This window comes from Lolium perenne, chromosome 3, assembly GCF_019359855.2.
Source record: "Lolium perenne isolate Kyuss_39 chromosome 3, Kyuss_2.0, whole genome shotgun sequence".
NCBI lineage: Eukaryota > Viridiplantae > Streptophyta > Magnoliopsida > Poales > Poaceae > Lolium > Lolium perenne.
This window is the reverse complement of record NC_067246.2, coordinates 187,897,339-187,969,427: the sequence shown is the minus strand read 5'-3', so window position 1 is coordinate 187,969,427 and position 72,089 is coordinate 187,897,339. Positions and strand designations below refer to the sequence as shown.

The 72,089-nt window shown below is 44.0% G+C and overlaps 3 protein-coding genes and 1 long non-coding RNA gene across 4 annotated transcripts; 1 reads left to right on the top strand and 3 right to left on the bottom strand.

The window, feature by feature from the left end:
- Window positions 1-19,101: 19,101 nt before the first annotated feature.
- On the bottom strand, window positions 19,102-20,635 carry LOC127338456 (histone deacetylase clr6-like). The gene has a single exon (XM_051364557.2). The coding sequence runs from the start codon at window positions 20,600-20,602 to the stop codon at window positions 19,121-19,123; it is 1,482 nt and encodes a 493-aa protein (XP_051220517.1). The 5' UTR covers window positions 20,603-20,635; the 3' UTR covers window positions 19,102-19,120.
- A 24,880-nt stretch (window positions 20,636-45,515) lies between these two features.
- On the bottom strand, window positions 45,516-47,369 carry LOC127342877 (chaperone protein dnaJ 6). Its single transcript, XM_051368897.2, has 5 exons — window positions 47,034-47,369; window positions 46,809-46,905; window positions 46,626-46,705; window positions 46,471-46,527; window positions 45,516-46,098 (listed from the first exon to the last, which is right to left on the bottom strand). Exons 1-5 carry the CDS (start codon window positions 47,136-47,138, stop codon window positions 45,871-45,873), a joined length of 567 nt encoding a protein of 188 aa, XP_051224857.1. The 5' UTR covers window positions 47,139-47,369; the 3' UTR covers window positions 45,516-45,870.
- Window positions 47,370-51,072: 3,703 nt separating this feature from the next.
- Window positions 51,073-51,848, bottom strand: LOC127338455 (uncharacterized). Its single transcript, XR_007874370.2, has 3 exons — window positions 51,570-51,848; window positions 51,291-51,353; window positions 51,073-51,206 (listed from the first exon to the last, which is right to left on the bottom strand). It is a non-coding gene; the product is annotated as an uncharacterized lncRNA (long non-coding RNA).
- Window positions 51,849-53,096: 1,248 nt separating this feature from the next.
- On the top strand, window positions 53,097-55,260 carry LOC139838064 (uncharacterized). Its single transcript, XM_071827418.1, has 2 exons — window positions 53,097-54,770; window positions 54,854-55,260. Exons 1-2 carry the CDS (start codon window positions 53,097-53,099, stop codon window positions 55,049-55,051), a joined length of 1,872 nt encoding a protein of 623 aa, XP_071683519.1. The 3' UTR covers window positions 55,052-55,260.
- Window positions 55,261-72,089: the final 16,829 nt, after the last annotated feature.

Here is a 72,089-nt window from a genome sequence, read left to right as displayed (position 1 = left end):
AGTAGTCCATTGGAATGGAGTTTCTTCATGCGTTTCACTCCAATATGACCAAGACGACAGTGCCACATATAAGTAGAATTATCATTCAATTTAATTCGCTTAGCATCAATGTTATGAACATGTGTATCACTACTATCGAGATTTAATATAAATAAACCATTCTTCTCAGGCGCTTGACCATAAAAGATATTATTCATAAAAATAGAACAACCATTATTCTCAGACTTGAATGAATAACCTTCTTGCATTAAACAAGATCCAGATATAATGTTCATGCTCAACGCAGGCACTAAATAACAATTATTGAGGTTTAAAACTAATCCCGAAGGTAGATGTAGGGGGAGCGTGCCGACAGCGATCACACCGACCTTGGATCCATTTCCAACGCGCATTGTCACTTCATCCCTTGATAGGCTTCGTTTATTCCGTAGTTCCTGTTTCGAGTTACAAATGTGAGCAACCGAACCAGTATCAAATACCCAGGCACTAGTACGAGAACCAGTAAGATTAACATCTATAACATGTATATCAGATATACCTTTCTTCTTCTTGACATGACCGCTCTTCAGATCAGCCAAGTACTTGGGAGCAATTACGCTTCCAGTGTCCCTTCCCATTGCAGTAATAGCACTCAGTATCAGGTTTAGGGCCACCCTTAGGCTTCTCAGGAGGCGCGGCAGCTTTCTTGCCGCCCTTCTTGAAGTTTCCCTTCTTAGGTTTTCCTTGTTCCTTGAAACTGGTGGTCTTGTTGACCATCAACACTTGGTGCTCTTTCTGTATCTCAATCTCAGCAGATTTTAGCATGGAGAAGAGTTCAGGTAACTCCTTCTTCATGTTCTGCATATTGTAGTTCATCACAAAGTTCTTGTAACTAGGTGGCAGTGATTGGAGGACACGATTAATCCCCAGCTTGTTAGGAATCACTATCCCCAAGTCACTGAGTTTCTTCGCATGCCCGATCATGGTGAGCATGTGCTCACTAACGGAGCTGCCCTCTTCCATCATGCAACTGAAGAAGTGTTTCGATGCTTCATAGCATTCCACGGCCGCATGAGTTTCATAGATAGCTTTCAGCTCATTGACCAGCTCATACGGATCGTGGTGCTCAAAACGTTTTTGAAGATCGGCTTCCAGACTGCATAGGATGGCACACTAAACTTGAGAGTACCGAGTTTTCCGAGTCTCATAAACATTCTTTACTTCATCGGATTCAGTTTCTGCAGGTGGGGCACCTAGCGGTGCATCGAGCACATATTGCAGGTTTCCACCAGCGAGGAAAATCCTCACATGACGGAACCAGTCGGTGAAGTTGCTACCGTTGCTCTTAAGCTTTTCTTTCTCTAGGAACTTGTTAAAATTGATTGATGGGGAGGCCATGATCTACAACATATATTTGCAATAGTTTAGACTAAGTTTATGACAAATTGAGTTCAAATTATAATTCAACAAAATTAAAAACTAGGTGAACTCCCACTCAAAACAATATCCCTCGCATTGTCTTAGTGATCACATGAACCAAATCCACTACACCAAGTCCGATCATCACGTGACAAGATGTAACTTCAATGGCGAACACTCAAAGTGTTCATCATATCAATCATATGACTCATGCTCTACCTTTCGGTATCCCGTGTTCCGAGACCATGTCTGTACATGCTAGGCTCGTCAAGGCAACCTTAGTATCCTGATACGTCTCCGACGTATCGATAATTTCAATGTTCCATGCCACATTATTGATGATATCTACATGTTTTATGCATACTTTAAGTCATATTTATGCGTTTTCCGGAACTAACCTATTGACGAGATGCCGAAGTGCCAGTTCCTATTTTCTGCTGTTTTTGGTTTCAGAAATCCTAGTAAGGAAATATTCTCGGAATTGGACGAAATCAACGCCCAGCATCTTAGAATCCCCGGAAGCATCCTGAACACCCGAGAGCCGCCAGAGGGGGGCCACAGGAGCCCCAGATGACAGGGTGGCGCGTCCAGGGCCTGGGCTGCGCCCCCCTGTGGTGTTGTCGCCTCGTTGACCCTCCGACGCCGCCTCTTCGCCTATTTAAGGGTCCTCGACCTAAAACTTCGATACGAAAAAGCCACGATACGGAAAACCTTCCAGAGCCGCCGCCAGCGCGAAGCCAAGATCCGGGGGACAGGAGTCTCTGTTCCGGCACGCCGCCGGGACGGGGAAGTGCCCCCGGAAGGCTTCTCCATCGACACCACCGCCATCTTCATCAACGCTGCTGTCTCCCATGAGGAGGGAGTAGTTCTCCATCGAGGCTCGGGGCTGTACCGGTAGCTATGTGGTTAATCTCTCTCCCATGTACTTCAATACAATGATCTCATGAGCTGCATTACATGATTGAGATTCATATGAGTTTTGTATCACTATTCATCTATGTGCTACTCTAGTGATGTTATTAAAGTACTCTATTCCTCCTGCATGATTTAATGTGGACAGTGTGTGCATCATGTAGTACTTGGCGTAGTTTATGATTGTGATCTCTTGTAGATTATGAAGTTAACTATTACTATGATGGTATCGATGTGATCTATTTGGTTATGTTGATCTATCTTGCACTCTAAGGTTATTTAAACATGAATATCGAATATTGTGGAGCTTGTTAACTCCGGCATTGAGGGTTCGTGTAATCCTACACAATTAGTGGTGTTCATCATCCAACAAGAGGGTGTAGAGTCTAGCATCTATCTATTTATTTATGTGATCAATGTTGAGAGTGTCCACTAGTGAAAGTATAATCCCTAGGCCTTGTTCCTAAATACTGCTATCGCTGCTTGTTTACTGTTCTACTGTATTTGTACTGTCTGCAATATTACCACCATCAATCACACGCCAGTCCTGGACAGCAAAGCACTTTTCTGGTGTTGTTGCTACTGCTCATACTTATTCATGCCACCTGTATTTCACTATCTCTTCGCCGAACTAGTGCACCTATTAGGTGTGTTGGGGACACAAGAGACTTCTTGCTTTGTGGTTGCAGGGTTGCATGAGAGGGATATCTTTGACCTCTTCCTCCCTGAGATCGATAAACCTTGGGTGATCCACTTAAGGGAAACTTGCTGCTGTTCTACAAACCTCTGCTCTTGGAGGCCCAACACTGTCTACAAGAATAGAAGCTCCCGTAGACATCAAGCACTTTTCTGGCGCCGTTGCCGGGGAGGAAAGGTAAAAGGCACTCATACTCCGGTTCCAGGTAACAGTACTTTTCTGGCGCCATTGTGTGTGTGCTCGAAGCTATTTCCTTTAGATCCTGCAATTGCATCTTTTTGTTTCTTGTTTACACTAGTAAGGCATAATGGACAACAATGAGCTTCTTATTCTATTTCCTGATTTAAGACATGGATGGTTTGATCCGAAAATTAAAAAACCCATGGAACATATTAGCATGAACACATTGAATACCATTGTTGCTAATGATATGTAAAATTCTAAGCTTGGGGAAGCTGGCGTTGATGAGCATGATCTTTTTAGTCCCCCAAGCACGGAGGAGAAAATTTTCTTTGATGATACTTTGCCTCCTATTTATGATGATTATAATGATAGTAGTCTTTTGGTGCCACCTGTTATGGAGGATAAATTTGATTATGATTACAATATGCCTCCTATATTTGATGATGAGAATAATAATGATAGCTACTTTGTTGAATTTGCTCCCACTACAACTAATAAAATTGATTATGCTTATGTGGAGAGTAATAATTTTATGCATGAGACTCATGATAAGAATGCTTTATGTGATACTTACATTGTTGAGTTTGCTCATGATGCTACTGAAAGTTATTATGAGAGAGGAAAATATGGTTGTAGAAATTTTCATGTTACTAAAACACCTCTCTATGTGCTGAAATTTTTGAAGCTACACTTGTTTTATCTTCCTGTGCTTGTCACTTTGCTATTCATGAACTTGTTTATTTACAAGATTCCTTTTCATAGGAAGCATGTTAGGCTTAAATTTGTTTTGAATTTGCCTCTTGATGCTCTCTTTTGCTTCAAATACTATTTCTTGCGAGTGCATCATTAAAACTGTTGAGCCCATCTTAATGGCTATAAAGAAAGAACTTCTTGGGAGATAACCCATGTGTTATTTTGCTACAGTACTTTGTTTTATATTTGTGTCTTGGAAGTTGTTTACTACTGTAGCAACCTCTCCTTATCTTAGTTTTGTGTTTTGTTGTGCCAAGTAAAGTCGTTGATAGTAAGGTTCATACTAGATTTGGATTACTGCGCAGAAACAGATTTCTTTGCTGTCACGAATCTGGGCAAAATTCTCTGTAGGTAACTCAGAAAATTATGCCAATTTACGTGAGTGATCCTCAGATATGTACGCAACTTTCATTCAATTTGAGCATTTTCAGTTGAGCAAGTCTGGTGCCTAAATAAAATTCGTCTTTACGGACTGTTCTGTTTTGACAGATTCTGCCTTTTATTTCGCATTGCCTCTTTTGCTATGTTGAATGGATTTCTTTGTTCCATTAACTTTCAGAAGCTTTGTGCAATGTCCAGAAGTGTTAAGAATGATTGTGTCACCTCTGAACATGTGAATTTTTGATTATGCACTAACCCTCTAATGAGTTTGTTTCGAGTTTGGTGTGAAGAAAGTTTTCAAGGGTCAAGAGAGGAGGATGATATACTACGATCAAGAAGCGTGAAAAGTCTAAGCTTGGGGATGCCCCGGTGGTTCATCCCTGCATATTTCAAGAAGACTCAAGCATCTAAGCTTGGGGATGCCCAAGGCATCCCCTTCTTCATCGACAAATTATCAGGTTCCTTCTCTCGAAACTACATTTTTATTCGGTCACATCTTATGTACTTTACTTGGAGCGTCTGTGTGCTTTTGTTTTTGTTTTTGTTTGAATAAATGCTTGTTTGGGAGAGAGACACGCTCCGCTGGTTCGTATGAACACATGTGTTCTTAGCTTTTAATATTCATGGCGAAGGTTGAATCTTCTTCGTTAAATTGTTATATGGTTGGAATCGGGAAATGCTACATGTAGTAATTGCTATAATGTCTTGGATAATGTGATACTTGGAAATTTTTGTGCTCATGTTTAAGCTCTTGCATCATATACTTTGCTCCTATTAATGAAGAAATACATAGAGCTTGCTAAAATTTGGTTTGCATAATTGGTCTCTCTAAGGTCTAGATAATTTCTAGTAGAGTGTTTGAACAACAAGGAAGACGGTGTAGAGTCTTATAATGTTTACAATATGTCTTTTATGTGAGTTTTGCTGCACCGGTTCATCCTTGTGTTTGTTTCAAATAGACTTGCTAGCCAAAGCCTTGTATCGAGAGGGAATACTTCTCATGCATCCAAAATCCTTGAGCCAACCACTATGCCATTTGTGTCCACCATACCTACCTACTACATGGTATTTCTCCGCCATTCCAAAGTAAATTGCTTGAGTGCTACCTTTAAAATTTCTATCCTCTACCTTTGCAATATATAGCTCATGGGACAAATAGCCTAAAAACTATTGTGGTATTGAATATGTACTTATGCACTTTATCTCTTATTAAGTTGCTTGTTGTGCGATAACCATGTTCCTGGGGACGCCATCAACTACTCTTTGTTGAATATCATGTGAGTTGCTATGCATGTTCGTCTTGTCTGAAGTAAGGGAGATTTACCACCTTTAATGGTTAGAGCATGCATAATGTTAGAGAAGAACATTGGGCCGCTAACTAAAGCCATGAATCATGGTGGAAGTTTCAGTTTTGGACATATATCCTCAATCTCATATGAGAACATTAATTGTTTCTACATGCTTATGCATTAAAGTGGAGTCCATTATCTGTTGTCTATGTTGTCCCGGTATGGATGTCTAAGTTGAGAATAATCAATAGCGAGAAATCCAATGCGAGCTTTCTCCTTAGACCTTTGTACAGGCGGCATAGAGGTACCCCTTTGTGACACTTGGTTAAAACATGTGCATTGCGATAATCCCGGTAATCCAAGCTAATTAGGACAAGGTGCGGGCACTATTAGTATACTATGCATGAGGCTTGCAACTTGTAAGATATAATTTACATAACATGTATGCTTTATTACTACCGTTGACAAAATTGTTTCTTGTTTTCAAAACCAAAGCTCTAGCACAAATATAGCAATCGATGCTTTCCTCTTTGAAGGACCATTCTTTTACTTTTATGTTGAGTCGGTTCACCTATCTCTCTCTACCTCAAGAAGCAAACACTTGTGTGAACTGTGCATTGATTCCTATATACTTGCATATTGCACTTGTTATATTACTTTAGATTGACAATATCCATGAGATATACATGTTATAAGTTGAAAGCAACCGCTGAAACTTCATCTTCCTTTGTGTTGCTTCAATGCCTTTACTTTGAATTATTGCTTTATGAGTTAACTCTTATGCAAGACTTATTGATACTTGTGTTGAAAGTACTATTCATGAAAAGTCTTTGCTATATGATTTATTTGTTTACTCATGTCATTTACCATTGTCTTGGATCGCTGCATTCATTACATGTGCTTACAATAGTATGATCAAGGTTATGATGGCATGTCACTCCAGAAATTATCTTTGTTATTGTTTACCTGCTCGGGACGAGCAGAAACTAAGCTTGGGGATGCTGATACGTCTCTGACGTATCAATAATGTTCCATGCCACATTATTGATGATATCTACATGTTTTATGCATACTTTAAGTCATATTTATGCGTTTTCCGGAACTAACCTATTGACGAGATGCCGAAGTGCCAGTTCCTGTTTTCTGCTGTTTTTGGTTTCAGAAATCCTAGTAAGGAAATATTCTCGGAATTGGATGAAATCAACGCCCAGCATCTTAGAATCCCCGGAAGCATCCAGAACACCCGAGAGCCGCCAGAGGGGGGCCACAGGGGCCCCAGATGATAGGGTGGCGCGGCCAGGGCCTGGGCCGCGCCCCCCTGTGGTGTCGTCGCCTCGTTGACCCTCCGACGCCGCCTCTTCGCCTATTTAAGGGTCCTCGACCTAAAACTTCGATACGAAAAAGCCACGATACGGAAAACCTTCCAGAGCCGCCGCCATCGCGAAGCCAAGATCCGGGGGACAGGAGTCTCTGTTCCGGCACGCCGCCGGGACGGGGAAGTGCCCCCGGAAGGCTTCTTCATCGACACCACCACCATCTTCATCAATGCTGCTGTCTCCCATGAGGAGGGAGTAGTTCTCCATCGAGGCTCGGGGCTGTACCGGTAGCTATGTGGTTAATCTCTCTCCTATGTACTTCAATACAATGATCTCATGAGCTGCATTACATGATTGAGATTCATATGAGTTTTGTATCACTATTCATCTATGTGCTACTCTAGTGATGTTATTAAAGTACTCTATTCCTCCTGCATGATGTAATGTGGACAGTGTGTGCATCATGTAGTACTTGGCGTAGTTTATGATTGTGATCTCTTGTAGATTATGAAGTTAACTATTACTATGATGGTATCGATGTGATCTATTTGGTTGTGTTGATCTATCTTGCACTCTAAGGTTATTTAAACATGAATATCGAATATTGTGGAGCTTGTTAACTCTGGCATTGAGGGTTCGTGTAATCCTACACAATTAGTGGTGTTCATCATCCAACAAGAGGGTGTAGAGTCTAGCATCTATCTATTTATTTATGTGATCAATGTTGAGAGTGTCCACTAGTGAAAGTATAATCCCTAGGCCTTGTTCCTAAATACCGCTATCGCTGCTTGTTTACTGTTCTACTGTATTTGTACTGTCTGCAATATTACCACCATCAATCACACGCCAGTCCTGGACAGCAAAGCACTTTTCTGGTGTTGTTGCTACTGCTCATACTTATTCATACCACCTGTATTTCACTATCTCTTCGCCGAACTAGTGCACCTATTAGGTGTGTTGGGGACACAAGAGACTTCTTGCTTTGTGGTTGCAGGGTTGCATGAGAGGGATATCTTTGACGTCTTCCTCCCTGAGATCGATAAACCTTGGGTGATCCACTTAAGGGAAACTTGCTGCTGTTCTACAAACATCTGCTCTTGGAGGCCCAACACTGTCTATAAGAATAGAAGCTCCCGTAGACATCATATCCGCATGTGCAAATCTGGCTTGCACCCGTTGTATGCACATGTAGAATCTATCACACCCGATCATCACGTCATGCTTCGAAACGACAAGTCTTGGCAACGGTGCTACTAAGGATGAACACTTTATTATATTGATATTTAGTGAGAGGGATCATCTTATAATGCTACCGTCGCGATCTAAGCAAAATAAGAAGCATAAAAGGATTAACATCACATGCAATTCATATGTGATATGATATGGCCACTTTGTCTTTGCGCCTTTGATCTTCATCTCCAAAGCACAGACATGATCTCCATCATCGTCGGCGTAGCGTCAAGGTCAATGGCGCCGTCTTCATGATTGTTCTCCCATGTAGCAACTATTACAACTTTTTTGAAATACTACTCAACATGAAATTTAAAGACAACCATAAGGCTCCTGCCGGTTGCCACAATACAATAATGATCATCTCATACATATTCATCATCACATTATAGCCATATCACATCACCAAACCCTGCAAAAACAAGTTAGATGTCTCTAATTTGGTTTGCATATTTTACGTGGTTTAGGGTTTTCGAGTAATATCTAATCTACCTACGAACATGAACCACAACGGTGATACTATTGTTGTCAATAGAAAGAGTAAATTGGATCTTCACTATAGTAGGAGAGACAGACACCCGCAAAGCCACTTATGCAATACAAGTTGCATGTCGAGCGTGGAGCAAATCTCATGAACGCGGTCATGTAATGTTAGCCTGAGCCGCTTCATCCCACTATGCCACAAAGATGCAAAGTACTCGAACTAAAGACAACAAAGCATCAACGCCCACAAAACAATTGTGTTCTACTCGTGCAACTAATCTATGCATAGACACGGCTCTGATACCAGTGATGGGATTTGTAGAAGACGGTAGCAACGAGGGGATCACGAGACTAACCCTTGAAGATTTCCAAAGCCTACGAGATTAGATCTCGTTGTTGCAGAAGATGATCACTTGCCACTTTCAAAAGCGAGTAGAAGATCTTGACGGTGCTACAATCGGGCAACACCTCCGTACTCGGTCACACGTACGGTGTTGATGAAGATGACGTCCTTGATACGCGTACAACACGCGTCCGTTGGGAACCCCAAGAGGAAGGTGTGATGCGTACAGCGGCAAGTTTTCCCTCAGTAAGAAACCAAGGTTTATCGAACCAGTAGGAGCCAAGAAGCACGTTGAAGGTTGATGGCGGCGAGATGTAGTGCGGCGCAACACCAGGGATTCCGGCGCCAACGTGGAACCTGCACAACACAACCAAAGTACTTTGCCCCAACGAAACAGTGAGGTTGTCAATCTCACCGGCTTGCTGTAACAAAGGATTAGATGTATAGTGTGGATGATGATTGTTTGCAGAAAACAATAGAACAAGTATTGCAGTAGATTGTATTCGATTAAAAGAATGGACCGGGGTCCACAGTTCACTAGTGGTGTCTCTCCCATAAGAATAAGCATGTTGGGTGAACAAATTACAGTTGGGCAATTGACAAATAGAGAGGGAATGACCATGCACGTACATGATATGATAAGTATTGTGAGATTTAATTGGGCATTACGACAAAGTACATAGACCGCTATCCAGCATGCATATATGCCTAAAAAGTCCACCTTCAGGTTATCATCCGAACCCCTTCCAGTATTAAGTTGCAAACAACAGACAATTGCATTAAGTATGGTGCGTAATGTAATCAATAACTACATCCTCGGACATAGCATCAATGTTTTATCCCTAGTGGCAACAGCACATCCACAACCTTAGAACTTTCTCACATCGTCCTGCATTTAATGGAGGCATGAACCCACTATCGAGCATAAATACTCCCTCTTGGTTTTAAGAGTAAAAACTTGGCCAGAGCCTCTACTAATAACAGAGAGCATGCAAGATCATAAACAACACATAGGTAATAGATTGATAATCAACATAACATAGTATTCTCTATCCATCGGATCCCAACAAACACAACATATAGCATTACATATAGATGATCTTGATCATGTTAGACAGCTCACAAGACCCGACAATGAAGCACAATTAGGAGAAGACGACCATCTAGCTACTGCTATGGACCCATAGTCCATGGGTGAACTACTCACTCATCACTCCGGAGGCGACCATGGCGGTGAAGAGTCCTCCGGGAGATGATTCCCCTCTCCAGCAGGGTGCCGGAGGCGATCTCCTGAATCCCCCGAGATGGGATTGGCGGCGGCGACGTCTCTGGAAGGTTTTCCGTATCGTGGCTCTCGGTACTGGGGGTTTCGCGACGAAGGCTATAAGTAGGCGGAGGAGATAGGTCAGGGGGCCACACGAGGGCCCCACACAACAGGCCGGCGCGGCCAAGGGCCAGGCCGCGCCGCCCTAGTGTTTGGCCACCTCGTGGCCCCACTTCGTATCATCTTCGGTCTTCTGGAAGCTTCGTGTGAAAATAGGCCCCTGGGCGTTGATTTCGTCCAATTCCGAGAATATTTCCTTACTAGGATTTCTGAAACCAAAAATAGCAGAAAACAACAACTGGCTCTTCGGCATCTCGTTAATAGGTTAGTGCCGGAAAATGCATAAATATGACATAAAGTATGCATAAAACATGTTGATATCATCAATAATGTGGCATGGAACATAAGAAATTATCGATACGTCGGAGACGTATCAGCATCCCCAAGCTTAGTTTCAGCTCGTCCCGAGCAGGTAAACGATAACAAAGATAATTTCTGGAGTGACATGCCATCATAACCTTGATCATACTATTGTAAGCATATGTAATGAATGCAGCGATCAAAACAATGGTAAATGACATGAGTAAACAAATGAATCATATAGCAAAGACTTTTCATGAATAGTACTTTCAAGACAAGCATCAATAAGTCTTGCATAAGAGTTAACTCATAAAGCAATAATTCAAAGTAAAGGCATTGAAGCAACACAAAGGAAGATTAAGTTTCAGCGGTTGCTTTCAACTTGTAACATGTATATCTCATGGATATTGTCAATGTAAAGTAATATAATAAGTGCAATATGCAAGTATGTAGGAATCAATGCACAGTTCACACAAGTGTTTGCTTCTTGAGGTGGAGAGAAATGGGTGAACTGACTCAACATAAAAGGTAAAAGAAAGGCCCTTCGCAGAGGGAAGCATCGATTGCTATATTTGTGCTAGAGCTTTGATTTTGAAAACAAGAAACAATTTTGTCAACGGTAGTAATAAAGCATATGTGTCATGTAAATTATATCTTACAAGTTGCAAGCCTCATGCATAGTATACTAATAGTGCCCGCAACTTGTCCTAATTAGCTCGGATTACCTGGATTATCATCGCAATACATATGTTTTAACCAAGTGTCACAAGGGGGTACCTCTATGCCGCCTGTACAAAGGTCTAAGGAGAAAGCTCGCATTGGATTTCTCGCTATTGATTATTCTCAACTTAGACATCCATACCGGGACAACATAGACAACAGATAATGGACTCCTCTTTTATGCATAAGCATTCAACAATTATTAATTTTCTCATATGAGATTGAGGATATTTGTCCAAAACTGAAACTTCCACCATGGATCATGGCTTTAGTTAGCGGCCCAATGTTCTTCTCTAACATTATGCATGCTCTAACCATTTAAGCGGTAAATCTCCCTTACTTCAGACAAGACGGACATGCATAGCAACTCACATGATATTCAACAAAGAGTAGTTGATGGCGTCCCCAGGAACATGGTTATCGCACAACAAGCAACTTAATAAGAGATAAAGTGCATAAGTACATATTCAATACCACAATAGTTTTTATGCTATTTGTCCCATGAGCTATATATTGCAAAGGTAAAGGATAGAAATTTAAAGGTAGCACTCAAGCAATTTACTTTGGAATGGCGGAGAAATACCATGTAGTAGGTAGGTATGGTGGACACAAATGGCATAGTGGTTGGCTCAAGGATTTTGGATGCATGAGAAGTATTCCCTCTCGATACAAGGCTTAGGCTAGCAAGGTTATTTGAAACAAACACAAGGATGAAGCGGTGCAGCAAAACTCACATAAAAGACATATTGTAAACATTATAAGACTCTACACCGTCTTCCTTGTTGTTCAAACTCTTTACTAGAAATTATCTAGACCTTAGAGAGACCAATTATGCAAACCAAATTTTAGCAAGCTCTATGTATTTCTTCATTAATAGGTGCAAAGTATATGATGCAAGAGCTTAAACATGAGCACAACAATTGCCAAGTATCACATTATCCAAGACATTTTACCAATTACTACATGTATCATTTTCCTATTCCAACCACATAACAATTTAACGAAGAAGATTCAACCTTCGCCATGAACACTATGAGTAAAGCCTAAGGACATACTTGTCCATATGCAACAGCGGAGCGTGTCTCTCTCCCACACAATGAATGCTAGGATCCATTTTATTCAAACAAAACAAAAACAAACAGACGCTCCAAGCAAAGTGCATAAGATGTGATGGAATAAAAATATAGTTTCACTAGAGGAACCTGATAATGTTGTCGATGAAGAAGGGGATGCCTTGGGCATCCCCAAGCTTAGACGCTTGAGTCTTCTTGAAATATGCAGGGGTGAACCACCGGGGCATCCCCAAGCTTAGAGCTTTCACTCTTCTTGATCATATTGTATCATCTCCCTCTCTTGATCCTTGAAAACTTCCTCCACACCAAACTCAAAACAACTCATTAGAGGGTTAGTGCACAATCAAAATTTACATGTTCAGAGGTGACACAATCATTTTCAACACTTCTGGACATTGCACAAAGCTACTGAAAGTCAATGGAATCGAAAAATCCATCAAGCATATCAAAACAGGCAATGCGAAATAAAAGGCAGAATCTGTCAAAACAGAACAGTTCGTAAAGACGAATTTCTAAGAGGCACCAGACTTGCTCAAATGAAAATTCTCAAGTTGAATGAAAGTTGCGTACATATCTGAGGATCACTCACGTAAATTGGCATAATTTTCTGAGTTATCTACAGAGAATTAGGCCCAGATTCGTGACAGCAAAGAAATCTGTTTCTGCGCAGTAATCCAAATCTAGTATGAACCTTACTATCAACGACTTTACTTGGCACAACAATTCACAAAACTAAGATAAGGAGAGGTTGCTACAGTAGTAACAAATTCCAAGACTCAATATAAAATAAAAGTGCAGTAGTAAAAACATGGGTTGTCTCCCATAAGCGCTTTTCTTTAACGCCTTTCAGCTAGGCGCAGAAAGTGTATATCAAGTATTATCAAGAGATGATGCATCTACAGCGGGGTTTGGAGTTTTCTCAACCATGCATTGTATTTTGGATACATAAGTTTCAGCGGCTCCCTTTTCATTAGTCTTGGGCTTGCTACTCTCATCAAACAAATTTTCAGGAACAAGCCAAGCATAATTATCATCTAGAGCTTCATGCATAGCTAGGAGCTTACAAGGTATTGGTGCTTTAATCTCCCCACCATCATTAACATTATTAGTGTACTTAATTCTATCCATATCCATCTTTTCAAGTATTCTTTTAAAATAGGTGATCATACCAAGCCTCTCATGCTTACTAAAAACCTTTCTAGCTTCTTTGGCTATATCCTCAAATTCTCGCACTAGGACTTTTAGAACAAAATCTCTCTTCTCTCCCCTCTCCATATCAGAAAGTGTAAGAAACATGTGTTGTATCATGGGGTTGAGACTAATAAATCTAGCTTCCATCATGCGCACCAAACAAACAGAGGCATCTTCATAAGTAGGGACAACTTTTGCAAGGGGCATATCTTTAAGATCTTCTTGCATACTAACATGGGTGAAAAATTCTTCTATATTATCTCTTCCAATTATAGACCCTTGTCCTACCGGTACATCTTTTACAGTAAAATTAAAAGGAAACATGATGAAATAAGTAAATGCAAGTAACTAATTTTTTTGTGTTTTTGATATAGCAAACAAGATAGCAAATAAAGTAAAACTAGCAACTAATTTTTTTGTATTTTGATTTAGTGCAGCAAACAAAGTAGTAAATAAAATAAAGCAAGACAAAAACAAAGTAAAGAGATTGGAATGCGGAGACTCCCCTTGCAGCGTGTCTTGATCTCCCCGGCAACGGCGCCAGAAAATCTGCTTGATACGCGTACATCACGCGTCCGTTGGGAACCCCAAGAGGAAGGTGTGATGCGTACAGCGGCAAGTTTTCCCTCAGTAAGAAATCAAGGTTTATCGAACTAGTAGGAGCCAAGAAGCACGTTGAAGGTTGATGGCGGCGAGATGTAGTGCGGCGCAACACCAGGGATTCCGGCGCCAACGTGGAACCTGCACAACACAACCAAAGTACTTTGCCCCAACGAAACAGTGAGGTTGTCAATCTCACCGGCTTGTTGTAACAAAGGATTAGATGTATAGTGTGGATGATGATTGTTTGCAGAAAACAGTAGAACAAGTATTGCAGTAGATTGTATTCGATTAAAAGAATGGACCGGGGTCCACAGTTCACTAGTGGTGTCTCTCCCATAAGAATAAGCATGTTGGGTGAACAAATTACAGTTGGGCAATTGACAAATAGAGAGGGCATGACCATGCACATACATGATATGATGAGTATTGTGAGATTTAATTGGGCATTACGACAAAGTACATAGACCGCTATCCAGCATGCATATATGCCTAAAAAGTCCACCTTCAGGTTATCATCCGAACCCCTTCCAGTATTAAGTTGCAAACAACAGACAATTGCATTAAGTATGGTGCGTAATGTAATCAATAACTACATCCTCAGACATAGCATCAATGTTTTATCCCTAGTGGCAACAGCACATCCACAACCTTAGAACTTTCATCCATTGTCCTGCATTTAATGGAGGCATGAACCCACTATCGAGCATAAATACTCCCTCTTGGAGTTAAGAGTAAAAACTTGGCCAGAGCCTCTACTAATAACAGAGAGCATGCAAGATCATAAACAACACATAGGTAATAGATTGATAATCAACATAACATAGTATTCTCTATCCATCGGATCGCAATAAACACAACATATAGCATTACATATAGATGATCTTGATCATGTTAGGCAGCTCACAAGACCCGACAATGAAGCAAAATTAGGAGAAGACGACCATCTAGCTACTGCTATGGACCCATAGTCCAGGGGTGAACTACTAACTCATCACTCCGGAGGCGACCATGGCGGTGAAGAGTCCTCCGGGAGATGATTCCCCTCTCCGGCAGGGTGCCGGAGGCGATCTCCTGAATCCCCCGAGATGGGATTGGCGGCGGCGTCTCTGGAAGGTTTTCCGTATCGTGGCTCTCAGTACTGGGGGTTTCGCGACGAAGGCTATAAGTAGGCGGAGGAGATAGGTCAGGGGGGCACACGAGGGCCCCACACAACAGGCCGGCGCGGCCAAGGGCCAGGCCGCGCCGCCCTAGTGTTTGGCCACCTCGTGGCCCCACTTCGTATCATCTTCGGTCTTCTGGAAGCTTCGTGTGAAAATAGGCCCCTGGGCGTTGATTTCGTCCAATTCCGAGAATATTTCCTTACTAGGATTTCTGAAACCAAAAACAGCAGAAAATAGCAACTGGCTCTTTGGCATCTCGTTAATAGGTTAGTGCCGGAAAATGCATAAATATGACATAAAGTATGCATAAAACATGTAGATATCATCAATAATGTGGCATGGAACATAAGAAATTATCGATACGTCAGAGACGTATCAGTCCTCCTCCCCGTTCCAGTGGGCAGCGGAAGTAGTAGATCCTCTTCGGAATCCCGGCAGCACGACGACATGGTGACGGTGGTGGTGGAGAACTCCGGCAGGGCTTCGCCTATGCGCTGCAGGAGTTGTATGTGGAGGGGGGCGCTAGGGTTTGGGGAGAGAGGGGTGTGGGGCGCCGGCCAACTAGGGGTGCGGCCAACTAGGGCTTGGTCTGGCCGGCCCCCTCCCCTTTCTTCTCATTATATAGGTGGAAGCCCCCAAGAGTTGTAGTCCAAGTCTTCGAATAAGACCCCAACACCAAAACTTCCCATAGGTGGGAAACCTACTCAAGGGGGGAGTCCTACTCAAGGTGGGACTCCCACCTTTCCTTGAGGTGGGGTGTCCGGCCACCTTAGGTGGAGTCCACCTGGGACTCCTCCCCCTTAGGTTTGGCCGACCATGCTAGTGGAGTCCCTTCGGGACTCCACCTTCCATAGTGATTTCTTCCGGACTTTTCTAGAACCTTCTAGAACCTTCCATAAATGCACCGGATCATTTTCAAACTTGTAAAATAACTTCCTATATATGAATCTTATTCTCCGGACCATTCCGGAACTCCTCGTGGTGTCCTGGATCCCATCCGAGACTCCGAACAAAACTTCGAACTCCATTCCATATTCCATATCTACTCAAACGACATCAAACCTTAAGTGTGTCACCCTACGGTTCGCGAACTATGCAGACATGGTTGAGACTTCTCTCCGACCAATAACCAATAGCGGGATCTGGAGATCCATAATGGCTCCCACATATTCAACGATGACTTAGTGATCGAATGAACCATTTACATATGATACCGATTCCCTTTGTCACGCGATATTTTACTTGTCCGAGGTTTGATCATCGGTATCTCCATACCTTGTTCACCCTCGTCTCCTGACAAGTACTCTTTACTCGTACCGTGGTATGTGGTCTCTTATGAACCTTTCATATGCTTGCAAGCTAATTAGACAACATTCCACCGAGAGGGCCCAGAGTATATCTATCCGTCATCGGGATGGACAAATCCCATTGTTGATCCATATGCCTCAACTCATACTTTCCGAATACTTAATCCCACCTTTATAACCACCCATTTACGCAGTGGCGTTTGATGCAATCAAATTATCCTTCCAGCATAAGTGATTTATATGATCTCATGGTCGAAAGGACTAGGTAACTATGTATCGAAAGCTTATAGCAAATGAACTTAATGACGTGATCTTATGCTACGCTTAATTGGGTGTGTCCATTACATCATTCACATAATGACATAACCTTGTTATTAATAACATCCAATGTTCATGGTCATGAAACTATGATCATCCATTAATCAATAAGCTAATTATACAAGAGGCTTACTAGGGACTCCTTGTTGTTTACATAACACACATGTATCAATTTTTCGGTTCATACAATTATAGCATGGTATACAAACATTTATCATAAACTCAAAGATATATAATAACCACTTTATTATTGCCTCTTGGGCATATCTCCAACACAACCACGACGCGACTTCAACTTCGTCGGCCATGACAACTTTTCTTGTAGTGATCTTACGATACTAAGATTTTATCAGACTGAAATGATACATATCGCACCCTGTATCCATATTAGGTGGTATTAATTGTTATCAGAATGTGATGTCATGCCTTAAATTGGTAGTATCCTGATACTTATACATCAGATGATACCACACATCGGTTAAAACTAATCAAAGAATTAGTTAACCTGCTGACATCAGCAAGCCTTATATCATGTAATTGCTTCACTGGTTTTCTTTTATGGACTATAATAGTATTTTCCGCATCTACATTCCCCATATGGTGTTGGGCTCCACTCTCTTACGACAATAATATGACATGGCACTATATTTTTCAGAAATATATGCAAGGTAAGTATTTTATTTAACATAAAAAAATGTTTATATTTTGAAAAATAAAAAATCTCATAGTATCATGATATTATGATGATAGTAGGATCCGATACCGCTGACGGAAAAGGGATACTGCCTAGCATCTCGATACTGAAAATCTTGCTCCGAAGCACCCTGCTGGACAATAAGCAAATGCAGTATTTTGTGTTCCGCCCAATCGCTGCGCAAATGCGCATCATTCTCTAACTATGCGCTCGACACTTCATCAGAAACTGGTCAATTTGCTTCGAAATTTACCCTCCGGTTCATGGGAAACAAGTGGTTGGCGCTAAATGCCATTTGGTGGTGGTAGTCTCGTGTCTTAAGAATTAAGATATGTGAAAGCACATTTCTTTTTGGATGGCAACTGGTTTGTCTACCTACTGTTTTGTTTCATGGTTTTAATATGTGAAATGATATTATTTCTTGGTTAACTTTGGAACTGTAATACGGTTAGTTATCCAAGTTTCGCGAAAAACCGACATTTTTTTATAGTCTATATCAAAAGGAGAAAATTTATCTTGTGAAAAGTCTTACTTTTAGCACCGATTTTTCTTCTTTTTACACATGCCACACCACAAGTCTATTTTTCATGAAACAAATTTCTAGACTCGTAGCATATAAAGATATGCGTGTGAATTATTTTTTAATATTTTTTAACATTTTAAAATGTATCTAAGATGCAGTTTAAAATAAAGAGAGCACATACTCCCATAAGGCAAAACACCGCTCTCAACTTTGGAACTGTAATATGTGAAAAGGTATTATTTCTAGTTTAGTTATGGTAATTCTTTCCAGGGTTTTGCTTCCGTGGGCTGACTCCTCTGAAACCCACTAGAGATTAAAACACAAAGATGGTTGAGGTTTGCAAATACCTTTTCGCTATGAAAGGCATGATGGTTGAGATTTGTTAGTACCTCTCTGAGTTTCATGAGTTTGGTTTCGGACGGATCACTAACATAGGCCTCTTCTTTGACTCGATGTGTGTCAGTTCACACATGGCATGCATTTTTTTGTAAAACATCCCTGCTCATTGCTTTTAATTGTTTCGGGCCCAATTTGCGCCTCCTTAACCCTGTTGTGCTAAAATATATTTTTATACCGTCGTGGCAAGATAATAACCATGAAAGCAGGTAAAAGTTGCGTAGGCAAATGGTGAAAGACAGAAACAACAGTATTGTAAGGATTTGACACCATTGGATTTGCATCGTGATTCATGCTAGTTATGAGTTGCAATATGAATTGCAACTGAGATTCGATAACATCATCTAATTGAGAACGAAGTTAGTTTCTAATCGACTGAGAAATAATTAACCCTTGTTGTAATTCATTGGAATTCTCATAGTTTCACAAAAGCAGCAGAACAGGCAGCAACAATGCTGAGTACAAATCAATGGCTACACCTATGGACAGCAGCGGAGGACGCCCTACGCCGTTCCTCGTATATTTTCGTCTCCCGACCTGGCGAAGAATCTGTTCCTCGTATATTTTCGTCCCCCAACCTGGCGAAGAAGTTGCGAACGTCCGCCTCGCCGCACAGCCGGTGCAGCCTGTCCATGGGGTCCTCTTCATCTCTGTTGCTTCTCTTTTTTGGACGCTGCTTGTAGAGTTCCTGGTCGTCGATGTCCTTGAACTGCACGCTCCGATCGACGCCGCGCTTCAAGAGCTCGTGAAGGTTCTGCACGTTCTTGAGAGCTTCGTTCCTTATGTTGTCCATGTACTCCTTCGTGCTGGCGTTTCTCCCCACCTTGGTCACCCCGTAGTGGAGCTTGTATCCCTGGTCCTTGTAGTAGTGCTCGTAGCCATGGTGGGGTATGTCGTCGGGGATCTCCTTCTCTTTGCCTACTGCGACCGCGGTCTCGTAGCACCAGCACGACGCGACGTGGTTGATGGTGTAACCGCCGCCGCCGAGGAGCAGCAGCGGCACGTTGAAACTCCGGAGGTAACTGACGCACTCCGCGTGGCCCCTGACGGAAAGGTTGAATTCCCCGAGCCGGTCGCCGGAGAGCGAGTCGGCGCCGCACTGCAGCACGATGGCGTCTGGCCGGAACACCCCCATGACCTCCCTCATGATGGGCACGAACAGCTCCTTGTACCCGGCGTCGTCCATGCCGGCCTTCATCGGCACGTTCAGGGTGCGGTACTTCCCCGCGCCCTCGCCGACGTCCTCGGCGCTCCCGGTCCCCGGGAAGAAGAACGTGTCGCTCCCCTTGCCGCCGCGGCCGTACTGGTGGAAGGAGACCGTCATGACCCTGCCGTCGGCCGCGAAGTACTTCTCGACGCCGTCGCCGTGGTGCACGTCGATGTCCACGTACAGCACGCGGGGGAAGGTGGCCAGGAGCTCCTTGATGGCGAGTGCGATGTCGTTGACGTAGCAGAAGCCGCTGGCCTCGCCGCTGCAGGCGTGGTGCATCCCGCCGGACCAGTTGATGGCGATGTCGGAACTGCCGCTCCCGAGCGCGCGCGCCGCGGCCAGCGACCCGCCGGCGTACCGCGCGCAGTAGTCCCAGAGGCCGTCGATGACCGGGTTATCGTTGCGCTCGTCGCCGGCGAGGGCGCCGATGTGGTGCCGCCGCGCCGTGTCGGCTCGGTAGGTGCCCGGGGTGAGGTCGCGGAGGAGGCGGAGGTAGTCTTCGTTGAGGATGCCTGCGAGCTCGTCCTCGGTGGCGGGTCTGGTGCGGAGGAGTTCCATGTCGCGGAGGAGGCGGTAGTTGGTGACGAGGCCGTGCGTCATGGCAACGCGGCGGGGAACCATCACGTGGTGCTCGCCGTAGTCCACGTTGGCGATGCCAGGGTCGTAGTAGTAGCACACGCGCCGCTTCCTGCCGTCTGGGCACGACGGCGACGGTAGCGAGTTCCCTTCCGTCTCCATCGCCTCCCCTCGCCGCCGCGGCCGGATAATCGATCGATCCCTTGGCGTCACGGAATGCTTGTATTGGAAATTTGGAATAGGATGAACGTACAGAGACGGGTATAAAAAGGACCAGATTTGCTACGTCCTAGTTCGTGTCCAAGTTAGACTCGGATAGGGATTGGGGACCTCTTCATCCGGGTGCCAACATCAGATCTCTGGTATAGTTCGACGATCGTGTGTCCGTGTTCGACTCGGACAGAGCAACAAATTCAATACGCGTTGTAACTTTGTGAAGCGCTAGCCGTTTGTCGGTGGATTTGGGCCTGAAAATCAGTTGCAGTCCGTGGTGTCGATCCAACGATCAGGATAAGCCGCGATATACTTTTGCATTTTGGTCCCCAAATTTTGAGAATTCAACCCGCAGTCCTAACTTCTTCAGTTAATACGGAAGAGGCGTGTATGACAAGACCATGTCTTTCCCAATATTTACAATAAATATGCCACCATGCTGATTTATCTCCAGGACAAAGGGTATTACAACAAAAATAATCATCCCGTATACAAAAAAATATAGGGCTTTTTATTTTCGTGCCCTCAGGTCCTTAGTTGTATTTAGTTTTTCCAAGCTCCTTAGTTTTTCCTCAGTTTCCCACGGACTCAGCTTCAGTGACTTAGTGAAACTAAGTCTAAGTGACTTAGTCTCCCTCTCCATCGTTTGATCTAGATCAGACGTACAAGATTATCTCGGATTTGAGAACTATTAATTTACAACTATTGACTCATATGGAATGAAACTTTCACATAACTTCTCATCGATACATTTCTAATTTACTTGAATTTTTTCAATTTTTCCTGAGCAATTTTAATTTTTAGTTCAAATTCAAGATAATTATGTACGTTCGATCTAGATCAAAGGATGGAGAGGGAGGCTAAGTCACTGAGACTTAGCTTCACTAAGTCACTGAAGCTGAGTCCGTTTTTCCCACAAGTCCTTGTCTGAAACCCGCAGAAAGAGTTTGGACGGTAGGATTCCCGTTTAGTTGACCGTTCCGTGCTAACGTGTGGGGCCGCGTTATGTAGGGCCGTATCGCGTGGGGCTGGTAGAAAGGGACCGTGTGGACAGGACGAGACCGCATTTGGTTGTACGTGAGCAGGAGCTGGGTTCTGTCTCTCTCGGCCCAAATTGACATCCTTTTCTAAGAGCACCTTTTCACCCTCTTTCTCACTGTCTTTTTTCACCAAATTATTATGAAATCTAGAGAAGCTTCCATTTTTTGTCTTTCTTCAATTTGTGCCTTTTGGCCCTCGTTTTTTGCCCAATATGGCAGCAAATCTAGTACTCCCTCTGGTCCATATTAATGACCTCACCAATCTTGGATCATATGTACTCCGTCCGTGCATGTATATAAGATGTTTTGGTTTTTTCTTTAATTCATCTACTTTAGTTTGTATCTAGTCTAGGTTTTAGTGTGTAGGTTCACTCTTTTTAGTTTGAATGCAGTCCACTCTAAAAACATCTAAACAATCAAGTATAGTAGAATAGGGATAGATAAGCGGCATACATCAGCCAAAATAAGGTTCTTAGGTTCTTCACAACACCAACATATTAACAACAACAAAATAAAAAGCTGCTGCAAAGCAGCAGCACACGTCCTGGACTCTGCCTACTCCATTTGGCTCCTCCTCCAGTTCTTGCTCTCCTGTCCCTTGATCTTGGGCACCTTGGGCTTGATCGGAGGCATGCGCCCGACGACGATCTCCACCCGCTGGAAGTTGCGGAGGTGAATGCCGAGCGCCTTGTGCTTGGCGCGGAAGGAGTAGACGTTCACCGTCGCGCCGACCTTGGGGAAGGTCCTTCCGATGTCCTCGGCATGCGTGAGGAGGCAGTTGAAGTCGGTGCCGCCGAGTCTCCTAGTGCAGAAGGGGCACTTGTAGACACCTTTGGCGAAGTAGGAGGCGAACAGCATCCGCAGCACCTGCCGAGCCTTGGTGTGTTGTTCCTCGTCTCACTGCCGACGTCGCTGCCAGAAAAACTTGATCCATATCAAACGGAAAGTATGAGTGAATGAGTTGCAACATAACAAAGTTAGGAAAAACAGAGGAAGCCTCAGTTAGATTGAACACGATTATATATCTACAGGGACGGGGTTAGCGAACCAAAGCTCATGCACAACAGATTTGTACACAGCAATGGTTCGTTGAACCCGCCCTGTAAAAATTTATGCACAACGATTCATCATAGGAAAAGAAACAAATTTCAGATCTGAATAAATTAACCGAACGGCCGAACCCCAAATCTTAATTGATTGACATCCCATGATTACTTGCATAAATAAAGAAGTGATCAAATCAAAATGGAAGAAAATCGGCGCAAATATTAAGCTAATACTCATCCTACCTACAGATCGGCACTTATAGTTACTAGGGAACCAGCAAAAATAGGGTTCAAAAAGGAAGAGAAGGAGAGCAACAAGGAAGCAAACGGTAGTTACCTCGTTCCAAAGGTCTTCCATGCAGGTGTCGTACTGTCGTAGGGGTTCGCCAGACAGTTGTACGGCACCTTCTCGTAGGGGTCCCATTCCGGCGGGATCTGACCGCCACCGACGGCAGCCTCCGATGCACCGGCGGTGGCGACGGCCGTAGAGGGGACGGCGTCGAAGACGGAGGCGCCGTGCTTAGAGGGGACGGCGTCGAGGACGGAGGACGGATTCGCATTCTCATGTCCATCGATGGCAGATGAGAGGGAGAGGGGTTTTTTTGCTTTGGAGAAGATGATGGGACGTGAGAGACGGCATTGCGTGAGGGAGTGAGAGTGACAGTGAGATAGTGCGAGGAGGCGAACAGGGAGAGGCATCTATAAAGGCGAGGGGTCCTAAATGCGACCCGCGTCCTACGCGTGCACGGTTGCACATCTGCACGTCTTCGACTTCTGCACCACGACACGCGTCCACGATTGCACATCTTCAACATCTGCACCGCGACCTGCGTCCTACGTGTCAACAATTGCACGTCTTCCACTTCTGCACCGCAACACGCGTCCTAGAATCTAACCCTCGAAATTTAGATATACTAAGGTATACCCTCGAGTCTTATACTAGCATTTTTTGTGTGCTCAGTTTTCCCCTTGAGTGTTAATACTGGCTAGTGCAATATACTCAGTTTTACCCTCAAGTGGCTGGTCAACAGAGAGTCAAGAAATGGGATTAAGCTATCTAATTGAGTCATTTCATGCGATTTTTTTTCAAAAAAGATAAAACCATAGTGGCACTTACTCATGGAGTATTCTTACGCGACCTTCCATGTTGGGAACCATAACAATCATAGATAAATCAAGTTTTACCATAAATTGCCACTTCTCAAATCACCTAGTAGCTATGAAGGTGCATGGCTTTTGATACGCGTACAACACGCGTCCGTTGGGAACCCCAAGAGGAAGGTGTGATGCGTACAGCGGCAACTTTTCCCTCAGTATGAAACCAAGGTTTATCGAACCAGTAGGAGCCAAGAAGCACGTTGAAGGTTGATGGCGGCGGGATGTAGTGCGGCGCAACACCAGAGATTCCGGCGCCAACGTGGAACCTGCACAACACAACCAAAGTACTTTGCCCCAACGAAACAGTGAGGTTGTCAATCTCACCGGCTTGCTGTAACAAAGGATTAGATGTATAGTGTGGATGATGATTGTTTGCGTAAAAACAAGAGAACAGATGGCAAGAGATTGTATTTCAGTATAGAGAATTGGACCGGGGTCCACAGTTCACTAGAGGTGTCTCTCCCATAAGATAAACAGCATGTTGGGTGAACAAATTACAGTTGGGCAATTGGCAAATAAAGAGGGCATGACCATGCACATACATATTATGATGAGTATAGTGAGATTTAATTGGGCATTACGACAAAGTACATAGACCGCTATCCAGCATGCATCTAAGCCTAAAAAGTCCACCTTCAGGTTATCGTCCGAACCCCCTCCAGTATTAAGTTGCTAACAACAGACAATTGCATTAAGTATTGCGCGTAATGTAATCAGTAACTACATCCTTGAACATAGCACCAATGTTTTATCCCTAGTGGCAACAGCACATCCATAATCTTAGAGATTTCTGTCACTTCCCTGCATTCACGGAGACATGAACCCACTATCGAGTATAAATACTCCCTCTTGGAGTTACAAGCATCTACTTGGCCAGAGCATCTACTAGTAACGGAGAGCATGCAAGATCATAAACAACACATAGACATAACTTTGATAATCAACATAACAAGTATTCTCTATTCATCGGATCCCAACAAACGCAACATATAGAATTACAGATAGATGATCTTGATCATGTTAGGCAGCTCACAAGATCCGACAATTAAGCACAATGGGGAGAAGACAACCATCTAGCTACTGCTATGGACCCATAGTCCAGGGGTAGACTACTCACACATCACTCCGGAGGCGACCATGGCGGCGTAGAGTCCTCCAGAGATGATTCCCCTCCGGCAGGGTGCCGGGAGGCGATCTCCTGAATCCCGAGATGGGATTGGCGGCGGCGGCGTCTCGGAAGGTTTTCCGTATCGTGGCTCTCGATCGGGGGTTTCGCGACGGAGGCTTTAAATAGGCGGAAGGGCAGGTCAGGAGGCGGCACGAGGGGCCCACACCCTAGGTCGGCGCGGCCAGGGCTTGGGCCGCGCCGCCCTATGGTGTCGCCACCTCGTGGCCCCACTTCGTCTCCTCTTCGGTCTTCTGGAAGCTTCGTGGAAAAATAGGACCCTGGGCGTTGATTTCGTCCAATTCCGAGAATATTTCGTTACTAGGATTTCTGAAACCAAAAACAGAAGAAAACAGCAACTGGCTCTTCGGCATCTTGTTAATAGGTTAGTTCCAGAAATTGCACGAATATGACATAAAGTGTGCATAAAACATGTAGATAACATCAATAATGTGGCATGGAACACAAGAAATTATCGATACGTCGGAGACGTATCAGCATCCCCAAGCTTAGTTCTGCTCGTCCCGAGCAGGTAAAACGATAACAAAGATAATTTCTGGAGTGACATGCCATCATAACCTTGATCATACTATTTGTAAAGCATATGTAGTGAATGCAGCGATCAAAACAATGTATATGACATGAGTAAACAAGTGAATCATAAAGCAAAGACTTTTCATGAATGGTACTTCAAGACAAGCATCAATAAGTCTTGCATAAGAGTTAACTCATAAAGCAATAATTCAAAGTAAAAGCATTGAAGCAACACAAAGGAAGATTAAGTTTCAGCGGTTGCTTTCAACTTGTAACATGTATATCTCATGGATATTGTCAACATAGAGTAATATAATAAGTGCAATATGCAAGTATGTAGGAATCAATGCACAGTTCACACAAGTGTTTGCTTCTTGAGGTGGAGAGAAATAGGTGAACTGACTCAACAATGAAAGTAAAAGAATGGTCCTCCATAGTGGAAAAGCATCGATTGCTATATTTATGCTAGAGCTTTGATTTTGAAAACATGAAACCATTTTGTCAACGGTAGTAATAAAGCATATGTATCATGTAAATTATAGCTTACAAGTTGCAAGCCTCATGCATAGTATACTAATAGTGCCCGCACCTTGTCCTAATTAGCTTGGACTACCGGGATCATCGCAATGCACATGTTTTAACCAAGTGTCACAAAGGGGTACCTCTATGCCGCCTGTACAAAGGTCTAAGGAGAAAGCTCGCATTGGATTTCTCGCTATTGATTATCCTCAACTTAGACATCCATACCGGGACAACATAGACAACAGATAATGGACTCCTCTTTTATGCATAAGCATGTAACAACAATTAATAATTTTCTCATATGAGATTGAGGATATTGTCCAAAACTGAAACTTCCACCATGGATCATGGCTTTAGTTAGCGGCCCAATGTTCTTCTCTAACAATATGCATGCTTAACCATAAGGTGGTAGATCTCCCTTACTTCAGACAAGACGAACATGCATAGCAACTCACATGAAATTCAACAAGGAGTAGTTGATGGCGTCCCCAGTGAACATGGTTATCCCACAGCAAGCAACTTAATAAGAGATAAAGTGCATAAGTACATATTCAATACCACAATAGTTTTTAAGCTATTTGTCCCATGAGCTATATATTGCAAAGGTGAATGATGGAATTTTAAAGGTAGCACTCAAGCAATTTACTTTGGAATGGCAGAGAAATACCATGTAGTAGGTAGGTATGGTGGACACAAATGGCATAGTGGTTGGCTCAAGGATTTTGGATGCATGAGAAGTATTCCCTCTCGATACAAGGTTTAGGCTAGCAAGGTTATTTGAAACAAACACAAGGATGAACCGGTGCAGCAAAACTCACATAAAAGACATATTGAAAATATTATAAGACTCTACACCATCTTCCTTGTTGTTCAAACTCAATACTAGAAATTATCTAGACCTTAGAGAGACCAAATATGCAAACCAAATTTTAGCATGCTCTATGTATTTCTTCATTAATGGGTGCAAAGCATATGATGCAAGAGCTTAAACATGAGCACAACAATTGCCAAGTATCACATTACCCAAGACATTTTAGCAATTTACTACATGTATCATTTTCCAATTCCAACCATATAACAATTTAACGAAGAAGAAACTTCGCCATGAATACTATGAGTAAAGCCTAAGGACATACTTGTCCATATGCTACAGCGGAGCGTGTCTCTCTCCCATAAAGTGAATGCTAGGATCCATTTTATTCAAACAAAACAAAAAAACAAAAACAAACCGACGCTCCAAGAAAAGCACATAAGATGTGATGGAATAAAAATATAGTTTCAGGGGAGGAACCTGATAATGTTGTCGATGAAGAAGGGGATGCCTTGGGCATCCCCAAGCTTAGACGCTTGAGTCTTCTTAGAATATGCAGGGGTGAACCACCGGGGCATCCCCAAGCTTAGAGCTTTCACTCTCCTTGATCATGTTGTATCATCTCCCTCTCTTGATCCTTGAAAACTTCCTCCACACCAAACTTAGAACAACTCATTAGAGGGTTAGTGGACAATAAAAATTAACATGTTCAGAGGTGACATAATCATTCTTAACACTTCTGGACATTGCATAAAGCTACTGAACATTCATGGATCAAAGAAATTCATCCAACATAGCAAAAGAGGCAATGCGAAATAAAAGGCAGAATCTGTCAAAACAGAACAGTTCGTATTGAAGAATTTTATCGAGGCACCAGACTTGCTCAAATGAAAATGCTCAAATTGAATGAAAGTTGCGTACATATCTGAGGATCACTCACGTAAATTGGAATAATTTTCTGAGTTACCTACAGAGAAAACAGCCCAGATTCGTGACAGCAAAGAAATCTGTTTCTGCGCAGTAATCTAAATCTAGTATGAACTTTACTATCAACGACTTTACTTGGCACAACAAAACACTAAACTAAGATAAGGAGAGGTTGCTACAGTAGTAAACAACTTCCAAGACACAAAATAAAAACAAAGTACTGTAGTAAAAACCATGGGTTGTCTCCCATAAGCGCTTTTCTTTAACGCCTTTTAGCTAGGCGCAGAAAGTGTATATCAAGTATTATCGAAGGGTGGTGTATCAACCTTACCTTGGGCTTTACCCTTACCTTTCTTGTTGTTTTTCTTTCTCTTTGATTTAGGAAATATATGATTTCCCCCCTGTGTAGAGGTGAATTCCAGGGTGCCTTCTCCCACATCAATGACTGCTCCCAATAGTTTCAGCAGGGATCTTCCGAGTGTGATTTTTCCTGTCCCTACACATTCAATAACAAGATAATCAATGGATATTGTTCTTCCAAGAATGGTTGTATGCACACCTGCGGCTATTCCCTTAGGAATTATAACAGAGTTATCAATGAGAGTTATTTCTTCTCCTCCTTCATCGACTCCCCAAAGTTTCAAAGATTTATAAATGCTCTCGTGTATAAGGCAAAAATTCAGACATAATATCACAGTTGGCACGAAGAGTTCGATCACCGATAACAATTTTAACAGTAGGATCCCATAATGAAAGTTTAGAGTTCACTAAAACTTGTTCAAGACGATTACGAACATGGTGATAGTTGTCATCCAAGCGGGATGTACTCATCTCGAGATTGTTTAATCTATTATAAATGCTAGTAAGGGCTGAATCAAAGTTATTAGCTGAATCATGTGATGCAACCAACTTCTTTATGGCATTAAAAGCTTGATCCCCATTGCAATGAAGGAAATCTCCTCCCACTAAAGCATCCAAAGCATATCTATAGCGAATCATAAGACCAAAATAAAAATTACTAAGGAGCAAACTTAGAGTCATTTGAGGTTCAGTTTTACGATAAGAAGTAAAAATTCTAGACCAAGCATCCTTAAAACTCTCCTCATCCCCCTGTTTAAAAGTGAAGACTAATTCTTCAGGCGAAGAAGTAACAGGTTCAGAGCTAGACATGGTAACAAAAGTAACTAATTTTTTTTGTATTTTTAATATAGAGTGCAAGACAGTAAATAAAGCAAACTAGATAAGGTAAATGCAAGTAACTAATTTTTTTTTTGTTTTTGATATAGCAAACGAGATAGCAAATAAAGTAAAACTAGCAACTAATTTTTTTGTATTTTGATTTAGTGCAGCAAACAAAGTAGTAAATAAAACTAAGCAAGACAAAAACAAAGTAAAGAGATTGGGAAGTGGAGACTCCCCTTGCAGCGTGTCTTGATCTCCCCGGCAACGGCGCCAGAAAAAGAGCTTGATACGCGTACAACACGCGTCCGTTGGGAACCCCAAGAGGAAGGTGTGATGCGTACAGCGGCAAGTTTTCCCTCAGTATGAAACCAAGGTTTATCGAACCAGTAGGAGCCAAGAAGCACGTTGAAGGTTGATGGCGGCGGGATGTAGTGCGGCGCAACACCAGAGATTCCGGCGCCAACGTGGAACCTGCACAACACAACCAAAGTACTTTGCCCCAACGAAACAGCGAGGTTGTCAATCTCACCGGCTTGCTGTAACAAAGGATTAGATGTACAGTGTGGATGATGATTATTTGCAGAAAACAGTAGAACAAAGATTGCAAGAGATTGTATTTCAAGATAGAGAATTGGACCGGGGTCCACAGTTCACTAGAGGTGTCTCTCCCATAAGATAAACAGCATGTTGGGTGAACAAATTACAGTTGGGCAATTGACAAATAAAGAGGGCATGACCATGCACATACATATTATGATGAGTATAGTGAGATTTAATTGGGCATTACGACAAAGTACATAGACCGCTATCCAAAGCATGCATCTATGCCTAAAAAGTCCACCTTCAAAGTTATCGTCCGAACCCTCCAAGATTAAGTTGCTAACAATGTACAATTGCATTAAGTATTGCGCGTAATGTAATCAGTAACTACATCCTTGAACATAGCACCAATGTTTTATCCCTAGTGGCAACAACACATCCATAATCTTAGAGATTTCTCCACTTCCCGCATTCACGGAGACATGAACCCACTATCGAGCATAAATACTCCCTCTTGGAGTTACAAGCATCTACTTGGCCAGAGCATCTACTAGTAACGGAGAGCATGCAAGATCATAAACAACACATAGACATAACTTTGATAATCAACATAACAAGTATTCTCTATTCATCGGATCACAACAAACGCAACATATAGAATTACAGATAGATGATCTTGATCATGTTAGGCAGCTCACAAGATCCGACAATTAAGCACAATGGGGAGAAGACAACCATCTAGCTACTGCTATGGACCCATAGTCCAGGGGTAGACTACTCACACATCACTCCGGAGGCGACCATGGCGGCGTAGAGTCCTCCGGGAGATGATTCCCCTCTCCGGCAGGGTGCCGGAGGCGATCTCCTGAATCCCCCGAGATGGGATTGGCGGCGGCGGCGTCTCTGGAAGGTTTTCCGTATCGTGGCTCTCGGTACTGGAGGTTTCGCGACGGAGGCTTTAAGTAGGCGGAAGGGCAGGTCAGGAGGCGGCACGAGGGGCCCACACCCTAGGTCGGCGTGGTCAGGGCTTGGGCCGCGCTGCCCTATGGTGTCGCCACCTCGTGGCCCCACTTCGTCTCCTCTTCGGTCTTCTGAAAGCTTCGTGGCAAAATAGGACCCTGGGCGTTGATTTCGTCCAATTCCGAGAATATTTCATTACTAGGATTTCTGAAACCAAAAACAGAAGAAAACAGCAACTGGCTCTTCGACATCTTGTTAATAGGTTAGTTCCAGAAAATGCACGAATATGACATAAAGTGTGCATAAAACATGTAGATAACATCAATAATGTGGCATGGAACACAAGAAATTATCGATACGTCGGAGACGTATCAGCTTTCCACAATAAGCCCTTCCCAAAACAGCTTTTCCCAAAACATACTTTGTCTGAATGAGGCCACAATTTTCACACTCATGTATATTTGTATTGCAAATAGTTTGAGGTAGGTCAAGATAGGTTTCATTGTACAAAACACGTATTTACCATTTTTTAAATCTCATATTTGAATCCCTTAGTCTGTTTACTACTCACGTGCCCTTGGTTTCTTGATACTACTCAGTTTTGCCCCCTCCCTTCACAAATTCTGACAGGGGACGCCCAACCTTGTCCTGATTGGTCTAGCCCTTGTCACGTTGATCGTGCCCGCCGACTGTTGATCGTATGATCTAACAGACAGGATAACCCATTTCTGATTGGGGCCACCACCCTCTCTCACTCTGTCGGTGGCTAGCTTCCACCCTCTATGTATGCTAAATATCCAGTTTGCCACCGGATTCAGCAAATTTGGTTTTATGTATTATTTTTCACGCGCTAAAAATTATAAAATCTTTTAGAATTAATTTTCTTTTAGGGAATATAGTTTGGGATATAGTTTTGGTTATTTGAAACGTCCCAAAAGTGGTATAATTTTGGTATAAACACGAGGCATACATATTTGTGGAATTTCGGTGAATGGATTATTTATCACCTCTCTAACAATTATCAACTTTCTTTAGCATTCCTTTTCTTTTAGGGAATATAGTTTGGGATATAGTTTTGGTAATTTGAAACGTTCCAAAAGTGGTATAATTTTGGTATAAACATGAGGCATGCATATTTGCGGGATTTCGATGAAAGGATTATTCATCACCCCTCTAACAATTATCAACTTTCTTTAGAATTCCTTTTATTTTAGGGAATATAGTTTTGGTAATTTCAAACATCCCAAAAGTGGTATAATTTTGGTATAAACATGAGGCATACATATTTGTGGGATTTCGGTGAATGCATTATTTGTCACCCCTCTAACAATTATTAACTATGTTTAGCATTCCTTTTCTTTTAGGGAATATAGTTTTGGTTATTTGAAACATCCCAAAAGTGGTATAATTTTGGTATAAACATGAGACATACATATTTGTGGGATTTCGGTGAATGCATTATTTGTCACCCCTCTAATTTATCAATTTCCTTTAGCATTCCTTTTCTTTTAGGTAATATAGTTTGGGATATAGTTTTGATAATTTCAAACGTCCCAAAAGTAGTATAATTTTGGTATAAACATGAGGCATACGTATTTGTCGGATTTCGGTGAATGCATTATTTGTCACCCCTCTAACAATTATCAACTATTTTTAGCATTCCTTTTCTTTTAGGGAATATAGTTTTGCTAATTTGAAACGGCCCAAAAGTGGTATAATTTTGGTATAAACAAGAGACATACATATTTGGCATATTTGTGGGATTTCGGTGAATGGATTATTTATCACCCCTCTAACAATTATCAACTATCTTTAGTCTTCCTTTTCTTTTTAGGAAATATAGTTTGGGATATAGTTTTGGTAATTTCAAACGTCCCAAAAGTGGTACAATTTTGGTATAAATATGAGGAATACATATTTGTGGGATTTCGGTGATGCATTATTTGTCACCCCTCTAACAATTATCAACTATCTTTAGCATTCCTTTTCTTTTAGGGATTATAGTGTTGGTTATTTGAAACGTCCCAAAAGTGGTATAATTTTGGTATAAACATGAGACATACATATTTGTGGGATTTCGGTGAATGCATTATTAGTCACCCCTCTAACAATTATCAACTATCTTTAGCATTCCTATATTCCCTAACACGTATTTTTTTGTAATTCCGGTGAATGCACACAATAAACTTTGAAAACAACTACAAGTACATGTAACTGAATAATGGATTTGTAACAAGGGATCCCTTGTAAGAACTTCTAGCGCCTGATGAGCAATGATAAGAATCTGATCGCAATTATACAACAAAAAAACCAGCCATCAAATTAGCTTGCTTCTTCAACTCGATCAGCTGCCTTAACTGCTTGTTTATTTTCTTCAGTTCTCCCTTCACTTCTACCAGTTTTGCATTGGGAGCATTAGGCATAATCAGAACGGCTCCTCTCTCCGCCGCATTCTCTACAGCAAGTCCCCCTCCCAAATTGCGCTCCCCAATAGCACCAATTGATTCCTGCAGTTGAAGCCTCTGAACGTACACATCAATCCACTCGAAATGCCTGCATTTCTTCAGGATCTAAAAACAACAACGTGAATCCTAAATCCCAAATTCGAGGGAATAACAAGAAAATCGAGAGAAAACAGAGCAACCAGAGCGAGATCTAACCTTATACCCCTCTCTATATGGCAAGCTCTCGCATGCAAGGAACTCACGTCCACGGTTGCTGTTATCGTCGTCTTACAGATCGACCGCTTTAGAGGCTCCTCGCGTGGGCAGTCAGGGCATCTTGTCAAAGGCATGGTTCCATACTGCGGCCATGAACAACGGGATGTCTAAGAGAAACTAGACATCACCCGCCTGCCGGAGAAGGGCTGCCGCTGGCGGAGAAGAAGAACAATAGGGCGCGGGGAAAGAAAGGGAAGCAATGACACAGGCACGGGCGCGGGGCTGGCTCAGGCTACCATTTTGCAATGGTCACCTGGGTAAGCTATGAGTCCGGCGCGCTAGCGTGGACAAGTTGTGGGTCCCACGATAATCTGGATAAGTGGAGACGTGTCCACTGCGGGGCACCAACAGCGGCCCCACTAACGGTCAAGTTAACGGGATTCTTCCTGTCCAAGCTCCTTGTGAGGGTTTCAGACAAGGGGGCTTGGGGAAAACTGAGGAAAAACTAAGCGGCTGGGGAAAACTGCGCACAACTAAGAACTTGATGGTACGAAAATAGAAATCCCCAAAATATATACTATTACAACAAAAATCATGGAGCATTTATAAAAATGGAAAATCGCAATAAAGTGGTTAAACAAATATTTTTTTTTGCTCCATATTTATTTGCAACAAAAGTCCCTAACAGGTTTATCAAAAATCGTAGACTATTACAACAAAATTAGTATGTTTACGAAAAGTGTAAAGTGGTCAAGCAATAATTAATATGCTACAGATTGAATTACAACAAAAATCACCTACTATTTTATCAAAAGTCACAAACGGTTACAACAAATAAAAAATCCCTTGGTTATTAGAAATCAACAAATCCAACAAAAATGGTGACCCTTTACAACAATTGCAAACATTAAATCCTACAAAAGTACTTGTTGTTTACAACAATTTGTCGGAGGGATTGCGAGCTAGCATAGTCAACTGGGCTTACACATGCTATCAAAACAATAGTAGCATTAGAGTGAACTTAGTTATACGTAAGATTTCATGTTAGTTAGCAGCTAGCTTGGCGTGCACATGCATGCATAGCTAGAAAAAAACTGGGCACTACCTTCGGTGCATGCACATGCGAGTACATGGCTCATAGCTAGTGTTGCGTGTCTTGTAGAACGTGGGATCCACCACTTTCTGCATTGCATCCCCGTAGCAGCATCAAACAAATAGTACAAAAAGGTTGTGGGGTTCAGCTTGAGCCCAGAGAGCAGCCTCATGAGAGCAGCACGTACGCGCGGGGCAGTGCGACCGATCTTTTAAGCGCGATCGGTCGGCTGATTATAAGCCTTTCCCATACTCTATAGCCCTGACAATGTTCTACTTCCTCAAGATATATTTTTTCACAATTTGAACTCAAATAAATTATCTCTTAAATTGTTAATGCCTTTGTCAAGATTCTCTGTATCAATATGTTTTGATTTTATTTTAAAATTATGGGTAGTTAATATGTTACAGTAGTTATCATATTACATATTACTAATTCTTAATTTCTTAAAAACGCAGGTCCGCCAAATGGACGTTCGAGCGCCCCCATGTGGCCGCAAAAACGCAAGTGCGCCAGACGGACGTTCGAGCGCCCCGATGTAGCCGCACGATCTAGCGTGATTGGCGCCAGTTACCCAAGCGGCACGGACCCATACGCCCCTAGGTGGGTTTTGGTCGGGAGAGAGAACCCCACTCCTCCTCTCCCAATGGACCTAAGGCCACCCCACGCCCCCAACTTCTTCTGTTTCGGGATCCTCCCGTGGCGCCGCTTCTCCCCAGCGCATCCTAGTTGATCTGCTGCCCTCTTCAGCGGCCCTGCCTAGCCGGCGCTGACCTCACAAGGGCAGGTGGCAACGAATGTAGATCTGTTTGAGGGAGCGATCGAGTATTACATGGCATCCGTGACGAGCGTATCCAGTCTAAGCCAGCTTCTGCGCCTCCATACTCCAGGCCAAGTCGTCTCTAGCACATGCGGAGACATCGCCAAAGGAATGCACGCAACACCAACGCTTCCCATTTTCGAGCTAACACACGCAACATGAGTTGCTCAAAAAAGCGATACATAGCTTGCTCTCAGGACGTTGTTTGCATGAAGGCAAAGCGACCTAGTATATCCACATGATTGTCAATGATGAGACCATCAAGTCCAATATTGTCTCAATAATCATCGCGGATGACAAGCAATTGGCCCTCAACTTGACCCCTCTTTATGCTTAGAACAAGTTCTCTCAGATGTTCTTGTCTCATATTTTGTTGCCACGGAGAATATGGCCAAGGAAGGAAAGATGGTCAAAGAGTTGAACCGTGTTATGGATTCCACACATGGCATTGCCTTGAAGGACAAGGTTGACAAGAAATAACATGAAAATAGTGAAGGAGAAGATGAGATGACCTCGGCCATTGATATCCATGTGCATCTTGCCTTCTTCGCCAAGAAGTGGAACAAGAACTTTGGAAAGAAGGGTTTGAGTTACCATAGTGATAAGAAGATGATTTACTCCGTATTACAATTGTGATGAGGCAAACCACTTTGCCAACAAGTGTCCTTATGAGAAGAGAGACGATAAGCCAAAGTATGAAAGGGGTGTCAAGCCAAGATTTGAGCCAAACCCAATCAATGAAAGATACAAGAAGAATAAGAGAAGAGAAGGAAAAACTCTTGTTGGTGCCGAGTACACTTCCGATGAAGATAGCGGTTTGGTTCTTGACGAACCTAGGTCACTCTTCACCTATAACAACACCAAGGACTACTCCGCTAATCCGACATTCCCACAAAGTTCGGCTCGTGTCTCATGGCAAGAGAAGCTATGGAGGACGACCTTGACCTCTCTTCCATTCCAAAGAACTCTGACATTTCCCTCATGGAAAGAGATGCTAAGGTGATATCTCCTCCCTCTCTCACTAGCATATTGGATGATAATGATGATGTTGAAAAAGAATCTGTAATCATCGGCTTGTTTAAAGTGAAGTATTCTGTTTGTGGTGATGCTCTTGTTAAGTTTGATTTGTTAATGTATACTGTTGCTTCACATGACGAGACCATTGAGAAATTGACATATCATATTGAAAATGAGAAGCAGAAATTGAATATCCTTAAGCAAGAGCTAAACAATGAGAAGAACACTACATTTCTTATTAAGCAACAAATTGAAACCTTTGAACTTGATAAGGTTAAGGACTTGGACACTCTTGACAGGGCTCTCTTAATGTTTCAAAAACTTGATGCATCAAAGAAGGAACTTGAAGTTGCTCATGCTTTCCTCACTAAGGACCTTGACCACCTAGAGGTTGCTAACAAGCTTATTAAGAGTGAGATCATGGAACTTAGAAAGAACCATGAACACTTCAAGCCACTTATGAAGAGGCTCTTGGTACATTGAAGGATCCCATAATTGTTGATGATATTGCTTGTGCTTCTAACTCTACCATTGATCAAGAACTTCTCATTGAAAAGAATAAGAAGTTGAAAGAGCAACTTAAGAAAGTGCGTATCACATGCCCTACCAAAGGCAAGACCCTTGATGATATTCTTGTTCATCAAAAGACGAGAGCTCACAACAAATGCATTAGGTATAACCGAAGAAGTGACAAGAATGGTTTCATTCCACCTAAGAAGGTGAACTTTGTGCAAGAAGGGCATAAGGTGGATGGAAATGTCAAGAAGATGGTCGTGGATGAGGAGCCACAAGGGGCAATCCGCATTCGCAAGTTTGCGGTGACAAATAACCCATCCTATGTGATATGTAAGGGAACACAAGGGGATGTGTATGCTAAATATGTTTGCCCTCGTAATGGTTAATAATGCCATGGAACCCAATACTCAATCGCTTCCTAAACAAAAGACTTGATTTTGTAGGGCTATGCCTCTAGCAGTTCAAACTGTGTGTTTAATAGTGGATGCGCCAATCTTATGATCGGAGGCAAGAATGCGCTTAATGAGTTCATTAATTCTATCCACTCAACGCCAAGCATCACCTTTGGGGACAATTCTAAAGGAAAGGTATTTGGGTATGGAAAGGTGGTGATCACGAAAGACTTGTCTCTCGAGAATGTTATGTTTTCAAATCCCTTGGTTATACCTATCTTTTAATTTATCATCTTGCAGATGTCGTTTATGATTCCTATTTCTCTAAACATTATGTGAAAGTATTTAGGAGTGATAATATCAAATTGGTCTTTGTTGGATATGTATAAGAAAACATTTACGTGGTTTATCTCTCAAAAGAGATTGCATCTCTTCCTACATGTCTAATGGTCATGGTTGACTTGGGATGGCTTTGGCATCGCCGCCTTGGAAATGTCGACATGAGAAATCTGAAACAACTCCTAAAGGGTAAACATGTTTTGGGAACAACAAGTGTTACTTTTTAGAAGGATCATGTGTGTTGTGCATGCGTGGCCGGGAAGCAACATGGAAAGAAGCATCCTTTCTAGAAGATCATCACCACCTCTCGATCGGCCCTTAGAGCTCCTTCACTTCTATCTTTTTGGGCCATCAAGCTATGAGTCTCTTCGAGGAAGGAAATTTGGTCTCTCATTGTTGATGATTATTAAAGATACACATGGGTGTTCCTCCTCGAGTCCAAGGATGAAACTCACAAGTACTTCATCGACTTTTCCAAGCAAGCTCATCAGACATATAAAGCAGAGATCAAGTCGATTCGGACAAACAATGGTTCTGAATTCAAGAACTACACCATGCAAGAGTTTATTCAACATGAAGGGATCAAGCAAGAGTTCTCCACACCTTATACCGCTCAAGAAAATGGTGTTTTTAAAAGGAAGAACCGGATAATCATTCAGATGGCAAGAACAATGATGGATGAATTCAAGTCTCCATATAACTTTTGGGGATAAGATGTCTCCATCGTAATTCATTAATCAAACATGATCTTACTCCGCCCATTACACAAAAAGACCCTGTATGAGCTCATCACGGAGAACAATCCCAATGTATTCTACTTCCGCATCTTTGGATGCAAGTGCATGGTCAAGAACAAGAAGGAAATGCTTGGAAAATTTGAAACTAGATCTATTGAGGGTATCTATGCGGAATGACTCTCACACCTATAGATACTACAATAAAACCAATGGTTGTATTGAAGTATCTTGTGATTTGGATTTCTTCGAGAATAATGGCTCCCAAGCAGAGCAAGTTGTTCCAAGTAGCGCTGTCAACGAGCCGAACTCGAGCGAATACCATTAGGCTCGGCTCGAGCTCGTTTCATGTTCCGAGCCAAGCAGAAAGCTCGAGCTCGACTCGCGAGCCTAACACCTGGCTTGAGCTTGGTTTGACAAAAGCTCGCGACCCTATTAAAAATATTAATTTATTTTGTCATAGCGTTCCGCATCGCGGTGGGCGCCTGCCGCCTGATTTTTTCAAGCAGCCAGTCTCCGGTCCTCTCTCTCTTATAGCCTGTCCTATGGGTGCTATTTCCATAGGCTAGTGAGGTGGTACAAATGAAAGTAGCGAGGCGCCAGTGCGCGCAAGTATAATGCACATGGGTCATACCATGCCGTGAAATAGTTTAACCATCCAAGATCATGTGGCGTCCCTATTGAGTCGTAGTTACGTAGTTTGGTACATGGACCTGGACTTGTTTCTGTCGATATATTTATAGAAGTTGGTATATGGGCTTTGACTTGTTTTTGACGACACGACAAAACAAGCTGTACGACCTACTCCTATGGTTCATCGACGAGTGGGACTTGCAAGCAAGCTAAGCCGAACTGTTCGAGCTCGAGTTCGTGAGGCTCGCGAGCTACACGTCAGGTTTGAGTTCGGCTTGTTAAGACCTCGAGCCGAGTACGAGCCAAGCTTTTAACGAACCGAGTTCAAACAGTTTGTCAAGCTCCAATATTTTTGACAGCCCTAGTTCCAAGTGATGTAGGTGATGGCGATTCTTCTCAAGTCATCAAGGCTATGGGAATTGGGCATATCTTTCCCATGGATACCCATGCGGTTGTTAATCAAGCAAATGATGGAGAATACTCAAGCTCAACTCAAGGGGAGCCTATCTCTACTCAAGTTGAATCATCAAGAGCATCACAAGAGGAGCCATATACCAAAGAACAAGCACCAAGCCCTCAACCAACCGAGCAAGATCAAGAAGGAGAGCAAGACTCTTCTACACCTCAAAATAAAAATGAAATTGTTATTCATGAGCAAGATTGAGCAAGAGATGAATTTATTGACCATGGAGGAGTCATATGGAAGATCAAGTCCACCACAATGATAAGCGGGATGCTAGTGGAAAACATCCTCTGAAGCATTTCCAAAGGGGTGGTAACTCGTAGACACATAGCTCTCCTAAGAACTTTTTGTCAACATCGTGCTTTTGTGTATAGTTTTGAGCCACTCAAGATAGATGAGACCTTGGTTGATCCGAATTGGGTGAGTGCCATGCAAGAAGAGCTTGAGTGCTTCACGCGCAATGAATTGTGGTCTCTTGTTGAGAGGCCCAAAGATCATAGCATCAATGTGATTGGGACCAAATGCGTTTTCAAGAACAAGCAAGACGAGAATGGAGTCATCACAACAAATATAAGCAAGGTTAGTGGCGCAAGGGTTTTCCCAAATAGAAGGTATGGACTATGAGGACACCTTTGCACCCGTTTCTTGCCTTGAAGCTATTTTTATCTTACTTGCTTATGTCTCTTTTCATAACTTCATGTGTTTTATCAAATGAATGTGAAAAGTGCTTTTACAAATGGTACCTCAAAAGAGATGGCATATGTTTGTAAATCATCGGGTTTCGAAGACTGACACCATCCCAACCATGTGTATTTAGTCCATTAGGAAATCTACGGTCTCAAGTAAGCTCCACGTGCTTGGTATGAGTATTGTAGGGATTTCTTACTGAAGGACGGGATTAGTGTGGGTAAGGTCGATTCCACCCTTTTCACCAAGCGGGTTAATGGGGTTGGCTTGTCCTTATGTAAAATCTTCGTTGATGATATTATATTTGGTGGAACTAACAAATGTCATAAGAAATATTTTGAAGAATTGATGACTAGGAGATTTGAGATATCCATGATGGGGGGAGTTGAAGTACTTTCTAGGCTTCCAAGTGAAGCAACTCGCAAGTGGCACCTTCATCTCCCAAGAGAATTATGTGAAGGACATGCTCAAGAAATTTCATATGTCCAAGGCCAACACCGCAAAGACACCCATGTCAACCAATGGGCAACTTGGCCCATGTGAAGAAGAGCAAGGCGTGGAACAAAAGGTGTATCGATCCTTGAGAGGATCCTTGATTTCTCTTTTTTGCCTCTAGGGTGGACATCATATCAAGTGCAGGGGTATGTGCTTGTTTTGAATCCACTCCGAAGAAGATCCACTTAGTGGCGGTCAAATAGATTTTAAGGTTTCTTGTTCTCAATCCAACTCTCGGGATTTGGTATCCAAAGGGGTCAACCTTTGAGTTTGTGGGCTATTCGGACTCTGATTGTGTGGTGATAAGGTTGACTAGAAGTCGCCAATTTATTAGTCAGTCGTTGGTGAGTTGGTAACCCAAGAAACAAAACTCCACTGCACTCTCCACCGCTAAAGCTGAATACATGGCCGCGGCATCTTCTTGCGCCCAATTGTTCTTGATGAGGCAAACCTTTAAATAGGTATGTTTCTTGGTACGGTGCTTCTTCTATGCGACAATGAAAGCGCGATAAAGATCGCCCATAACCTCGTCCAACATCGCTGCACCAAACACATTGACACCTTCCATCACTTCCTACGTGACCATGTCGCAAATGGTGAAATTGCACTCACTCATGTGGGAACAGTGTACCAATTGGCGGATATCTTCATGAAACCTTTGGATGAAGCCCGCTTTGCTACTTTGAGAGCAGAACTTGGTACCTTGATCCAAAAAAAAATTGGATTAATTTACTCCTTGCACTATATTCTTGCTCTTAACATGCTATCTAGCTAGCTTGGTAGTGCTGCATATATGTCGATAGTCATCTTACCATGTTTTGGTATGATGCATACCTATGTGTGAAATATGGATCCAAGCATGTCTCTTCGCGGTCCCATGATATTTGCGCTTAAACATATGGGGAGAAATCCCCCGCCAATTCTTTGCCTCCTATGTTTGTCGATTTATTCATATTTTTAGGCTTTGTGAACTTTATTGCACAAACCTTGTGTTTTTGAAGCATTTGGTTCTTGATATCATTCCAACATATGCATGTTGTAGTAATTAATTTACTATTTGGTTTTCCTCCAATGGGTATCTCTACAATACATGCATTTTCCCATCTTGTGTCTATGCTACATCCTTTATCTCTATCCATCCAAAGTACATGTCACATTGTGTTTCTCCAGGAAAAGTGATGCAACAACGAGTTTCGATGGCGAAACCGGCGGGCCGGCCCATGCACTGGTTTGCTTTTTTTTCAGTCTAGTGCACAACCAGTGCTGCTGGTTTTACCGCCAGTCTGGGATAATTTGGTCTTCTAAAGGGGATGCTCGTGAACGGTTAGGGTTAATGCCCCTAACTTCTGCCCCGTGCCCCTTGCTCCTCCACCTCCCTCTAGTGGTTTCCGACCATTAGAACTCCCCCAAACACCCACCACCTCATAGATCGTCTCGTTTGGAGGTTCTTTGACGAGGCTGCTCCTCGGCAATGCCCACCATGAGAGGCTTAGGGTTAGTGGAAGGCTGCATGTTAGAACTATACATCAGATACGAGACAAGCGAGAAGCAAGGTTTACCCAGGTTTGGGGCCCTCGTAGAGGTAATACCCTTACGTACTGCCTGTCTGATCTTGATTATGGGTGAAATCGATTACAATGGGGCAGCCGAAGGAATTTATGGTGGTGTTCTCGCTGAGAGGCAAGGTGGCTAGGGTTTGGTGTATTCGTGAAAGGTTGAGAGAGTGATCCGGCAGCCCTCTCCTGGCCTTTATATAGGAGGCCAGATCCTGAGAGTCATGCCCGGATTCCGTTACAATACATATATATTCCATCTAATCTTGACATAGTTGGATGTTTCCTTGCCCTGTACTTCAAGAATTCATCTCCTTGCATCTATTCACCGTGCAACCGACATCTTGGACCTCCTTGGGCTGCAGCGCTCTAGATGGGCCCCTGTTGGGCCAAACGAGGTAGGGCAATGTCGAGCACCCGAAGGGTAATGCCCACATCATTCTTCACTGAAGGATTCTTCACATCTGGGATTATATTGGGAGATCTTGCATATCCACCCTCCAAGCTTCTCCATAGAGGTTTTCCTCCGCCTAGTTAGGGCAAGGGAGTCGATAGTCTTGTGTAATATTTGCTTTCACCCTCTCTAGTTCTTGGTTACCTCACGTTTCAATACCATATGAGGCTGTTAAGATCTAGGGTTTGTTTGGTGCCATAGGAGACCTACCGCCCCATCTCATGGTCTCCACATTCCACGTAGTTAGATTTGTCCAAGTATTGAGCCTTATTTTTTATTTTTTGAGACATGGATGTATGTGTTTTTCTCAATGCTGTAAGTTCGGCCTACAAACAGGCGTGCCGACTCTAGCGCTGGAATGGTTCGGTCCAAGACTAGACTGCCAGCCGTGTCATCGGCTATGCCACCGGTTCACTTCGGCGTGGGCCCACCGTAACATCTCGACGTGCATTTTGGCGTATTCCGGCGCATGCGCCGGCCCGCCATTCGTACGCCGGTTTGTTCTGGCCTAGAGTCGGGCGGTGCCGGTTTGCCCGCCGAATTTCGCTATCTCAAATTTTCTTCAAATTTATACTTGCTCAAATCCGATTCTTCTTTGTCCTCTTATGTTTGTGACATGTACACTTACCCCGTGCTACCCTCTATTTTCTTATTCATATATGTAGATTATAGTGATGAAAACCATTCTGAGGAGAAATTTGCTGAAGGGGCAAAGAAGCGCAAGTTTTTTAGGCCTGCTAGTTGTCGCACTAGCAGTCGTGTTCCAGGGGCAAGGAAGCTCAACAGGCTAATAGTGCCAGTGGTGGAAAGCCCGAAACCAAGACCAAGAAAGTTGCCAACAACAAGAAAGGGAAAGCTGACCTGAGACCAGGTGAAGAAGAGGATGTTCCCAAGGAAAATATCTTTGATATGGGCACCGCAAAGTGGAGGTGATACGGCATGAGAACCCTTATCGTGTCAAGGAATAGACTTACATGGGAGGAGACAAGTTTTTTTGGACCAAACTACATCATGCCTTTTGGAGGACTTCTATAATGACCCCGACCGTCCTGAAGAGTGGCAACTCTTATCAACCATGTGGTGCCTGAAGAAGAGATGCCTTGCGGTCAGCGCGTGAAGATGGACTTGATCACTTTTTCCCTTTGTGGTGCTTACCTTGATGTTCTTGAGATGATACCAAGGTCAGAAGGCCGGACAAAGAATTGCCATGATCCCCGGTATGCTAGCAATGCATCTACCTATCGTCGTCGTCATCCTAGCGATGGCTCCAGGCCCATTGCAGGAGCTGCCAAGTTTCTCAAGAGTATGTGGGATGTGTGCAAGAATAACAATGATGTGAACCACAAGGATCTGGAGTTGGCTCATGACACTATAGGAGGAGGCACAATACCTTCCTCCAAGAGCGTCGTGCAGTTTTCCCACTGGATGGCCTTGAGATGGATGAGGTTCATGCTGTCAGCCTTTGTGAGGATGCCATGTCCCAAGGATACCCGTTCAGTTCCTTTGGTCCTCATCGTGCTCCTCGCAACAGGACTACGCCTGCTAATGAGATTTCCCCTGAAGCTAGTTCGGGCTAGGATGACTCCAATGATCATGGAGGTGATGACGCCAAAGGTGAAGGATCTGAAGGAGCTTCTCAGCGTCACCGCGATGGGACTATGGGGTTTTGAGCACTAGTCTTGTCTACTCTTTGTCCCTTTTCGTTGTTTCGATGCTAATGAGGGAGAAGTGAGTAGATTCTATTAGGTTTACCGGATGCACAAGCATTGCTACCGTTTGCTATTTTTCATTCGAACCATTTGATTAAGTTTGTGTGATGGACAAGTTTATATTAATCCTATATGAGACTTGGATATCTAGCTATGTTATACTATGCTTGTTATCTTTCTATGGTTAGATATTCGTGCTTATAACTTGTCTATGCCATGTTTCTTTCCTAATGATATTGGAGGAGCTTCCTAAATACATATTTAGGGCACTTTGCATTCAAACGTAAATTCAACAAAGTGCATATGGGAGCTTACTTAATATCTTCTAAGGAAACAAGGTTTCTAAGCTTACTATAATATTCTTTTAGACTCTAGCTCGATTTATCACTGTTAAATAAAAACAGTTAACCAAAAACAGGGAGATTGAAAGGACACTTATCCTTAAGAAAAACAGAAATGTCAAGCTAAGGAAACTACTATAAGAAAGTTTTCATGAATGGATGTCTTTTTTTCATCTGCCCTGTAGTGGGAAAATACTACTCATTCAGTCAACAATTAATACTCATTCAGTTTAACAAGTATTGATCAAGCCGAACCATTCGATCTGCTAGCTGGACAGTCGATATTTGCCCGTCCGTGGCGTGAAAAAGCTTCTCCTCCTGTACTGCTGTCAAGCTGACTTCATTCGGTCCGACAGGCCCAGACGCCCAGTGAACAATAGCAGGTTCTAGAGCAAGACACGTACTCTGTCTGTCTTTTTATTGGAACCAAACGTGTCATCTATCGTTACAGTTGAAGTAAATACACCACGGTGCAAAACATCCCGACTTAACTTCTTCAAATTGTCACTTTTTTAGATAAAAGGCAACAGCGTGCCCGACTTTAAATTAATAAAGCCCTCAGGTTCAACAAGGTTTACAGTGCTGCGGCATACAGCTTAGCCAAATGGATCAACAGACTAGGGGAGGAACAACGGTGATAAGACGAAACACAGGGAAAGCAGGGGCATGCTCCAGGGACAAGATATACTAAGTCTTCACTGGCTTGGTTGTCCTGGTCTCACGGCGGCGTATAGCTCCCTCAGCTTATTCTCCACCCACCGGAGGTCCTCCCTGTCGCTTGACTTTGCCTTGACGCTCCACAGCTGTATAAAGAGAGCAGTTTTGAAAATCACGTTAGCGGGATGGTTAATCACTTTCTTTTCAATAGTGAGTTTATTACGAATGTTCCACAGGGCCCAAGATTGGGCGAGAAAGAGAAACCACAAAAGCCTACGGGCCCTTCCCGCAAGGTTGGAAAGAATAGCATGGAACTGTGGGAAGTTTCCAGGGTTCCAGTTACAGTCGAGGATCTCACGAATTGCACTCCAGGCGAATTTTGCAATAGAGCAAGCGAAGAAAATATGGCCCGCATCTTCAAATTGTCACTAGACACACGCAACAGGATCAAGATCTGTACAAATGCAACACCAATTCCTAATGTCCCACGATCGTACAGAATGAGGTGGTCGTCGATCTATGTACACCTATCCACGCAAAAACCAGAACGAAGAACAAAAATGCCCTCGTCAATTGGAAACCTATTTGCAATCTACTTTATTCCCCTGATCCGTTGCATGGCAGGAGCGTTCGACATCCCCGATGACCTCCCTGAATCTGCAATTCAGTCAGTGCCTTCACATCGGCGATCCTTGTGATTCCTGAACCAAGTCGTAGCTATGAGCACCTGGCTGCACGGATTACAATGCAGATCACCGGACCCAAATGCTTAGCAGCCAGAGAAAGCCGTCCGGGTGAAGCACGCTGAGCTGCTGAATCCCTGGGGCCGCACGCTCGAGGATGATCGACGCTGCTGCTGCCCACCGCTGGGCCGCGTCGATGGAGCAGCGTTGGCGAAGAAGCTGCTTGGTGGCGGTGGAGTGGGCTGGGGCGAGGCGAAATCCTGCATCATCCCGTTGAGCATGGACTGGAGTTCGCCCAGGGAATACACGGGTTCCTGCAACGAGGGAAGCGACGGGCCGACGGTTTGTTAAAGATCGGATGGAGTCGCATACTAGTTTCCGGCATGCACAATCAGTTAGGTTCAACCCGGATCTAGAAAATTCTAGAGAGTGAGGAAGGGTGGCGGTGCCGGTGGCATGCAACATATTTTCTTCACAAAAAATATCATGGTTATCCTAGATTCTCACCGATTGCCATGATTCTTCTAGATTCTTAACCATTTTTTCTCTCCAAGGTTCTAGTGACACCATATCCACGCAACTTTATCTTCTTCCTAAAAGAAGAAAACACTATTTCCCCTGTTCTATACTACAGGTCGAACATAACAAAATGAGAGTCCGTTCAAATTATTCAGTAAATAAATTACCTCCCGACCAACTGCGGCCATGAGCGAGAGCATCTCCTGAAGGAAATCGTGGAAACCCTGGCATCACAACAACGCAAGCTTCGTGTTAGATGGACGCCCACGATCGATAGAACGAACGACACGAGCAAGGACTTGGGAGTAGGGAGATTGATTACCTCGACCTCCTCTTGGTCGTCGTCCAGGGGATCGTACATCCCGGCATCGTAGAGCGCCCTCCTCTTCTCGTCCGACAACACTGCAAGAATCAAGCAATTCAAACGTTAAGAACAGGCACCCACTGCTCTGGTCACCCACGAAGCATATATAGAAGAGAGAATTGGGCGGCCAGTGCAACGTACCCTTGTACGCCTCGTGTATCTGCTGGAACCTGGCCTTGGCCTCCTCCGCGCGCGCCGGATCCGCACGGCCACTGGCGATCTTGTCCGGGTGCCACCTCTGCGACATGACACAGACAAGCAGAGATCGAATTTGGCAAACGTCAATCTCTGTTTCGATCTCCCGCGCAAATTGAGCCAGCCAAAGGACTTGACCGAAACCAGCTAACGTAATCTAGCGGTACTCACCATGGCGAGGCGCTGGTACGCGGCGCGTATCTCGGCGGCGGACGCGCGGGGGTGGACGCCGAGCACGGCGTAGTAGGAGGACCGGTACTGCGGCTGCGACTGCATCCTCGATCCTCTCCCTGCTTCGATCAATGCTGTACCCCAAGAAACTGCACGCGATCGCCGATCTCAAAGCCGGGGCGTTCTTGCTACTGGTGCTTCGATGACGACCTGATGAAAAGGGTGGGAGGCGTCGCAGAGGAGGGAGCTGGCGTATATAAAGGGCGTGTCGCGCGGAGGTGGGAGGAGGAAGAAAGGAGGAGAGGATAGGAGAAGCGTTGCGAAGGGGAAGGAGTTGAAGCCGGTTTGGGCTTGGGCGCGGGAAAGGGAAAAAAATATCTGGCGTCCTGAACGTTCTGGAGCCGCCGGCCGCCGCCACCTCATGCTTCCTCGCCTGCGGGCCGAGCCAAGATATTTTCGGCTGCGTCCGGTTTCTGTGGCTGCCGGAGACGGTTGCCCCACCTGCCGGCCTATGTTCAGCGTGGTTTTGATCGCGTGGGGCCGGCGTGCGTGGGTATCTTGGCCTTCGAGAAAGTTTCGTGCAACCACGGCTGCTCTCATACGAACACGAGATTTTTTTAATTCAGCGACAGAACATGCGAGTTGCTACCTCCGTCGAGTTATACACCTCGTCAAGAATAGGACTACACATGTACTAGTTTTTTCCAAAATCCTACCGATCCATTAATAATCATCAAAGGATCCTAAAAATAATAAAAACTACAAAGAATCCTCTGAACCACCTAGTAACGACTAGAAACACTATCGCGAGTCGAAGGAGCACAGTCGTCCTCGCCCTCCATCATCGAAAATGGGCAAAGCTTGTCTCCGTAGAGACCTTGTTAGTAGACACACGAGAAGTCATTGTGATAAGGCTTCAAAGGACCAGCGCGCCAGAGCAACAATCATCGTTAATGATGACATTTGTAGATCGGAAGAGACTGACATGAAACCACACCAACGAATACGAAAACCGACCAAATCCTACGAGATCCACCGGACACATGACTTCATGTACCCTCCCCCCCCCCCCGCGTTGACGGTAGACACACCACCGGAGCTAGGATAGAGCGGGGAGGACATTATTCCGACTTCAGAATATAGCCATTGCCTCACCATCTAGAAGAAGACAATGAAAAAGAACCTAAACAAAGAACAAAAACACCTACCAACGAGGAGCCATGGTCCACCACACTTCCAAGGCCATAAGGCTAGAGGAGGCGGAGTGGACCGGAGCCGTTGCCGGTGAGGGACACGAAATCCTAGATGGGTTCTACGGTTGCCTCAGATCGCCTCTCTCCTTTTTCCCGTACGTATCGGTGCGGTGTCAAGTTTACCACATGCAAAGCATATGAACGAAACCGGAATGTCACAAGTGTTAAGTGCTTAAATATTGACTAGATTATTGACTCTAGTGCAAGTAGGAGACTGAAGAAAACTAATATGCCCTAGAGATAATAATAAAGTTCTATTATTCTATATTTCCTGATTTATAATTAAATTTATGTTCCATGCTATAATTGTTATATCACTGGATATTGTGATATTGGAGAAAAACCTAATTACATATGTGGAACAATAAACACCAAATAAGGTATGCCTAGTCACGTCTCTATGACTAGTACGTGTAATGATGATCGTCATGTATTCCTCTTCGACCATCCGATTCGCTTGATTTCTTCGCCCACGGCCTTCGTATGACCTAAAGAAAACCTATATAATGGACTTCCGAGGCTTCCTCGGTGAGAGCGTAAGGGAAACACTGAAACATCAAAACATAGCCAGAACCAGCGAAGATTGGAGGGGTAAACTCTGCCGAAGTCGCCGTTGGAGGGATCTCCACCTTCTCCAACGTCTCCACCGTCATCACCATGATGAAGAGGGAGTAGTCCACCTTTTGACTATGGGTTTGTGACATTAGCTTAATCTCTCTCTATCTCTCTCTCTGTCTTGTTGTTCATAGATATAGTGCCATATGAGCTGCCCAGCATGATTATGGTCATATATATATAATTCCTATGTGGTGCATCTTTATTCTATGCTATTGATATATGATATTAGAACCTATTATGTGTAAGATATATTGATAGGTGCATATCATGCACCCCGCTCTTAAGTACTTGTTATGATCTAACTTGTATGTAAGAACATATGTGGGAAGAAGTGTGTATTAGATGGAGTAGCATGATGGTAATGATTGAACAGTGACAACAAATTTAAGATCTACTATGGTATTTATCTTTCTTTTGCCTCCTTACTAGGGATAAAGTAAATACATGTGCTATAATTACCATGTGACATTATGATAATCTTGTTTGGTCAAGGTAGCATATTTTATATTCAAACATTATGTCAAATTACTTGAGTCTATACTTTGTTGCATGTAGTTTTTTCTTGAGGAGTATAAGAGAGATGTGTTGCATCATCTCTATGTTAAGACGTAATGCCTACATACTTATCAAACACATATTGAAGTTCCACCAATATTATGCCATTAACGAATTGTTAGTGTCCACTACAATTTAAAAGGAGGTAGACAATTGAAGCCATGAAAGCCGGTACATTTCGAATCACCAGAAACACCTTTCCAACACTATTAACTTACTTTATATTTACCACTATTATTTAATCCGAAAATGAAAATGAGGAATAGGAGGAGCACATCGATGTGGTCAACATTGACACTGGTGGCAAAGGCAAGAAGATGAGGAATGGGGCCGGAGGCTCGAGGGGGAAGATGTTGGAGGACGAGCCTATGTAATGATTGGAAGGTTGTGACCCTTGACACCATTACCAGTGCCAAAAAAAGATTCAACAATTATTGGAAGAGAATCAAAAACCAATTCGATGAGTGGAAGTGCTTTGGAGATTACAAGAAATGCACATGAACCGCAATGAGTTGGTATGTCACATAGATGTACCATTATATATACAAGGGAGTTGGAACAAGCTAAATGAAAATCTTGAGCAAACTCATTGAAGATCCGAGAGTGACAAGTCCATACAGGATTAGATGTATGCTCTAAACTTTGTTTAATTAGTCATCATGTATTTGATGTTTCTTTTTTGCTTAGTTAAAGGATGTGCTAACAATATTTCAAAGGAAAACAACAATAATGAATTATGCATGATACCTTGCTTCACGGGATCCAAACTTCCGTAATATGCTATCAAGTCCCCTCAATGGCGGTAAAACCGTCATTGATTTACGAGGTAACATGTGGTAACGCTACAGCCAACATCGATAGTGCGACGCCATTGCCAGACACTAAAGCTCCGATGGTGATGCCCTAACCAACCTCAAGTAAGTTGCAAAAAGAATACTCTGAATTTACAAAGATTTATTAGTAGATTTATACAGTTTTTGCTCTCACTATGCATATGGCTAGAACTAGTCTTAAGGAAGGCATGCAAGCATGCCTTGATACATTATGAGATATGGTCCTAGTGACATACACCATGTACATATTCCACATTTTTTAATGAAAAACAAGTAGGAGTTTTCCCTATTGTATTTATGTAAAAGAAAGTAAATTGCAAAAAGCTACCAACAATTCAAATAAAGTTGTGAAAGACCCAGCACATTGCATCACGACAGTCATTTCTTCACGGCTAACGAGTGTTGTGATGGTTTTTGTTCGGCTTTCAGCTAATAAACTAGGCAATGTGTTCTTCTTAATTAATGAGAAGAGTCAACGTTTTTTTACTTTTTATTTTTCAAAATACTCCCTCCGACCCGAAAAACTGGGCGGGCGGGCGTTTTATTTCGATTTTACAGAAAACCCCTTAGAATTTTAAAAACTTTTGCAATCAAGTCCTCCCGTCCTGTTCCTCGCATCTGGCGACCGCGCGCCGCTGCTCGCCGGCGGCCGCGCGCCGCTGTTCCCCGGCGGCCCAGCGACCGCTGCTCCCCGGCAACCGCTGCTCCCCGGCGACCTTTGCGCCGCTGCTCCCGGCGACCGCGCGCGCTGCTCCCCGACGACCGCGCGCCGCTGCTCCCCGGCGACCGCGCGCCGCTGCTGCCCGGCGACCGCGCACAGGTACGGCGCGCCGTCCATACTCACCTTGACGTATAGCCCACCGCCCGCTGGTTTCCTGTACGCGCCTACCGGCGGCCAGCCCACCACCTGCACCCTGGAACCAAGAAGTCATGCGCAGCGTCAGCTCTTGTTCGTGCTGTGCCTGTGATGAGGTTTAATATTGAGCTAGCAGCTTTACCATCTTTGTGTTCCTCACCCTCGAGCTCGAGGTCCAACTCCTCATATGACAATGGAGATGTTTCTGCAGTTGGGAGCAGTGTCATTTCCTTGCTGTGTTAAAAAACTCAAAACATCAGAAATACACTGGAATAGATTGCCAGTGGGAGCAGGTGGGTAACTTGGCACCAAAATCCATAAGCAATCCATAATACTCCTTACTAGCCTTCCTTACTAGGCATGTATCAACAGTATTACAAGTTGCACCTGGCAGAAGGAGAAGAAGCTACAGGAAGCTTACCATTGCACATCTTGTCTGTCATTTCCATTTTGCATCTTGTCTGTCATCTTCTTTCTCAGAGAGCAAGGAGCACTCTCTGGGATCCACGCGGATAGCTCTGGTTCCGGTACTCGGTAACTTCACGAATCACCGAGTCGTCATCAGTGCTCAGGCTCTTCTTATGCATCTCAGGTAACTTCCGGGCTGATCTTCTCCCAAGGTCATCTCAAGGCAAAAGATGACACCACAAAACTGATTAGCACTGAAGCTCACGGTCCATGTTCAGAGACAAATGGAGGAAAATTGTTTACCTGTAAACTTCCTTCACAAACTGCAGAATTTCATTACAACTTGAGTGGACATACCCAAGTCACCGAGCAATAATTCCTCGGAGCTAGAGATATATCAACTGATTAGCACTGAAGCTCACGGTCCATGCACGTCAAGGGCATGAGTGGACATACCCAAGTCACCGAGCGATAATTCCTCGGAGCTAGAGATATATCAACTGTAAACTTCCTTCACAAACTGCAGAATTTCATTACAACTTGAATTAATAACTGATGATATATCCAGTTTTCATTGCATATTTTAACACCAAATAACTACTCCGAGGATCAGTTTTCATTGCAGAATTTCATTACAACTTCGGAGTATCATTGTAGTAACACAGAAAAGTTATTCTTGGAGGATCAGAACATTCAAGAGGTACCAAGTAGAAGAGTATCATATACCTCGTCAGTCAGAACACCACTCCGACGGAAGTAGCGCCATGCACTGATAGGGTATCCTCCATTACAGCCTTGACCACACAGAAAACCACAGACATCAGGTCATTGACTGAAAGTGAGATGTTCTGCAAGGAGTGCACAAACAGCAGGATGGTCATGTAAGAAGAAGGACCAAACATGCCTGTTAAAAAGTAGTCTAAGAACAGGTACATCATCAACCAACAAGAACCACAGTGACCATGTCATCATCAACCAATACATAGTAACTTCAGCAAACAGAGAAGAAAAATGGCGCCTTGATGACAACAACAGCAAGAGGGTGTTGATGACCTTCCTCCCCACAGTTAAAGCAAGTTTCCAATATAGTTTCCCTTAAAGCAAGTTTCCAATATAGTTTCCATCTGCATGAAAGGAAGTAACAGTTAGTGTAAAATCCTGCAGACCATGTAATCATGTAATGCTTAGTTTAGGTAGCTGCCATGAATCATTATTATCATGCCAGAATCTCACTGTATGTAAAGCATTTATCGATGCTCTAGGAATAGTCATGGTCATACTGCGCCATTAGTTTCGATGAACACCGCAGATATTCATGCAATGGACAGTAAGGTAACAATCAGATTAGTTGTCGTACCAGTTGCGGCGATGTTTGTGTGCTTCTCCACTAACTGCTCCTCCTCGGACCTGAAGTGGAACAAGAAGATTAGATGAGCTTACACAATAATAACCATCAGTAGTATGCTACAGTCATGCTTATAATATGGAACATTGTAATGACATGGATTTCTTTTCTGCAGCTGGTCCATAATAGGCGAAAATGGTCCTGCTCATTGATATCAACTCAACTCCTCCAGAAGAGGAGGATGATGTAGGGATGGTTCTGGATCTGAACTTCAGTCCACATACTCCACAAGAACAAGAACAAGCTGCTCAGCCAGGTCACATTTCAGACGAACAAGAACAAGAACAAGCTGCGGAGCTAGAACAGAATCCAGAACAAGAACAAGAACAAGAAGAACGTAATTTGCAGCGGAGCCGTAAGGATGTGCCAGAGAGAAGCAAATTTGCCTCATATATTGCATTGAAAGCTTTAAGCAAAGATAGACCTGTTGTGAAGGCAGATAAAGAAAATGTGGCTCAACTCTTGGGAATAAGTCTTCGGTCAGTCGAGAAGACATGGAAGAAGGCAATGGATCAAGAGGCCAGGAATGAAGTGGTTGATTTCTCCAATAATCGGAAGATGTGTGGAAGAAAGAGGAGAGAGCTTAATCTGGATGAAAGGGTTCCTCAAGTTCCACTGAACCAAAGGGGTACACTAAGGGCGCTGGCAAGGTCCCTTGGTGTCCCTTTCTCAACACTACAAAGACGGTTGGCATGGGGCGATTTAAGGCGCCATACTAATAGTCTCAAGCCATATCTATCTTTGGAAAACAGACTCAAAAGACTTCTATATTGCATCTCAATGATAGATGAACCATCAATAACAGATGCAAAGCTTATCTTCAAAATGATGGGGAACATAATGCATATGGATGAAAAATGGTTTGATATGACAAAGCGTAATCGAACATATTACCTAAGTCCACAAGAACCGGATCCAGTTCGCACTATCCGTAACCATAACAACATCGGTAAGGTGATGTTCCTAAGTCTGGTTGCAAGACCAAGATTTGATGCACAAGGTAACATGACATTTGACGGAAAGGTCGGAATTTGGGCATTCGTCATGGAGGATGTGGCCAAGTACAACTCAAAGTATCAGACAAAAGGCGATTTGATGCTAAAGAATCTCAATGTTACTAGAGACGTGATGCGGGAATACCTCTGTGAGAAGGTAATTCCAGCAATTGTTGAAGTATGGCCCGACGATGGAGACGTGGGAACCATATGGATACAACAGGACAATGCAAGAACACATGTTCCGCCTGATGATCCTATTTTTCAAGCCGCCGTAAAAGCTTCAGGATTGGATATTAGGTTGACTTTTCAACCTCCTAACTCCCCGGATGTGAATGTTCTAGATCTCTGCTTCTTCAGTTCAATCCAATCCTTGGCATTTGAGAGTGCACCTAATACTCTCAAAGAACTGATAGAATCAGTAGAACAAGCTTACGATGCATATGACGTGAATACACTTGCCAAAGTGTATGTCACCTTGCAGTCTGTTCTTGTGAAGATTATGAAAAACCAGGGTGGAAATACATACAAGCTAATTCACATGGGCAAGGACAGACTGATAAAGGAGGGAAACTTGCCTGACACACTAGAGGTTGATAGCGAACTATATGAAGAAACCTTAAAGTTGATAGAGGAATATGAGATGCAACTAAAGGAGGAAGAGATCAAGGCTACACAAGCAAAGAAAGCATCAAAGATAAAAGGAAGATCCCAATTAATTGTGGATGATGACCTAGTTATCACAGGAAAAGAATATGCCACATGGTTGGAGGACTCATCAAGCATTGTCCGTCCAAAGCGACGAGTCAAGATTGTATGTCCATGTCTTATTGCTTGTAATTTCTGTTTTAAGATAGTATGGACAATATGAGTAACTCTACCTGTTACTATTTACAGAAAAAACTTGATCTCATCCGGGAAAGACAAGTAAGCGAATTTGAAGTTGCAATACAAGAAGAGAAGCCTGAGGAGGAGAAGCGGAAGGGAAAACAACCAATAATACAAGAGAAGCCTGAGGAGAAGAAGGTGAGCAAAACAAGAAAACAACCGATAATAGAAGATACTAGAGCAAACAAGAGGCCAAGGAAGGCATAAAACAAACACCATGGCATCCTAAACAGCAATTTGTTCAACATTGAGGAAAATACAGTTCAACATTGTTGCGCTATTTGAAGGCCTTCTTCTAGCTTTCAACCTATGATACTTACAAGGTATCAACTAGTACTGGACTATCACACAGAGTAGTATCAAGCAAGCAAGCAATAGAAAATAGGTATCCATAGTTTATCATGTATCCATAGTTTATCAGACAATGCCAGATGCAAACCCAACAGGTAGAGTTACTCATATTGTCCATATATCTGAATGTAAAAATAAATCGGCAGTGACATCAGCTTATTAGAAAAGGTTGGAAGCAATTGAGTACTGTACATTGAGTGGTTACCATTTTCAGTGTTTTCAAATTTATAGAAGCTCTCAGAAAATGTTGAATGATAAAAAACAAATTGAGTGGTTACCATTTTCAAACTGTGTGGCCATAAAATCACAAACTGACAAATTGACTGCACAGTTAGGCCAGGATGTACTGTCTACTTTCAAACTGTGTGGCCATAAAATCAGCAAGTATTTTCTGATATGTTAGCACTGGTTTCCTTGGTACTCCGTAGCTTTTTTTAGTTCAATTTCAAAAAGGTTAACAAGATGGATAGGAAGAATAAAGAATCAGGGACATCAACAGTTGCATGCTCCAAGAAAGCACAAGTTTTTAGTACTCCATGTGAATGTTAGGCTTACGATTACCACCTTGTCTGCAAAAGCACAAGAAAGGAGAAATATGAGGGCTGAAGTCATGGTTTACTGGATTGTGCTGACTACAAATGTTTGCAATCACGAACAGGAAAAATATAATGCTTAGAAATGGCATGCACCATCAAGCTCACAAGCAAGTTTAAACTGTAGAAACGCAATGTCGCAGTCAGACAACTACAATACGAATTCATCAAGCTCCTTCCCTGCCTACCCGCAGGTCCAGCCAGAAGTATGAACTGCCCCTGAAACATTTCCACTAATATCTCGAACAAATTGCACTGATGTGATGTCCAAGTTCCATGACATTACAAATGTGCCCTGTTAGTATCTCTAACAACTAGAGCTAGCTAGGCAACTAACCAGTGGTCAACTAGGTCATCACAGGTCACAACTCAAGCTTTAATCCGGCATCTGCTTGGGAGAAGAAGCAGAGGAAGAGGAGAAGACGTGTGCTCACCTGTTGAGGGAAGCCCGGTGAATGAATCCCGTGAGGCAGACTAGGCGAACTCCCCTGGCTCCTCCGTGGCAGGCTCGGGCCTTGGCGACGGATTGGACAGGGAGCAGCAGCTCCCAGGCTGTTGTGGAGGAGGCGCACTCGCGCGCAGAGGAAGGAGCGGAACCATCGGGGAGGGCTCCTGCAGGCGCGAGAACGGAGAACCATCGGGGAGGGGCCGCAGCGACCGGGAGCACGCAGGAAGCCAGACTGAGGCGGACGCGGGCGCTGCGCTGGGCTCGGGTGCTGCGCTGGGCAGCTGTCGGCCACGAGCGCGGCGACCGGCAGACCCTCCTCCTCCGGTGAGCTGGACGACGGCGCCGGCGAGGATTTGTGCAGCCGCTGTCGAAAAGAATCGAAATTGGATCCAAAAACAGGGGCCTTGATGAGCCTTGGCTAGGGTTTGTGGAGGGGCTGCGTAGCCAAGCTTCCAGGCCATGGGAAGGATGCGGTAGCTCACCGGTCGACTGTGGTCGCGCGGCGAAGGTGGTGGGCGACCGGAGATGGCCTGGCGCCGGCGGCGGCGAAATGGGGAATGGGCGGCGAGGAAATGGGGAACGGGATGAGACGAGGGGAATTGATTTCTTCAGGTGAAAAAGTGCGGGGGTGTTTTCGTAAAATTACCCGCCCGCCCAGTTTTTCGGGTCGGAGGGAGTAGTAAAATACGTGCAAAGAGCTAGCAACTCGTCGACCGGATGCATCGGTGGGGCGAAAAAGGAATACCGAACTTCGCCATCCTTCGCTACTTTTTGGCTGGAGCTAGACCGTGGCATAGCAAGGCACCTTTGACCGTGCCATATTTAGCAAACGGAGACGTGCTATATTTGGATACTGGAGGGAACGTGCCAAGTTTGGGTTGGGTCGGACGGTTGCACGAATACAGACTACACGTGCTCGACGTAGGTACTTCTGCTTGTCGCACTAGTGGAAAACAGGCCTTTTGTGGCGGGTGGTAAGGACCTTTTGTCGCGGGCGGCCATCCGCGACAAACGTTTCAACCGTGGTATTATTGGAGCATACCACATCACCTTCGCAGGAACCCTCTTCCTGGGTGGCTCGTCCTTAACATCACCAGGGTCATCTTTTCTGATCTTATACCGCAATGCACCACATATCGGACATTTATTCAAATTCTCGTACTTCTCACCGCGGTAGAGGATACAGTCATTAATGCATGCATGTATCTTCTGCACATCTAATCCTAGAGGGCAGACAAGCTTCTTTGCTTCATATGTACTGACGGGCAATTCATTATTTCTTGGAAACAGCTTCTTTAATATTATCATCAATTTCTCAAATCCCGAGTCAGTCACACCGACCTCTGCCTTCCATTTCAGCAATTCCAATATGCTACCCAGCTTTCTATGCCCATCTTCACAACCTGGGTACAACAATTTGTGGTGGTCCTCTAACATCTTGTCGAACTGCAACCTCTCCTTATCCGTGCCACAGTCTCTTCTTGCATCAGAAATGGCCCGACGAAGATCATCATCAACAGGATCATCTGATGCCTGTTCTTCACCTCCTTCTTCTTCATTGTCGTCCATTGCGGTATCAAAGCATTCAGAGAACATAGATCGGTACTGGTCATCATTATCTTCTTCCTCATCGCCGTCTTCCATCATAACCCCTTCTTCTCCGTGCTTGGTCCAAACATTATAGCTGGACATGAATCCAAACCGAAGCAGGTGGCTCTTAATGTCTCTTGAGCAAGAGTAATCCTTCTCGTTCTTACATTTCAGACATGGACAGCACATAAAACCTTGCTTCGACTTGTTGGCCTCGGCCACAAGCAGGAAAGAATTCACGCCCTCTCTGAAAGCGGGAGCACATCGGTTACCGTACATCCATGGATGACTCATCTGCATCATAAGTACAATTATATATGTATCAGATGCAATCACCTTGCTAAAATTAGTATTGTACGGACTATGCATATATATATAGTCGAGAAAATAGTTGCTAACCTTTTAGGATCAAAAAGAGGAAAATCTTATCAAATAAAACCAAGTGGCATCCCTCTCACAAGCATTCCATCAAACACCTCTTGTGCACATGTAGAAAAAATGAGCTAGCATACACCTCCACCTTCACCACCAAGGAAAAAATGAGGTGGGGGGTGGCTGGCTGCTTCTATATATATAGGCATGGACATTTTGTCGCGGGCAGTATTACGACCCGCGACAAAAGGGGTGGCCACGTCGCTCCTACCCCTTTTGTCGCGGGTCGTAATACGGCCCGCGACAAAAGGCCGCGACAAAAGCCTCTGCCGTATTCGGAGCGACGTGGCCACCCTATTTGTCGCGGGTGCAGGCGCACCCGCGACAAATGGCTCCCACGGAAGCCCTATTTTCCACTAGTGTCGGGTGAACACGATGTCACATTCATCTTTTTAGCTCACTTATTTCTTGCGTTGAGCACGAGATGGAGACGGCAGACAGCGAACGAATCTCTTTTCACGAAACATCTGGGTTCTTCTTAGTTTACCATGGATGAATGGCTGCGAAGCCGTACACGTACGGGCGAGGAAGAAAAATTTCCCGAGGCAGCACAAAAGATCTCCTACCACGTCTATCGGCTCATGGGGTGTTGCACAAAATATCCCAAGGCATTGGTCACTTAATTTACGAAAGAAACCTCGCTACCCATTTTTTGGTTAGCTTGATAATGATGGCTAGCTATACAAACCAGTAGGGCTCGACTCGGCCGGAGCCCTCCCGTTCACAATTAGATCCGCACTTTAGGTTTAATCAAAGTAGATTTTTTTTAAAATTTGACTAAATGTTAAAAATAGAATATTAATATCTAAGCTGTAACATCTGTAGTACTCCATATTTTCATATTATATCCATTTTGTATTATGGTTGTTCATTTTTTTCTATAGTTTTGGTCAAACTTGAATAAAATTAACTTTGATTAAAGCTAGTCAATCGTGTATTCAACAGCCTTTACCGCTACGTACTCCCTCCGTCCTTAATACTCGTCACGGGTAATTTAGATAAATTTGAGCATATATTTTTACCTAAATCTGCGATAAGTATCTACTACCTCAGGACTGATTTAATCGACGCACCGTTGTTTTCAACTCTTACCTCGCATGTACCCCTCCGGCGTAGATTAAATCCGACCGGAGGGAGTAGATGCTAAGGGAGTACGCCTTTTTCATCTTCTATACACAAAACGAAGAAAACCCTTCGACCTCCTTCTCCGGACATCTTCGCGCACCCGCTTCGTTGCGTACGGTCGTGTCATCTACGTGCTTTTGGACGGACACCAAGTAACAAACGTCTCTACTAAAGTCCAGACTAGACTAACTGAATAATACGAATGTGAGGTGGAGACGGTTATGGCAGGGGTGTATGCATGCCGACCATCTCCATGTGTGCAGATTCAGCTTATCGAATCGTGTGGATGCTTCCGCTGAGAACAGCTGCGTGCCGAGAGCAGGTTCCACTCGAGTATTCCAGCAAACAAATAGTGCCATGCATATCCCAAGCCCTACGTGCCGTGCCCAATGGTTAAATATCTCGTTTAGGCTTTGTTTGGTAGGAGTGTGTTCAGATGTTCCAAGATACATGCGCAAGCTGAGCTGGATGGAAGAACGGTGAATATTCCGTTATAAGGGTTGGGTTTGAGGGTTCTAGTCTTTGCCCCAACCCCAACCCTTGAAACTGTCATATGACATATCACAAATTTCATCATCTCAATAACAGTTTGAAAGAAACAATAATCATTCTAATTATTATTACAACACCGAATAGTACTTTCAAGCACATAATAAAATCAATCAAGTTATTACAACAATGTTTTTGCAAATAACAATAATATTTCAAATCAAATAGGACATAGAAAAGTAAAACAATGGTAGATCATTGGCCTTGGCGCCGCCCATCCAACTGCCAGTGGTGCTCTACTAGATCATCCCGGAGCTGGGCATGAGTCTCTTCATTCTCAATCTGATGATGTGCTTCAAGAAAAGCTTGTTGATACGTCTCAAACGTATCTATAATTTCTTACGTTCCATGCTAGTTTTATGACAATACTCACATGTTTTATATACACTTTATATCATTATTATGTATTTTCCGGCACTAACCTATTAACAAGATGCCAAAGCGCCAGTTCCTGTTTTCTGCTGTTTTTGGTTTCAGAAATCCTACACAGGAAATATTCTCGGAATTGGACGAAACAAAAGCCCACGGTCTTATTTTCCACAGAGCCTTCCAGAAGTCCGAAGAGGAGACGAAGAGGAGCCGAGGTGGCCCCACACCACCTGGCGACGCGGCCAAGAGGGGGGGCGCGCCGCCCTAGGGTGTGGGCCCCTCGAGCGCTCCCGACTCTGCCTCTTCGCCTATTTATTCTCTCTGTCGCGAAAACCCTATTACCGAGAGCCACGATACGAGAAAAGTTCCAGAGACGCCGCCGCCGCCAATCCCATCTCGGGGGATTCAGGAGATCGCCTCCGGCACCCTGCCGGAGAGGGGAATCATCACCCGGAGGACTCTACATCACCATGATCGCCTCCGGACTAATGTGTGAGTAGTTCATCCTTGGACTATGGGTCCATAGCAGTAGCTAGATGATTGTCTTCTCCTCTTGTGCTATCATATTTAGATCTTGTGAGCTGCCTATCATGATCAAGATCATCTATTTGTAATGCTACATGTTGTGTTTGTTGGGATCCGATGAATATGGAATACTATGTCAAGTTGATTATCGATCTATTATATATGTGTTGTTTATGATCTTGCATGCTCTCCGTTGCTAGTAGAGGCTCTGGCCAAGTTGATACTTGTGACTCCAAGAGGGAGTATTTATGCTCGATAGTGGGTTCATGCCTCTCCATTGAATCTGGGACAGTGACAGAAAGTTCTAAGGTTATGGATGTGCTTTTGCCACTAGGGATAAAACAACAATGCTTTGTCTAAGGATATTTGTATTGTTTACATTACGCACAGTACTTAATGCAATTGTCTGTTGTTTGCAACTTAATACTGGAAGGGGTGCAGATGCTAACCCGAAGGTGGACTTTTTAGGCATAGATGCATGCTGGATAGCGGTCTATGTTCTTTGTCGTAATGCCCTAAGTAAATCTCATATTAGTCATCATAATATGTATGTGCATTGTTATGCCCTCTCTATTTGTCAATTGCCCAACTGTAATTTGTTCACCCAACATGCTATTTCTTATTGGAGAGACACCACTAGTGAATTGTGGACCCCGGTCCATTCTTTTACATCTGAATACAATCTACTGCAATCATTGTTCTCTGCTGTTCTTTGCAAACAAAGATCATTCTCCACACCATACGTTTAATCCTTTGTTTACAGCAAGCCGGTAAGATTGACAACCTCACTGTTAAGTTGGGGCAAAGTATTTTGATTGTGTTGTGCAGGTCTCACGTTGACGCCGGAATCCCTGGTGTTGCGCTGCACTACACTCCTCCACCAACAACCTTCACGTGGCCTTCATCTCCTACTGGTTCGATAACCTTGGTTTCTTTCTGAGGGAAAACTTACTGCTGTGCGCATCACACCTTCCTCTTGGGGTTCCCAACGTACGTGTGCTTCACGCGCCATCACTTGTATGTGAGAACTGTTTCTTTTCGGTTGCAGACGGGTACCAATAATGTGTAACACCCCAAATTTCAATAAAAAGAAAGTTAGAGAAATCCAGAAAGCAAAATTTCAAACCAACAAAAACTTTTCTATTTGCATATAGTACCCTGCATAGGACTTGTGCATTTGAGTGATATGTCATGATGATTGCTTTTACTTGTATTTGATATGCTCTCAAACCCTAGTGTGATCATATGAAGATCACCAACCAAATAAATCAAATAGGAAGAAAATCCATAATTTGCAAAACCCTAAAAACCCTCACATATGCCCTATGGCATTTTTATAAATTTTGACCCTAGACCAATTTGGTCTTCACCATTAGTTGAATAATGTTAGTAAACACTTATTACAACTTTTGGAATCAAAGTTTCACAATTCAAATGAATTTCAAACACAAATCCCACTCACATATGATAATGGTCAAAATTGACAATTATAGTCTGATCACCACTTTGAGCCCTTGCCATTCATTTTTCCCAAACCAATTCTTGCTAACTCTTTGCACCATTTCAAAGTCAACATCAAGGTGAACAACTTTGGTGAAGATCACCATGCCAAATTCATCTTTGATCATGAGCAATGCTCATCCAAAGTCTTAACTTTTTAACATATGCAACATTCCCCCACTTAGCCAATTCTGCAAATTTTTGAATTCTAAAATTCCACCACCACCTCTACTCATCTCTGGTCAAATACAACTTATCTAAACCCACACTTTTAAAATAGATGCACCATTTGAATTATTTCAAATTTAGACATTTTTCACAATTTCCAAATATGGCACTATTTGACACTATTTGAAATAGTGTTCTACACAAACCTAATCTACACTACACTACCCTAAATGGTCCCCTGGTCCCCTCTCTCACTTAATACCCCATAGTAACCTAGGGAGGCAAACCCTAGCATGCATGACATGGCCATGCCGGCCATGTCGAGCCACCCCTCTCCCCCTCACTCTCCAACCTTGGCCCTGGTGTCCAGCATCACCAGCACGCCTCTCTACCCCGCCTAGCACTCACCAGCTCGCCGTAGCCGCCGTGGAGTCGCCGGAGACAGCGCGCCCAGAATGCGCCAGGATGCCGTTCGTGTCGCGCGTGTGCACGCCGTGGACACGCACTGGACACGCGCCGCGCCACTACCTCGCGCTCGCCCTGGCCCCGCTTGCTAGCCGTTGAGCATCACCACGCCACCACGACGCCGCCAGACATGGCCACGACCAGACCCTGGACCGCCGCCGCCGTGAACGGGGAAGAAGATCCCGCCACTGCCGCGACATGCCTGGAAGCAATGCGACCCAACCAGGCCCTCCCCGACCAAGCTGTCGCCGCCAATAGCATCGCCAGGAACCGTAGAACACTGCCACCACCTCGCCTAGCTCGACCGCTCGCCGGAGAAGCCGCGCCATGGTCGACCTTGCCACTGCCCCGCAACCCTTGCTCAATCCTATAAATAGAGAGTTCCCTGGAAGCAACTGAGCACACCACCTCACTCCCCACCCTTCACCACTTCGCCTCGCACCATTAGCCACCTCGATCGTCGCCGGAGCAAGGCCAATTGCAAGATCGGAGCCGCGGAAGCCCTGGAGCAATCGCCATTGATCCAGGCCACCTCGAGCTCCGCCACTGCTACCAGCTGCTTCGCCGTCGTCCACATCTACCTCGTGCACACTGCCATCCCTCGCTGGAGCCGCCGTAAGCTCTCCCACCCCCTACTGCCGCCGCCGCACCGTCGGGTTCTCGCCGGAGAAGACGATGCACTGGCACCGTCCGATCCTGTTCTAATCCAACGCACCACACGTCTCCATACCGTTTCGGGTTTTAAAAGAGACTGACGGGTGGCCCCCACCCTGTCAGCAGGCCCGCGCGCACTGGATGCGTTGCTGGGCCGTTTTCCCTTTTTCAAACCGTTTCGGTCCACGTTGGTTTCCCGCCGGCCTTTTAATTCAAACTAGGTTTAATTAATTCCAAATAAATTTCAATACTGCCCAAACTTTGAAATTCAATAGTTTCAAATTGGCTAAACCAAATTTAGTGAATTTTATGTTGTTGGAAAGCTACTGAAATTATCTAGCCAATGCCACTGGCCTCATGGTCAGATTCTTTGTAGAATAAATGTGATAAAAATAACAAGACAGGGACTTTTCCCTATTCAAATAATTCTTAAAAATCAACCAAAATGGATATTAAGTTAATTCCAACTCTAATAGCTCACATTTGACTTACACTAATTGTTTATGCAATAAAATGGTGTGGTCACCTTGTATGATCATGCCATGGTTTAATGAATGGATATTATGGCTAGTTTAACTAGTTGATATTGTCCAAAACTATTAAAGTAAATTATGTGGAGTCTTACACTTCACTTAAACTTGTCTCACATGAATTCATGGGATGTTTGGACCCCTGGTCCCAAACTCTCTTATATGAATTACTTGAGATTTAAATCAAATGTAGTGTTATTTAAATAGTATGAGGTGATCTACCTCATTTAAATCATTTTCACCCATGATGATGATGAACATTTGACTTAGGTCAATATGAGTTCATGCATGATTGTGTGAGAAATTAAATCTTAAGAAGATTTCAATGAGAGGAAATTATTTCTCAAGAACCCTATGGAAACTATCATTTACATATAAAATACAAAGAAGTGAATTCTATTTAAACCCCACAACCCATGCACCCTAGTTAATTTATTTGTGTGCATAGAGTAGTTTGTGTGTTATATGTGATGTATGGAATAGCCATTGAATTAGTGAGTAATTATACTCGTATTCAAATTTAGACGGTAGCACCGGAGAGTACGCCGAAGAAGAAGGTTGCTACCAAGAGGAGGAGGAGGAAAAGTTTGAGAACTACCAAAGCAAGCTACTACCAATGCAAGCTAATATTCTTGCAAAGTGCAAAGCCCCCTTGGGGCAAGGCACCATGTTTCTTATCTTTTCTTATATGAACCCATCCCAAGTTTTTACTTTACAAGTTTTTACTTGTTTTCTAAATGAGTTACTTTTATAGTTAACTTTGGTCAAAGTACAAGTTGGTTACTAGAGTAGTGAGTTAGTCTCTTCCAAGCAAAGCAAGATAGCACCCTCATGAATTAGAGCTAGTGCTAATAAACTAAACTTGACTACTCTAGATGGGAACAATGTGAATTTGAAGTGATTTTGAAACCTTGGAATGAAGATGCATTCCATTGACTAATTTTTGAAGGTGAAAATGAACAAGAGAAGATGGTGATTTTTGATAAACAATGGTGTTGGTTTGAATGCGATACCTTTCCAATTATTAAGTACCCCCACAATACCTGATTATGGGTAGGGCTTAACTGGAAGTTTATGCGTCTTAGTATGGGTTCCCTCTAAACAAGCGTCATCGGGGTTATGCCGAAAGCTGCCTCTACCACAAAAGAAATGATATGATATGATGCGAAATGAGGTGAATGTCCGGCCCAAGCCCTGTGCAGTTCCCAGGTTGACAGTTGGTCTTCACTGGGAGGCCAAGCTCATGGGGAGAGGTGCTCATACTAGGATTTGTAAGTGAAAGGTTATGGTTGATGATCCGCGTACTGTGTTACGATGATTCGGGGTAATCCCGACGGATGAAATCAAATGTTGTGGCACAAGTGTGCAACCTCTGCAGAGAGTAAACCTATTCGAATAGCCGCGTCCACGGTTACGGACGGTTGGAAAGGCCATACAGTTTCCGATGTCATATCTTTAAAAATGATGTTGAAAAGGATGACGGTGAAATGACTTGTGGTGAATTGAATTGAAATCACCACTTGAATGTTGGGAATGACACTAATGTTCCCACTTGAGTTAGTTAGCACTTGAACAAGATTTTCTCAAACTTTGTGAACTAAAACTAGCTTTATGCAAATAAACTAGAGCTTAGCAAACCATACTAGAATGTCTAGCACTTACATTAGTATTAGTTTTGCGAGTACTCAACGTACTCACGGCTTTGTCCCTGGCTATTCAAATGGCCAGAGTATGAAGACGACCAAGGAGATGACCAGCAGGACGCCTACGACAACTAAGCGCCTTCCGACGTCAAGCGTTGGCCTGTGGACTAGAGAGTCCTTGTATCTTACGCTTCCGCTATGTTGAACTATGAACTTGTGTTTGTTCGTTGATCAATAGATCAACTATTCGTGTAATATGGATCATGTGATTCCAAATTTGTAAGACTTATGGTTTGTAATGAATGATGACTGTGATACTTAACTATTATGCCTCGCAACAACAATATTCCTGGGATTGCGATGTATGACATAATAGGCATTCGGACTTAAAAATCCGGGTGTTGACAAGTTGGTATCAGAGCCATTGTTTGACCTTAGAAGACCTTAGTTAGAATGGGCGTTCTGAAAACCTTAACTTTGAAATCAAATGAAAGAAACTATTTGTGAAAAAAATTCTACACTCTTGTCTTGGAGACTTTGCCAAAATTTGATGAATCATGTTCTATCTTATTTGAATCAACTTAAAATTTTGCCACACTTTGCACTCTCTAACTTACTCATCGAATTCTCTTTCAGATGGAGCCGAATGAATCCATCAACACCAAGTTTTATCAGCTTGGGAACGGAGGAAGCTTGATCTTTGAGCACGACCTCAACGCCGTCTCCGACTTCCTTGGGCGCCCACACCCCGAGTTTCACGGGGTTCAGCTGGACGACACGCCCGGAGGAGAGTTGCAGTGGGTAATCACTGCCGACTTGAGGGGCAAGATGGAGCCTCCCACTTCGGAGAGGATCCTCTTCTCCTTCCGCGAGAGCAACTGGCTCGACGGACTCGCACGTGGCCTACAGGAGGCACTTGCGCGCCTCTGTGGACAGAACGTGGTGCACATCCTCGCCTCTCGCTACGCCCACCTTGTGAGGCGTGATGCCGCGGGAGTGCCCATGGAGCTGCAGCCGCACCCGGAGTTGAGGCACCATGCTGAGCACCTGGACTTTATGCTCTACCAGACTCAGAGGGACCTCGACGCCACTCGCGCTTACGCGAACCAGACCCACGCTCACATCACCGAGCAGGGTGAGGCGATCAAGCTACTCAACAACGACCGAAGAGCCTTCGCCAACAGCGTGCCAAGAAGGACGCCACGATTCGTCGCCTTCGCGCCCGGATCGCGTCACTTGAGGCCACTGTCAAGGCCCAGGAGGAGCAGATTCGTCAGCTGGAGGATGACGATGGAGGCATCGACATTCAGGGAGGAGACGCCTTCCTGAGCGACGACAACGACTTTGAGGAGGACGAGAACACCGAGGAGGAGGACTACGAGTTCCTGGAGGCAGGACCCGATGACTACGTCCCGATCGATGTTGATGATGAGGAGTAGTTGCACTAGTTCCACTTATAGTAGGTGTGAGTTGTATCCCGTCCCTTGTATCGTAGCATGAGAATGGTTCTTAAAACCATTGGAGTATGTGTGTAGTTTGTACTATGTGTTGCATGAATGAATGAATGTTATGTTTGTCATGAAAAGATTACAAGTTTTCAAATGTTTTTCAAACTTAACCAAAATGAACCATAGAATGTTCCCTCTTATCTCATAATCTTCTACATCTTCAGATGGCCCCTCCGAATCGCACCAACGATGTGATGCTGCAACTTCTGCAAACCATGCTTGCAGACCGGGAAACCGAAAGAGCCGAACGCCAAGCCAACCTCATCGCCTTGCAGAACATCGCCAACCAAGGCCATGGAAATCATGACCACCCCGGATCCAAGCTCAAGAACTTCCAAAACACCAACCCTCCGGTGTTTAGCAAGACCGAGGAGCCCCTCGACGCCGACGATTGGCTCCAGACTATGGAGAACAATCTGGAGGTAGCCGGAGTGGAAGCCAACGAGAAAGTCTTGTTCGCCACTCACTATCTCGCTGGACCAGCCCGCGCTTGGTGGACGAGCACCCGTACCATGAACGGAGGTCAATTCATGACTTGGGAGGATTTCAAACTCAAGTTCAGCAAGTACCATGTACCCCCGGGTCTTATCAAGAAGATGAGGGATGAATTCCGTGAGCTGAAACAAGGTCGCATGACGGTGGTTGAATACCGCGACAAGTTTCTCACCTTGTCAAGGTATGCCCCTGATGAGACCGACACCGTTGAAAAGAGGAAGGAGAGATTCCTGAACGGACTACATGATGAGATGCAGACTGTCGTCGTCAACATCCCCTTCGCCGACCTCGAAGCCCTTGTTGACTCCGCCATCCAGATGGAGGGCAAGTTAAACCAAGCCAATGAGAACCGCAAGCGCCGCATGGCCAATCAGAGTGGATCAAGCCACCCCCAAAAGTTTCGCCCTAGCTCAAGCGGAGGTTTCACTCCGAGAAACAACAAGCCACAGATGCAGAACTCTCGCCCCGGTTATCAGAACCGGAGTGGAGGAAACTCCAAGCCAGGAGGTTACAACAACAACTACAACAACAACAACTACAACCGCGCTCCACCCCGAGCCCCTAACAACAACAACACCAACACCAACACCGCTCCCAGAACCGGAAGCAATGCCGTTCCCGTTGCGAACAAGCAGGACAAGACCACTATCACTTGTTATGAGTGTGGTGTAGTGGGGCACTACTCCAACGAGTGTCCCAAGCGTCTTGCCAAGCTCGCCGGCAACACCGCTGCACCTGCTCAGCAGCAACGCCGTGTCTCCACCGGCAAGAAGTTCGCCCCCAACAACCCCAACAACCGCAACGGCCGCCTCTACCACATGAACGCTGAAGAAGCCCAGGAAGCACCAGATGTTGTGCTGGGTATGTTTTCTGTCAACCACATCCCTGCTAGAGTGTTGTTTGATTCCGGAGCATCTCATTCCTTTGTCACCGAAGACTTTGCATCAACAAGTAAAATTCAACCTCTCAGTTTGAAACATGTTATGATAGTCCAAATCCTCGGATCAACCACCAAAGTCAGAAAATTTTGCAAAAATGTGCCAATCAAAATCCATGATGTAGATTTCTTTGCAAATCTAATCATACTTGGAACCAAAGGTTTGGAAGTTGTCCTAGGAATGGACTGGATGTCCAAGCACAATGGATTGATAGACTGCACCAAGAAAGCCATAACCATGACTAGCAGCACCGGTATCGTAGTTGAGCACGTCTCTGAAAAACTACCCAGAAAATTCACCTGCAACCAAAGTGTATCCAAGCCAACTCTGGATCAAATCAGGGTCGTTTGTCGCTACCCTGATGTGTTTCCGGATGATCTACCCGGTATGCCCCCGGATCGGGATATCGAGTTAATCCCCGGAACTGGACCCATAGCCCAGAGAGCCTACAGCATGAACGCAACCGAACTTGTGGAGCTGAAGAAGCAAATAGATGACATGTTAGCCAAAGGTTTGATTAGACCAAGTGCATCCCCCTGGAGATCCCCTGTCTTGTTTGTCGACAAGAAGGATGGTGCAAATCGTTTATGCACGGACTATCGTAAGCTTAACGATGTCACCATCAAAAACAAATACCCCTTACCCAAGATCGAAGACTTGTTTGACCAACTCACCGGATCCCGAGTTTTCTCCAAGATAGATCTTAGAACTGGATACCACCAACTGAAGATCCGAGCCACCGACATCCCAAAAACTGCCTTTACCACCAGATATGGGTTGTATGAGTACAACGTCATGTCGTTTGGACTGACCAATGCCCCCGCTTATTTCATGAATCTCATGAATAAGATCTTCATGAACTTTTTGGACAAGTTTGTCGTTGTGTTCATCGACGACATCCTCGTCTACTCCAAGTCCGAAGAGGAACATGAACAGCATTTGGAGATTGTCCTAGAAACCCTTAGACAGCACAAGTTGTATGCCAAGTTTAGCAAGTGTGAGTTTTGGCTGGAAGAAGTTGGATTCCTGGGACACATCTTGTCCGCAGGAGGAATTGCTGTAGATCCCGCCAAAATCAAAACTGTTATGGAATGGCAAGCCCCAACCACACAAACCGAGGTCCGCGCTTTTCTTGGATTAGCCGGATACCACCGCAGATTTGTAGAAGGTTTTTCGAGCATCGCTCGACCAATGACCCAACTGCTGAAGAAGGACAGAAAGTTTGAGTGGACTGACAAATGCGAAGAGAGCTTTCAACAGCTCAAGAGTAGATTGACAACAGCCCCAATCCTGATCATGCCAGATATCGCAAAGCCCTTTGATGTATATTGCGACGCCTCCAAGACTGGACTTGGATGCGTGCTTATGCAAGAAGGCAAGGTTGTATCCTACCTTTCAAGACAACTCAAGCAACATGAACAGAACTACCCAACCCACGACCTCGAGCTTGCAGCCGTGGTCTTAGCCCTGAAAGTTTGGCGTCATTACCTCATGGGTAATCGATGCGAGATCTACTCCGACCACAAAAGCCTCAAATACATATTCACCCAGAAAGAGCTGAACATGAGACAACGCCGATGGATCGAATTGATCAAGGATTACGACATGGAGATTCACTACCACCCAGGCAAGGCCAATGTGGTAGCGGATGCTTTGAGTCGACTGCCGTGCCAGTTGAACTCCATGCTCGCAACCGAACAGCCCAGCTTGCATCAAGAGTTTGAACAGTTCAGACTTGAACTTGTTAGTGAGGGATTCCTAGCCAGCATAGAACTGCAACCCACCTTGGTTGGTCAGATCAAGGAAGCCCAGAAGGACAACGCTAGCATTGACGGAATCAAGAAACAGATAGCCGCAGGAAAAGCCCCCGGATTCACCGTGGACGAAGCCGGAGTGCTTTGGTACAAAGAACGTCTCTGCGTACCATCGGACTCTAACTTGAAACAAGTTATTTTGCAAGAAGCCCATGACACCCTTTATTCAATCCACCCCGGAGGTACCAAGATGTACCAAGACCTAAAAGAACAATTTTGGTGGCACGGAATGAAGAGAGAGATCGGTAGCTATATCGCTAAGTGTGACATCTGTCAAAGAGTCAAGGCAGAACACCAACGACCCGCCGGATTGTTACAACCCCTCCAGATTCCGGAATGGAAATGGGACTCCGTAGGAATGGACTTTATCACCGGACTGCCCAAATCCAGCAAAGGAAATGATTCAATATGGGTAGTAGTCGATAGATTGACCAAAGTCGCCCATTTCATCGCCGTCAAAACCACCTATCAAGGCCCAAAGTTAGCTGAACTTTACATCTCCAGAATAGTCGCTCTGCACGGAACCCCCAAATCGATAGTGTCCGATAGAGGATCACAGTTCACCTCAAGGTTCTCCGCGTAAAGTGCATGAAGGACTAGGCACCCGCCTAAATTTCAGCACCGCCTATCACCCTCAGACCGACGGACAGACTGAGAGAGTAAACCAGATACTGGAAGACATGCTTAGAGCATGCGTACTGGAATACGGATCCAAGTGGGAAGACTGCCTACCTTACGCAGAATTCTCTTACAACAATAGTTACCAAGCCAGCCTACAGATGGCCCCCTTCGAAGCCTTGTACGGAAGGAAGTGCCGTACCCCCCTGAACTGGTCAGAAGTCGGAGAAAGCCAAATTTTCGGCCCTGACGTTCTTCGTGAAGCCGAAGAGAAAGTCCACAAGATCCGCGAGTACCTCAAAACGGCGCAATCCAGACAGAAGAGCTACGCCGACAAGAGACGTCGGGAGATGACCTTTGAGATCGGAGATTTCGCCTATCTCAAAGTATCCCCCTTGAAAGGAATGCAAAGGTTTCAGTTGAAAGGAAAGCTTGCACCCCGCTATGTCGGACCTTTCCAAGTCCTTAGCCGCCGAGGTGAAGTATCTTATCAACTGGAGTTGCCTGAAGAAATGTCGGCTGTGCACGACGTGTTTCACATCTCACTTCTCCGGAAGTGCCTTGAAGTCCCGGAGAAGACCGAAGTGTTCAAGAACATCGATCACCGATCGGTGGATATCAACAAGGATCTGACTTACCGCGAAGTGCCGATTCGCATCTTGGAAGAAGCTTACCGAACCACCCACACCCGGAGCATCAAGTTTCTGAAGATCCAATGGAGCAATCATACTGAGGATGAAGCCACCTGGGAACGCGAAGACTTCATGAAGAAGGAGTACCCAGATCTCTTTAGTACCTAACTTTCTTTTCGATCTCGGGACGAGATCTTTTGTAAGGGGGAAGGGTTTGTAACACCCCAAATTTCAATAAAAAGAAAGTTAGAGAAATCCAGAAAGCAAAATTTCAAACCAACAAAAACTTTTCTATTTG

What these genes read in the sequence shown, in the direction of transcription:
- LOC127342877 (XM_051368897.2), bottom strand. Translation starts at nt 47,138, where the DNA reads ATGCAGTCGCAGCCGCAGTACCGGTCCTCCTACTACGCCGTGCTCGGC. An exon ending in CGTACCAGCGCCTCGCCATG is followed by an intron (nt 46,906 to 47,033) that starts GTGAGTACCGCT and finishes GTCATGTCGCAG; the next exon opens with AGGTGGCACCCGGACAAGAT. An exon ending in TGGCCGCAGTTGGTCGGGAG is followed by an intron (nt 46,099 to 46,470) that starts GTAATTTATTTA and finishes CCCTCGTTGCAG; the next exon opens with GAACCCGTGTATTCCCTGGG.
- LOC127338456 (XM_051364557.2), bottom strand. Translation starts at nt 20,602, where the DNA reads ATGGAGACGGAAGGGAACTCGCTACCGTCGCCGTCGTGCCCAGACGGC.
- LOC139838064 (XM_071827418.1), top strand. Translation starts at nt 53,097, where the DNA reads ATGGTCCTGCTCATTGATATCAACTCAACTCCTCCAGAAGAGGAGGAT. An exon ending in CAAAGCGACGAGTCAAGATT is followed by an intron (nt 54,771 to 54,853) that starts GTATGTCCATGT and finishes TACTATTTACAG; the next exon opens with AAAAAACTTGATCTCATCCG.